Source organism: Panicum virgatum, chromosome 9N (assembly GCF_016808335.1).
Source record: "Panicum virgatum strain AP13 chromosome 9N, P.virgatum_v5, whole genome shotgun sequence".
Taxonomy (NCBI): Eukaryota; Viridiplantae; Streptophyta; class Magnoliopsida; order Poales; family Poaceae; genus Panicum; species Panicum virgatum.
Genome location: NC_053153.1, coordinates 74,738,026 through 74,799,341, shown reverse-complemented (window position 1 = coordinate 74,799,341; position 61,316 = coordinate 74,738,026). Strand labels below are relative to the sequence as shown.

At 44.1% G+C, this 61,316-nt stretch overlaps 6 protein-coding genes and 1 long non-coding RNA gene across 11 annotated transcripts; 2 read left to right on the top strand and 5 right to left on the bottom strand.

The window, feature by feature from the left end:
* Window positions 1-11,713: 11,713 nt before the first annotated feature.
* Window positions 11,714-12,138, bottom strand: LOC120691248. The gene is made up of 3 exons (XR_005682160.1): window positions 12,045-12,138; window positions 11,880-11,954; window positions 11,714-11,801 (listed from the first exon to the last, which is right to left on the bottom strand). It is a non-coding gene; the product is annotated as an uncharacterized LOC120691248 (long non-coding RNA).
* Window positions 12,139-13,737: 1,599 nt separating this feature from the next.
* LOC120693261 (MFP1 attachment factor 1-like) lies at window positions 13,738-14,537 on the top strand. The gene has a single exon (XM_039976670.1). It carries the CDS (start codon window positions 13,912-13,914, stop codon window positions 14,311-14,313), a length of 402 nt encoding a protein of 133 aa, XP_039832604.1. The 5' UTR covers window positions 13,738-13,911; the 3' UTR covers window positions 14,314-14,537.
* A 4,893-nt stretch (window positions 14,538-19,430) lies between these two features.
* Window positions 19,431-23,054, top strand: LOC120689507 (vesicle transport protein GOT1-like). Of its 4 annotated transcripts, none has more exons than XM_039971791.1 (8): window positions 19,442-19,576; window positions 19,799-19,865; window positions 20,281-20,439; window positions 21,442-21,533; window positions 21,633-21,713; window positions 21,782-21,879; window positions 22,070-22,151; window positions 22,248-22,529. In XM_039971791.1, exons 2-8 carry the CDS (start codon window positions 19,835-19,837, stop codon window positions 22,284-22,286), a joined length of 582 nt encoding a protein of 193 aa, XP_039827725.1. In that variant the 5' UTR covers window positions 19,442-19,576; window positions 19,799-19,834; the 3' UTR covers window positions 22,287-22,529. The 4 variants fall into 4 exon arrangements, with proteins under 4 accessions (XP_039827727.1, XP_039827725.1, XP_039827726.1 ...); XM_039971792.1 differs by having other exon boundaries at window positions 19,450-19,630; XM_039971793.1 differs by lacking the exon at window positions 20,281-20,439 and having other exon boundaries at window positions 19,431-19,576; window positions 22,248-23,054.
* Window positions 23,055-23,728: 674 nt separating this feature from the next.
* On the bottom strand, window positions 23,729-28,733 carry LOC120689506 (probable protein S-acyltransferase 22). The gene is made up of 9 exons (XM_039971790.1): window positions 28,381-28,733; window positions 28,147-28,260; window positions 27,571-27,885; window positions 26,632-26,700; window positions 26,429-26,500; window positions 26,088-26,216; window positions 25,859-25,939; window positions 25,270-25,455; window positions 23,729-24,707 (listed from the first exon to the last, which is right to left on the bottom strand). The coding sequence occupies exons 1-9, from the start codon at window positions 28,420-28,422 to the stop codon at window positions 23,973-23,975; spliced, it is 1,743 nt and encodes a 580-aa protein (XP_039827724.1). The 5' UTR covers window positions 28,423-28,733; the 3' UTR covers window positions 23,729-23,972.
* A 10,419-nt stretch (window positions 28,734-39,152) lies between these two features.
* LOC120690729 (methionine--tRNA ligase, chloroplastic/mitochondrial-like) lies at window positions 39,153-47,472 on the bottom strand. Its single transcript, XM_039973511.1, has 12 exons — window positions 47,127-47,472; window positions 46,492-46,635; window positions 46,242-46,391; window positions 45,556-45,723; window positions 44,288-44,412; window positions 43,536-43,629; window positions 42,388-42,486; window positions 41,601-41,781; window positions 41,329-41,444; window positions 40,612-40,767; window positions 39,962-40,090; window positions 39,153-39,784 (listed from the first exon to the last, which is right to left on the bottom strand). Exons 1-12 carry the CDS (start codon window positions 47,400-47,402, stop codon window positions 39,620-39,622), a joined length of 1,803 nt encoding a protein of 600 aa, XP_039829445.1. The 5' UTR covers window positions 47,403-47,472; the 3' UTR covers window positions 39,153-39,619.
* Window positions 47,473-47,709: 237 nt separating this feature from the next.
* Window positions 47,710-48,248, bottom strand: LOC120692748 (cysteine proteinase inhibitor 8-like). The gene has a single exon (XM_039976132.1). The coding sequence runs from the start codon at window positions 48,192-48,194 to the stop codon at window positions 47,823-47,825; it is 372 nt and encodes a 123-aa protein (XP_039832066.1). The 5' UTR covers window positions 48,195-48,248; the 3' UTR covers window positions 47,710-47,822.
* Window positions 48,249-49,134: 886 nt separating this feature from the next.
* On the bottom strand, window positions 49,135-51,734 carry LOC120692994. Of its 2 annotated transcripts, none has more exons than XM_039976399.1 (3): window positions 51,581-51,734; window positions 51,229-51,345; window positions 49,135-51,153 (listed from the first exon to the last, which is right to left on the bottom strand). In XM_039976399.1, the coding sequence occupies exons 2-3, from the start codon at window positions 51,325-51,327 to the stop codon at window positions 49,351-49,353; spliced, it is 1,902 nt and encodes a 633-aa protein (XP_039832333.1). In that variant the 5' UTR covers window positions 51,328-51,345; window positions 51,581-51,734; the 3' UTR covers window positions 49,135-49,350. The 2 variants fall into 2 exon arrangements, with proteins under 2 accessions (XP_039832333.1, XP_039832334.1); XM_039976400.1 differs by having other exon boundaries at window positions 51,229-51,404; window positions 51,581-51,723.
* Window positions 51,735-61,316: the final 9,582 nt, after the last annotated feature.

Genomic DNA, 61,316 nt, shown 5'->3' with positions numbered 1-61,316 from the left:
CACTAGAGAGACACCCTTTCTGGTACAATTTTGAAATATAGTGGCGGACTGTCCGCCCACCTGGGCCGGACTGTCCGCCAGCCCACCAGAGCCTCTGCAAGCTCTCTGGAACGGGCGCGGACTGTCTGCCCCTCGGGTGCGGACTATCCGCCGTTACTCAGTCAGCTCTCAAACTTAGACTTTTTCAAATCTTTTCAAAACGCCGTTAGCCCTCATGCATGCAACTAGACATTTTTAGCAAAATGGCACTAAGGACCTGTCAAGCACGAGTACTCGACCCCTTTTGATAGTACGGCTATCTATCCAACAAATCCGGTCACTTTTCATCCACTAAACACCTTGTGATCGGTAAAATACCAAAGCCCTATTTTACCTTTGCCTTGAGCCCGAGCTTTGCTTATCATCTCCAAAACTCCATACGTTCACAACCAAATCTCTTTCATCCGTGGATCAACCTATACTCATTATCTCAAATGAAATTGTTAATCCACAAACCGTTGTCATTAATTACCAAAACTCGAATTAGGGGCCTAGATGCTTTCAATCTCCCCCTTTTTGGTAATTGATGACAACACTTAATTTTAGAGTGATAAAAGTGTTCAAGTCAACTTTATACACTAGGCATAAGGTGGACTTGGAATTGAACTTTGGAAGAACTTACTCATTTTCTTGAAAATTTCAGAATATGGTATGAATAAATTCACCAAGTTCGATGAGTAGAGAGAACTCCCCCTTGATGTGTGCATATAAATTTGCATGAATATCAAGTACACATATATATATTTGAAACTTTTGACGGAGTTTTCCCTACAAATGGAAATCGAGGCATACAAGATACAAGATATATATGATAAGAAATTTAGCTTGGTTAGCACAACCTCACAACCACAAGATGAACATAAATAGATAAGAGTAGCACAAACCAACATAGTTCATCACACATTACAAACCAAATATTCAAATCCAAACACAAGTCTCAAACCAAGTTCATGCAAGACACAAATCAAAGACATGTAATGCAATAGTTCAACACAAATAAATATGAGTGGCAAGTGGAAGCCGAAAGCGAATGATCTCCATGAGAAATCCATGAGCTCCCCCTAGATCCAAGCACTCCAAAGCTCATTCTCCCCCTTTGGAACCAATTGCCAAGAAGGTCAATCCATCGGCGGTGGAGGAGGTGGCGGTGGGTAGAACGCCTGGTGCGGGTAGAACTCTGGAGGCGGCACTGGAGCCGGAAATACTGAGTAGAAGTGGTCAGAAAATCCGGTGAAGGCTGTGCTGAAGGTATCAAAGCGCTGCTCTAGCTGCTCCTGTCTCTGCTCAAGCTGCTCAAACTGCTCAGAAGAGGGCAAATCCTCAAAACGTGAGTCAAGAGCTCCTATATCTGAGTGTAAACTCTCCTGAAACCCCTGCATCTGAGCCATCATGGGCTGGAACATCTGCTGCATGTTCTGAAAGTTGAGGTTCATCTGATTCTGCATCTGACTAGCCAACCCCGCAATCTGAGAGGATATGCTCTCCTGCATGGATGCAAAGTATGGGTCAAAATAGCCAGCTAGAGGGGCCCACTGCTGTTGTACTATAGGATGCGGTGGTGGCATGGCATGCTGAGCTGCAGCTGCTCCCATGTGAGCATCATCATCACTATCATCACCCTGCTCCTGTGCTTCAGCATCCATATCATCTCCAGGGAAAGGAGTCAAAGGCCTCAAAAGAAAAGTATTGTCATTCTTGAATGGCCTGAAAGGAGTGTGTTTGCTTTCACATAACCCTCTGAAGCTAGACTTAACCTTGATGATGGACATAATGTATGGAGCAAAATATAAGTTCATCTCCATGTTAAGCCTCAAATCTGCAAGCTGATCCATGATAAGAGCAATGACATTTATTCTATTTCCATTCATTATATGAGATATCACATTCCAATAGTGCCCTCTAATCTTGTCCTTGTTTCCACTCTTAGGCATGAATGTGACTCTAACAATCTTATTAATCACTGCAGGATGATGCCTCAGACCCTGAATGCCCCCAAAGGTTCTAGCAATTCCAAGATGTGCAGGCTCATAGAACATGGAGTAGTCATTCTCATCTAGAGGGTTTTCTAACACAACATTCATACTTTGCTCACTATTGATGAAATTATAATCCAACTGGTTAGCCTCAGCAAACTGTGCAAATGTAGCATAATATGTTCTCTTGCCAGTTGTCCACCGAAATGTTTCCTCAACCATGTTGATCTCTAGAGTGGCATAGAACTGACGTATCACAGTTTCATTCCAATCACACCTATGTTGCAGAAAATTTGCTAACCCCATTTGCTGAAATCTATCTACTAGATCAGACATGACTTTTTGTTGTCTCATATAGCCTAGGTCAATGGTATGATGTTTGAATACATTCTTCTTAACTAGATGACCAAAGTAAACATCTTTTTGTACCTCAGTTTTGAAGAAGAGAATGTTGGTGTCACGAGGCAAGCTGAATTGATCCACTGCTCTTGCATTGGCATAGCTCTCTGCAGTTCACTGTCGGCTAGGTAGATCTAGCCCCATCAAATCTGTAACATCATCATCAACCCCCTCAGTCTCTTCCTCTGAAGACTCATCACCTGCATCTCCTACTGAAGAAGCTGCAGCCATCTCACTGACATTTGGAGCATAGTCCACATCATCGGAGTCATCACTGTCTCTTTGTCTTTTGGAAGTCATTGCCTTCTTGATTTTAGAAGCAGTGGCCTTGATGATCTTCCGGGGTGGCCTGAGATCAAGATTTAACCATAAGAACAATTACTAAAGCAATAGAGCCAATCCATAATGATATAAGTCAGTTTAGCATTCATCTGAAAAATCTGACACTAGCGGACCGTCCGCACTTCTGAACGCGGACCGTCCGCGGTTCATGAATACCACGGCGGACCGTCCGCGTCCAGCAGGCGGACCGTCCGCAACCCATCTGTTCTGCGCAGGAACACAAAATCGCCCTTAACTTTGATTCATCCATATTTTGAGTTTCGATTCAAATCCACCAACCAAATTTTAACCATAACATCTCCTCATCACTAGGAACAAGATCCCCCAAGTATTTTTAAGAAACCATGGTCCAAAAACAGATCGTAGCATCTAACCCTAACTCTTTCCAATAAAGAAATCCAAGAACAAGAGTTAGGGATTCGTCAAAATACCGAGAGGACATGATGCACAATCTTGAGAAGAGTCCGGAGATGTTCTCGGACCGTCCGGGAACCACGCCAAAAAGCCTTGACCTTGTCGTCTCCCCCACGTGCTTGAGAGAGAAAGAGAGAGCTTTTTGACTATGTGTGCGGTTTGGTGGTGGATTGTGAGAGGGACACCCCTTATAAGTCGAGTCTGGCCGACCCCACCTTTCTGTCCAATCGCGGACTGTCCGCGGTCCTTTGGCGGACTGTCCGCAGTGTATTTTTGCGGTTGACAACCTCTCTGCAGAGCCTCTGGTGGACAAGTCTCATGAACGGCGGACTGTCCGCCCATTACCCGCGGACTGTCCGCAGTACCAAATTTCAGACTGCCCAGAATTGTGCCAACTTTCTCAATTCCAACTTCAATTTGGGATCATTGCTCATATAAAAATAAAAAAATCTCAAATCTTGCATGAAAACCTTCAAAAGACTCATATGAGCAAGTTTCAACAAGAATTCAAAAATTAATCGAATAAAATCATGAAAACTCATAATTGGCTCAAAAATACCTCAAAAATTCAGAAAAATGAAACAAAGAGTGCATGAAAGAACCATATGCCACATGTGCTAGCTTTCAAGCCACATTTGAGAAGTCAATGATATTTAACTCATTTCTTAACTTGCAAAACCGAGATTCATCCAAAGGCTTGGTAAATATATCGGTAATTGATCATCCGTGTCAATACCATCAATCTTGATATCTCCCTTATTCACATGATCTCTAAGAAAATGATGGCGGATATCAATATGCTTGGTTTTTGAATGTTGAACCGGATTAGAAGCAATCTTCACGGCACTTTCATTATCACACAACAAGAGAATTTCATCAAATTTCACACCATAATCGAGAAGAGTTTGCTTCATCCATAACAATTGTGCACAACAACTTCCGGCCGAGATATATTCCGCTTCGGCGGTTGAAAGAGCCACGGAATTTTACTTCTTTGATGACCAAGATACAAGAGATCTTCCAAGAAATTGACAACCACCGGAGGTGCTTTTCCTATCAACCTTGCACCCCGCATAATCCGAATCCGAGAATCCAACCAAATCAAAATGAGCACCCTTGGGATAACATAAGCCAATATTAAGAGAATATTTCAAGTATCTCAAGATACTTTTGACGGCGGTCAAATGACATTATCTAGGTGCGGCTTGAAATCGTGCACACATGCAAACACTAAACATGATGTCGGGCCTAGATGCGGTCAAATAAAGCAAACTACCAATCATAGAATGGTAAAGCTTTTGGTCAACCGGGTTACCTCCCTCATCTAGGTCGAGATGCCCATTGGTGGCCTTAGGAGTCTTGATTGGTTTTGCATCTTCCATACCAAATTTCTTCAAGATATTCTTCACATATTTTGATTGACACACAAATGTGCCTTCCTTGAGTTGCTTGATTTGAAGTCCAAGAAAGAAACCCAATTCACCAATCATGGACATCTCAAATTCCCTAGACATCATTTCACCAAATTCCTCACAAAAACTTGGGTTAGTTGAACCAAAGATAATATCATCAACATAAATTTGACAAACAAACAAATCCTTACCAATTGCTTTAGTGAACAAAGTAGTGTCAACCTTACCAATTTTGAAGCCCTTAGAGATGAGAAAGTGCTTCAATCTTTCATACCAAGCTCGTGGAGCTTGATTAAGACCATAAAGAGCTTTAGAGAGCTTGTATACATGATTTGGCTTCTTGGGATCTTCAAAACCGGGAGGTTGCTCAACAAAAACAAGTTCAATAATCTTGCCATTCAAGAAAGCACTTTTCACATCTATTTGAAAAAGTTTTATGTTGTGAGAGCAAGCATAAGCTAATAAAATTCAAATAGCTTCTAATCTAGCAACGGGAGCGAAAGTTTCACCGAAATCCAAACCTTCGACTTGAGTGAAGCCTTGAGCTACCAATCTTGCCTTGTTTCTCACGACCATTCCATATTCATTTTGTTTGTTTCTAAAGACCCATTTAGTGCCAATAACAATATAATTCTTGGGCCTCTCAACTAGATCCCAAACTTGATTCCGGGTGAAATTATTTAATTCTTCATGCATAGCATTCACCCAATCCAGATCTCTCAATGCTTCATCTACACGGTTAGGTTCAAGAAAAGATACAAAAGAATAATGTTCACAAAATGAAGAAATGCGAGATCGAGTTTGGACACCCTTACTAATATCACCCATGATTTGATCCACCGGATGATCCTTTGCAAGAACATGATGAATTCTTTGAGGAACAATGAGTTCTTGAGTTGATGAAGAAGGTGCACTGGATGAACCAACTTGATCTTGTACTTGAGAATCATCATTACTTGAATCTTGTACAATTGATTGTGCTTGATCATTTGAGATAGGAGTTGAAGGATTAACTCTAATAGAGATAGAAGGACCATCTTCATCTTCATCTTCTTCTCTTGGTCTAACATCACCAATTGATATGTTTTTTATTGCATTTCTCAAACCATCACTTCTCGCATCATCAAGATTTTCTTGTTCATTGTGAGACCCATTGGTTTCATCAAACTCAACATCATATGCTTCTTCAATAATGCCATGTATTTTGTTGTAGACCCGATAAGCCTTGCTACTAGATGAATATCCAAGAAGAAAACCCTCATCACATTTGCTTTGAAACTTTGATAACCGAGTTCCCTTCTTGAGAATATAGCATTTGCAACCAAACACTCTAAAGTATGATATATTTGGCTTCCTTCCAATGAGCAACTCATATGGGGTCTTGTTATGAAATCTATGGCAATACAATCTATTAGAGGTATGACAAGCCGTGTTGATTGCTTCGGCCCAAAAGCTATCCGAAACATTGTACTCGGAGAGCATTGATCTTGCCATATCAATCAAGGTTCTATTTTTCCTCTCAACAGGACCATTTTGTTCCGGAGTGTACTTGGTTGAGAATTCATGCTTGATTCCTTTCTCATCACACCATTCCTCAACTCTTGTGTTTCTAAACTCACTTCCATTGTCACTCCTCACTTTCTTCACCTTGAGCTCAAATTCATTTTCGGCCTTGTAAAGAATTTCTTGAATGTGTCATATGTATCGGCCTTGTCATGAAGAAAGAAAACCCATGTATATCTTGAGTAATCATCCACTACCACAAGACAATAGCAATTTCCACCAATACTTCTATATGTTGTTGGACCAAATAAATCCATATGCAATAATTCCAATGGTCTCTCGGTTGACATGACACTCTTAGTGGGATGAGTATTTGCAACTTGCTTTCCGGCTTGACATGCACTACATAACTTATCCTTTTCAAACTTCACATTCTTCAACCCAACTACTAAGTCATGCTTCAAAAGTCGGTTGAGTTGCTTCATGCCAACATGACCAAGCCTTCTATGCCATAACCAACCCAAGGATGATTGAGTGAATAAGCAAGTGGACAAGTTTGCATCTTTAGTAGTAAAATCCACAAGATATACATCATCATGTCTAAATCCCGTAAAGATGTGATCTTTTCCATCTAAGCTAGTCACTACCACATCATCTTTAGTGAAGCTACACTTATATCCACAATCACAAAGTTGAGTGACCGCTAAGAGATTAAACTTGAGAGAATCAACCAACAATACTTTTAAAAGAGAATGATCGCTTGAGATAGGAATTGTACCAACTCCTTTGACTTTGCCACGGCTATTGTCACCAAAGATGATGTCACTATAGCCACCCACATTCTCATCTAGAGAGGAAAACATCATTGGATCTCCGGTCATGTGTTGAGTGCATCCACTATCAAGCACCCAATGTCTTCCTCCGGACTTGTAATTCACCTACAAAAAGGAAGTAACTCTTTTAGGTACCCAAACTTTCTTGGGTCCTTGAATGTTAGTGACCAAGACTTTTGGCACCCAAATGGCATTCTTTTTAGCACCATTTATAGGTATCCCAACAAATTTTGCACTAACATTGCCATTTGAATTTTTCATAAGCATGTAACTTGAATCAAAGGATATGACTTTCTTGTTGGTGCAATTCTTCTCAACATGACCAACCTTCTTGCATTTTTCACAATATGGCTTACCACTACTCTTCACAAAAGTAGTTTTGGTTTGCACAAAAGCCTTCTTCCCTTTCTTAGGAATATATCCAAACCCTTGCTTGTTCAAGGTAAACTTTTGGCTTGCCCAACAATGGTTGAACTTGGCTCTACTATCATAGCACTTTCTCAAATCATTAGTCAAGCAAGTGATCTCTTTCTTTAATAAATCATTTTCCATAATGAGAGATTCATTGCAAGATGGGTTATCAATTTTGGTGAAAAAGAACTAGTAGAGCTAGAGCCACAAGATTTATCATCAATTAAATCACAACTAACACCAATGCTCAATGTTGCTTTTCTTTCATGATTAAGCAAGGTATTGTGAGTTTCCTCAAGCTTCTCATGAGTTTCTTTGAGATTCTCATGAGAAGTCTTTAGCTCCTCATAGGAATCTTGTAGAGAAGTAAACTTCAACTTCAAGTCCTTCAACTTAGCCTTTTCCTTAGTCATGAATTCATCGGCATCATTAAGCATTTCAACAAGATCATCATATGAAAGTTCATCAAGTTCACCATCTTGTTGTACCTTTGCACCACCCTTTGCCATAAGACAATGTGGTGTAGAGAAGAGTGATGGAGCCTCCTTGATGGTGATCCCGGCAACTCCCTTGGATGGCTTGTCATCATCATCATCATCATCATCATCGGAGCTTGCATCAGAATCCCATTCAACAAAATAAGCTTGGCCATTCTTCTTCTTCTTGATGAACTTTTTCTTCTTCTTTTCATCATTTTTCTTGTCCTTTTTCTTGTTTGGACAATTGACAATGATATGACCTACTTCACCACATTGAAAGCAAGTCTTGTCCACAAAAGGATTTTTTTCTTGATGATTGACCTCTCTTGCCAAAGTTCTTCTTGCTCATCATTCTATTGAATCTCTTGACAAAGAGAGCCATCTCCTCATCCGATTCTTCTTCTTGGCACCCACTTTCTTCTTCATTTTTGCTATCTTGAGCTTTGAATGCCACACTTTTCTTTTTCACATCAATTTCTCCACCATGAGCTTCATCTTGAGATTTCTTGAACATGTCATGGGTGTGAATTTCTCCCAATATTTGTGTGGGAGTTGCGGTCTTCACATTTGACCTTTAAAGTAAGGTCACAATTGTGTCATATCTTTCAGGAAGACATCTAAGAAACTTGTGGTTGAAATCCCCATCCGGTACCTCAAATCCAAGTCCCTTGAGGTCATTCACAATGTCATTTAGCCGGTTGAACATCTCGGCTATACTTTCATCCTTCTTCATGGTAAATTCACTAAAATTCCCTTTAAGCAAATATAACTTGGTCTCCTTCACAGTTGATGTACCCTCATGAATTTCCATGAGCTTCTTCCATATGTCATTTGCATTTGTGAGGCTCTTGACTCTATTAAATTCATTTACATCAAGAGCACTAAAGAGCACATTAACCCTTTGATTATTTAGTGTCTCATTTTCCTCATCTAAGGGTGTCAAACTCTTTGGGTCCAAAATGACATATCCATCACTTACTACTCTCCATAGCTTTCTACTCATGGCTTTGAGATGAGCCGACATCCTAGTCTTCCAATAATTATAATTGTTCCCATCAAAGAACGGTGGCTTCCCAATATGAATCCCATGATCACTAGTCATTGTTCTACTCCAAGATGGTTAAATCCGCAATTAATGGAGTACTTAGCTCTGGTACCACTTGTAGGATCAAGAACACCGACTAGAGGGGGGGTGAATAGGCGGTTTAAAATCTAAAACCAATAACACTAGGGAAATTTAATTAGTAACAAAGGAAAGCCCTATGTCATGCTACTATTATCTCTAGATGTGTTTGCAACCTAGGGTGACAAGGCACAATTCAACCTCTAGTAAAGTAAATTGCTCAAAGTAAAAACAAGAATTAAAGTGAGTAAGAAAAGTAACCAAGCTTGACACAAGAATTTATCCCGTGGTGTCGATGTCTTGCCGGTCACCCCTAATCTATGTTGAGGTGGATTCCAAGAATCAACCGCTCCTCTATCAAGAACCTCTTGATCTTGAGCCGGATTGAATCAAAGAACCGCTCCACACCTCGATTCCACTAGAGTTGCTCTTCACCACTCCGGTGAGGTGAGCACAAGACCTCTCACAACCGAAATCGGGGCTCCTCAACAATCTCCTTGGAGGTGCTCCACGAAATCCTCTTCTCTAAGCCGTATAGGGAGCGGCAACTCCCAAGAGTAACAAGTTGATGACGCTTGCTTGAAGTTTCCCTAATGCCACAAAGCTCAAACTCTTGATGCAATGCACTAGGAATCTCTCACACCCTCAAGAATGCAATCTCTAAGCAAGTGTGTGTGAGGGAGGGATGTCTTAGCTCTATGATGTCAAGTATGCAGTCCAAATGGCCAAGAGAAGCACCCAAAGGCCGGGCAATGGGTATATATAGACATCCCTCCAAAAACTAGCCGTTACACTTTTTTCTGTGAAGTCGCGGACCGTCCGCATTACAAAAACCGGACCGTCCGCCGTTATAAACCAGTGAGTCAGTGTGCATTTAATGCGCGTCAGAACTAGCCATTAAACCCAGGCGGACCGTCCGCAGTTAAGAGATCTAACTCCCTAGAGACAAACAAGCTCTCTAGTACAAATTCGAATTAGCCTGCGGACCGTCCGCGCCCCAAGGGCGGACCGTCCGCAGTTCACTTTTCAGCCCAAACCAGAGAAACAACATCTCTGGTACAAATCTAAGATTAGCCGGCGGACCGTCCGCGCCCCATGGGTGGACTGTCCGCCGTTCAACTTTGAAGCCCACCAGAGAGACACCCTTTCTGGTACAATTTTGAAATATAGTGGCGGACTGTCCGCCCACCCGGGCCGGACTGTCCGCCAGCCCACCAGAGCCTCTGCAAGCTCTCTAGAACGGGCGCGGACTGTCCGCCCCTCGGGTGCGGACTGTCCGCCGTTACTCAGTCAGCTCTCAAACTTAGACTTTTTCAAATCTTTTCAAAACGCCGTTCGCCCTCATGCATGCAACTAGACATTTTGAGCAAAATGGCACTAAGGACCTGTCAAGCACGAGTACTCGACCCCTCTTGATAGTACGGCTATCTATCCAACAAATCTGGTCACTTTTCATCCACTAAACGCCTTGTGACCGGTAAAATACCAAAGCCCTATTTTACCTTTGCCTTGAGCCCGAGCTTTGCTTATCATCTCCAAAACTCCATACGTTCACAACCAAATCTCTTTCATCCGTGGATCAACCTATACTCATTATCTCAAATGAAATTATTAGTCCACAAACCGTTGTCATTAATTACCAAAACTCGAATTAGGGGCCTAGATGCTTTCAATTACCCTCATGTGATTCTGTTGACAGCTGTTCGCCACACCCGTCTGCATCATATGTACAACTATGATTTTTTCCAATGGTTGCATGGAACTCAATGTTTCTTTGATTACGGAGTGCATTTCTCTCAACAGCAACCACACGATGCCTAGGTAGACTACGTCCAAACCCAGAATCCATGCCCTGAACATCTGGTGTCTATTCAACTATCGGTGGGATGTAAACAGGTGATCCGCTAAAACCCGGAATAACCAATTCACTCGCACTGGTTACGAGTTCTATGGGGGTTGGAACTACAAGTTCGGGCACAAATTGAGGGTTTGCCATAGCTATAGAATCGGGGTGTAAGTTGGCTCTGAATTCTTTCATTCTACGTTTATATTCACGTTTCCCCTCCTTTCGTGCCGGCAATCTGTTCCGTAACTTTTCCTTTTTAACCTCTTCTTCTGTCCTCAGCAACTTTTCCACGTGGTATAATTCTCGGCGACGCTGATTAATTAGCGCCCTCTCTTCGGTAGACATCGACTCCATTCGTGCTCTATACTTCTCCCTTCATCGCTCCTTTGGGTTAATGGATTCTGACACACCCAACATTGGTGATTCAGATATTAGCAACTAATGGAATATATTGAACCTTACTGAATCACATGCTATTACGTGAAAGGTAATATAGTTGATCAACTAAGGTGCTACGGGTTGTACAAATAATATTCAGCAAAATAATATAGTCTATATATATTCAAGACTCAGGTACAATAAAAAGTTGATAATAGTCTTTATTTTTTTGACAAAACAACAATATATATTCACCACTAAGATCTATTGCACCCAAACCTAATATCATGTACCGAGTGAGGAAAACAATAACATTATTATGTGCATGTATAAAATATTGCAGACTGCTTGCACTATATTACGATCGGCAGAGCCATAGTTGATTCAACTACATACCTGTCCGTTGTGCTCCATTATCATCTATAATGGGTTGGTCATAAACAATAGCGTTATTCAAAGATCCATCTGTGAATAGCCCTGATATGACCAAATTAGATATGTTAGATCGTGGTCGTCATTGAACAATTCAACACAAACACTATTCAAAAGCCAAACATAGTACCTGCAATTTCCCCCTCATTTACGGCACAATTCTCATGTGGATTAACAAATAACTCAGCAACATTCTTTTTGGTCGAAAGATTGTCATCTACAACATTGATCACATCAATAACTTCATGAAAAAAATAAATGCATTATGCATAACACACGTCGGAATTGCATTTACCTTGGTTACCGCCCGCATGCACAATATTCATCTCGTGTGAATTCAGGTTGTTCCCACACCCGAGGGCTTCGATCCCTGCTTGAAAAAATAGACAAAGTGTCAAAGATTGGAGCCCGAAATAGAATTTGAACTTGCATGGCCATCAATGTCTGGTGATGCGTGTACCTTGCCCACAACATAAATCTCTGATGAAGTTGTCACTCCTATGTAGCCATTCTGACCCCTCATCATCATCAGCTCGGTTCGGTCCTGTTGAGTACCCCAAAACAGCCCATTAGAAACTACATTGTTTTCAGGCAAAAAACAGGTCAATAAATTGAGGTGAATACCAGTGCTCTTATCAATCTGTCAACCCAAAACCGGAAACATTACACCATTGTTTATTGACCTGTTTTTTTACCTAAACTTAGATTTATCTATATTAGAAACAATGTTCATTTATCTATATTAGATTTACCAGTGCCCATTAGAAACAATGTGTATATTAGATTTATCTATATAAACTTAGATAAATTTAGACGAATCTATAGATAAACTTAGATAAATTTATATCTCAGTCATACATGATCCTATAATCATAAAAATTTTACTACAGCTCCACCATATAATGATTAGCCCACCATAAAAATTTCACCATAATTAGACAACGAAAACTGTATCTATAAATTAATTACAAAAATATATATATATATATATAATTACAGCAAAAAATTTATACTAAAGTATACTATATAATATGTTCACTGCATAGATCTACTCATGTGGAGTCAAACAAAATTGAATTTTCTATTTTATGATTTGTTTTATAATTTAATATGATTTTTCAAAGATTCAATCAAAATAAATATAAAAGAGAAAGAGAAAACCGTGCCACGTCACCCTGAAACCGCTCAAAGGAGGTCGCGCGAATGGTTTCGGAAGTTCGTGGAGTCTAAATAACCGGTTTTGTAGTTTAGGAAGAAAAAATAAATTCGGTCCAAAGTTGAGGGAGACGGAAAGAATTTTTTTTCAAGTTTTGGGTATCGGATAGTTGGGCCGATCCACTGAAACCTGCATGGCGAGCTGCATGCTTCAGCGGCGCAAGGCGTGTGGCACTCCGCACTTCCGCAGGCTCGCCGCTCACTGAACCGTGTCGGTGTGCAGCTTGCGAGCCGCACGGTCCGCAGACCGCAGCAGCGATCGCCGGCCGGACACCCAGCGGCGCGGCCGCGCGGTTGTGCCTTGCCGCGGCGGCCGAGTGCACGGCGCCGTTCGGTCCGCAGCAAGCACCAGCCACCAGGCAATCCGGCCGTACGTCAGGCAGGCAGGGATGTACGAGAGTGTCCAGAACGAGGGCCAACGCTGTCGCTGCTGCGTTGTGATTGCCAGCGGCCAGTTGGCCACCGGTTGGATCAGCACACTGCGAGTGCTCGCGCCACTGCCAACGGAAAAGAAATTACCACTAGAAACTCAACCAAAGACCACGAAGATCCAAAGGTGATACGGTAATTTAATTTTGTTGATCATCATCACTCTAAATGCAGCATTTACTCGCATTTATCAAGATTTCCTACCATCCCGGTTGGAACGTTGGAACTCAAAACTCAAATTCTAAGACCCGACGACTGCAAATTCCATCACACGGTGGGTTTCCTCCCATTTCGATTTCCAGGCGGTGGATGATCTGATCTTTGAACGTTGGAATTCAAACTCAAATCAAGAAAAAAAAATGAGGAAACGACTGGTCAAAGCAACCGAGCATCGATGACTCGCCGCCACCCGATCTGATGATAATGGATGGGCAGGAGCCACCAACCGATAATGGCTCTGGCCGTTTCGTTGTCAATTGCCAACGCACTTCCCTATCTTGAAGCCACCGCAACACACCCGAACAGACAAATCCCCAATTACAAGGACGCACCACCGAAGCGACGCCACCGCTTTAAAATCCCGCGGCCACCGGACGGATCGAGCTCCCACTACGGCACGACCCCTCCGGCCCCTCCCCCTCGTCCATTCCTAGGGTTTCCAACTTCCAGAAGCTTCCACGCGAATGGCCACCGACGAGCTCGCCGCCGCCCCGGCGGGGGGCGACCCGTCCGCCGCGTTCTCGTTCAGCATCTGGCCGCCGACGCAGCGCACGCGGGACGCCGTGGTTCGCCGCCTCGTGGAGACGCTCACGACTGACACCGTCCTCTGCAAGCGCTACGGCGCGGTGCCGGGCGCCGACGCCGATCCCGCGGCGCGCGCCATCGAGGCGGAGGCCTTCGACGCCGCGGCCGCCACCGGCGGGGCCGCCGCCTCCGTGGAGGAGGGGATCGAGGCGCTGCAGCTCTACTCCAAGGAGGTGAGCCGCCGCCTCCTCGACTTCGTCAAGTCCCGCTCCGCGGGCGCCAAGGCCGAGGCGCCGCCGTCGGAGGAGGCCCCCGCCGCGGCCGAGGGCGAGGCGGCGTGAGCGCCGGGCAGCCATTGCGTTTTTTTCTTTTTCTATTTTCCTGGGAGAAATTGCATCAGGAATTGGTGTCAAGACTGTGCCTTCGGCTTTGGTCTGGTTTGTATGACTTGATGTTAGATGTTTGCACATCAATGCAGTTCTTGTTCTTCGATGAATAGATTTTTTTAGCGCGTGCTGTGTCTTGCTTGCAATTTGTGTATTTGAGCAAGGAGTATTTTCCGTTCCGTCTGCTGTGATGCGTATCAAGATACAGTACACCCGTGATATCTGTCCCAAAGATTTGCAGATCAATGCAGCGTTGATCTCTATCTGCAATCCTCGGGCAACGACCTCAGGATGAATAATTCCAGAATTAACAAGCACATTAAGAAGCCTACATGCTCAACATCGCTGGGACCATGGCGACAGAGGCCATGGTTTGTGCAGGGTCATGGCCACAGCGATGTCGTAGTCGATGGAGGCCTCCGCGCCGGTTGTGTTGGTGCCGTGCTCCCACGCGTTGAGGCTGACAGCTATACTGAATGGGATTGGGACTGAATGAGATATACAGAATGTTCAGAAAGTTCTGAAATTAAACTGAAATTTTGGATTATATTGAGATTGAGGTGGATTCTGAGTGCTCAAACGAATCCCGGAATGATTATTGATTGGATGGTTTATGAATGCCCGAGTGTTTTTTTGGTTGGATTCTGAATGCTCAAAATGACATAATACTACTGAAATCTATTGCAAAATGATGCCTGGACAGTGCACTCTTAAAATAAGATGTACTGTGCTGCTGTCTTCCATGCAAAGAGATGATGCTTGGATAGTGAACTATTGTGCAAGTTTTCGATGATTCAAGAATGTTTGCTTGAAAATTGGCAAAAGAAAGCGAAACATATATACATCATTGACTCTATGAGTGCATCGAGTCCTCTATGCGAACAAAAAAAAAAGTAACTTAAGACAGTAGTACAGGTGTCCAGAACATAATAAACTTCCACTTAAAAATAAAGACAAGATATGTACATTTGTAACTGAAAAAATCTCAAACTGTTAGAAACCAAGATACAAGATGTGAAGAAAGAACAAGAATGGATTCTTTGAGCAGAAAATGCCGTGTGCTGATAGTTTTTACTGAAAACCATTAGTGTTACAAACCATTTTTTTTAAAAAAACTTTTACAAACCGATTGACTGTTGCTAATAACAATGTGAGGTCAATGATTCTGCACAATTTGATTTTTGTGCGTGCTGGATTCAGAACTCTATCGATTGAGAGAATGCGGATGATTTTCTGCGCGCAAAGAATCAGCGACAAGGAGATTATAGTATGCAGAACCCATAATCGGAGCCGAACCTCAATTTAAGAATTTTGGCCGTGTTTAGATCTCATGCCCAAAATTTTTTGGAAAAGAATCTTGGTAATTTAGAGTACTAAATGAAGTCTATTTACAAAACTTTTTGCACGGATGGGTTGTAAATCGCGGGACAAATCTAATGATGGTAATTAATTCATGATTAATCCATAATTAGCGGATGTACTGTAGCATAACTGTTGCAACTCATGGATTAAGGAGGCTCATTAGATTCGTCTTGCGATTTACAGCTCATCCGTGCAAAAAGTTTTATAAATTGACTTAATTTAGTACTCTAAACATATGTCCAAACATTCGATGTGATGTTTTTTGTTGTAAAAATTTTGAATCTAAACAGACCCAAATGTAAAATACTGTTTAGTTTGTGAACTTTTTTGGGTTTGGGTACTATAGCACTTTCATTGTTATTTGGTAATTAATGTCCAATTATGGACTAATTAGATTTAAAAGATTCATCTTGTCATTTACAGTTAAATTGTGTAATTTGTTATTTCTTTCAACTGTATTTAATGCTATATGCATGTATCCGAAGATTCGATATGACGGATACTGTGGGAAAATTTTCGGGAACTAAACGGGGCCATGCCTTCGTCAGCTGATGACCGGTGTGTAACGTTAAAAGCCTGCGGGGATTTCAAGCGGAGAGTTTTTTTAGGATTTCTTTACCTAAGTACCCTTATGTTAAGTATCCTTGACCTCCGTACCTCTGAAAAATGAATTTGCACATTTATACCCTCGCGTTTAGTTTTATTTACCCCTATACCCAGAAGGACAGAATGAGCACTAACGGAGGCTAACGGTTTTGGGAAAAGATAATTTTTCCCTTATGTGAAGGAGGTGTTCCCTTGTGAGTTTTTTAACTTGTATATTTTTTTTGTAAATTTAATGTGAACCTGTATACCCTTGTGACTATTTAAACCGCTGGAGGTGCTGAATGGGTGCAGTCTGCTGATGTAGTCTTTTTTTTGTTTTTAATTTCACATATAATAAAAATGAAAAGAAAAAAACTTTATTACAGGAGTAGCGGGCTGGCGCGTGCAGCAGCAGCAGCCGGATGCGTGCAGCAGCAAGCAGCAGCAGGGGTGCCTAGGGGCTAGGGCTGCTGCGCGGCCCCCCAAGGCGCCCCTGCTGCCGGCATTCTCCCAGATTGGCTTGTAGAGATTGCTGGTAGAGATTGTAATGATGCTGCAAATGAATAAAAGCTCTCGAGATGTGCCCTTAAAAAAAAAAAGCGCCCCTGCTGCCGGCTCACCCCTGCGGCCGGCAGACCCCTGCAGGGCGGCGCAGACCGCTGTGCGCAGCTGCTCGGCGCGCAGGCCCCGCCGCAGCTCCTGGCGCGCGGCCCCGCGGGCGGGCTCCCAGCGGCCGGCGGTCTTCTATTGCTTTGCTGGGCACACGCGAGAGAATGGAAGAGACAGATGAAAGAATAAGGGTACGTTAAATTTTAACAGAATATGGACGAAAGGGTTTAGGTTTAAATAAAATTAAACGTGAGGGTATAGAGGTGCGAATTCATTTTTCAAAAATATAGAGGTCAAAGATAGTTAACATAAAAGTACGTAGATAAATGACTCTCTTTTAGAGCGTCTTCACTGGTGATATGAGCGCGTCTGGTCACCAGCAGAAGGCAATGCCAAATGGATGGCCACCGCTCGATGCAGATGGCGCGGGAGCCGACTACGAACGAGCGCCTACTCTATGGAAGCCGAGCTGCATCCCCCCGTGCTTGCGCCGTTGCGTGGCAGAGATGCTAGTTCGCGTCGACGACGGAAGGGCTTTCCGGCGATGCTTCCCCTACCGTTGTTCCAGCTATGCTTCGGCCTCGGCGTGGATATGGCTGCGGCTTCCGTGGTCCTAGTATGAGGCTGCCGTTATTTACTCTATTTGGTTGGCTGTGGACGGTGGCTGGTATTTATTTGTTATGAGAGAAAAGTACTGTTGGTTGGTTGGTGGCTAGTGGTTGGTGCTGATTTGGTGTGAGAGAAAAACACTGTTGACTGATTGATTAACTTCGCACATGTCTTAGCCACATTATTAAGAGAGATTAAGACTTTCATGCATGATGAATTCTCTAATGCATTATTCTCATGTGTTCAGAGGTTGTAATGTGGTGGTTGACACTGCCGGTTATGGGCTTGAACTGTATGAACGGGTCTTTGCTATGGAATGGTTGTCTACCGGACTTCGTAGTTTTATTGGTGTCTGGCCACGAACATCCGACTAATGGAAATTCGTTATCCATTTCAAAAAAAAAAGACAAGGGGCAGCCACCGCCACTGTCTCCTGAGTAGGCCTGATCATCTGTCTGGTCGGATCGGGTTTGGATCGGGTCATTTCGGGTTTCGGGTCAAAAAATATTGACTCATGCTCGGCCCATGACATGGTCGAGTCGGGTCGGGTCGGATTTGGGTTGGGTCAGGTTGGCCCACAATTTCGTGTGTAATTTTTGGGTTGGATTGAGTTTTTTTTAATTTTGGGCCAAATATTTCGGTCCGTACCTGACACGTCACTTGATCGGGTCGGATCGAATCAGGTTTTTTTCAGACGAGTTGGGTCGGGTTTATCGAGTCGGGTGGCCCGTGATCAGGTATACTCCCGAGGAGGGTGACAACAACCAGTTCAGCCGAGCTTCATCGCCAGAGTAGAAGCGGACATGTTATGATTGAACGTTTATTTGCGATTGTAAATACGTGAATCGGGATTGTGGTTGAATATGGATTAAGATGATTAAACTCTTTGTCAATTTTAGGTTGTGATTATTGTGTTAATTTGGGAACGTGAATATTGCAATTGCCTTGGTTTATTGACGTCGTTTGAGTACAAAATTTTCAATAAAATATCACAGGACGAAAAATCCCTACTTAAATTTCATTAAACCACAAATACTGAACTAACCGGTGATAACTTTAGTGTAAAACATCTTACAACAGTCAGCCCGTTCGGCTGCCCTACTAACTTGCTGGTCGTGCACCTGCTGGGTGGTAAGGCAGCCAAACAGGTACGGCAAAAGAGAACGAGACTTTCTTGTAATTGCCAGCTGGAGCACAGAAGACCACAACCTCTTGTTTAGATGTAAAATTCAAAATTTCAAAACTATATGTATGGAGTATTAAATCTAGAAGAAATAAAAAAATTAATTGCATAGTTTGCTTATAGACGAGTTACTCCCTCCTTCCCCGTTTATAAGGCATGGTGGAACATGACACGGTCTTCTAAATAATACTTTGACCATTTATTTATCATATATTATATCACTTTTGATTATAAACTTATAATCATTGTAAACTATATTTGATTATGAATCCAATCATATGAAATTTGCATTATAAAAACAAAAATTTAATAGTCAAATTATTGGTCAAAGATGAGAAGGTTTGAATCTTGATATACGTGTATGCCTTATAAACGGGGAAGGAGGGAGTAATTGCTAATGACGAGTTAATTAGTCTTAATAAATTTATCTCTAGTTTACAGACAAATTATGCAATTAGTTCTGTGATTAATCTATATTTAATATTTCAAATGTAAAAATATTTCTTTTCAAAAGATTTAGATCCTGCATCTAAACAAGGTCCAAGTCTTCACGAGTTTATTACAACTTTACGAGCCGAGTTCGCGCTTGGCTGTAGTCTCGGCAGGAACTCCAGCTTGAGGTGGTAGGCTCGTTGGAGGTCGGCTCATGGACAGCTCACGGAGTCACGGGTCACGGCTCAGGGCCTCAGGCTCATCTCTGTGACTCCTTCCCGGCTTCCCCTTTCCCTTCCTCCCCAACTATCTCCTCCCTCATTTCAAAAAAAAAAAAAACTATCTCCTCCCTTGGTCTTGACGGCGCCGACTGGGCGAGCGGCGGCGCGATTCGTGACGTCTTCGCCCAGCCCGTTGCCAGCGACGAGCATCCACCAGGCATGCCCCGCCCTTCTCTTTCCTTCTGCCGTGCGAGACGGAGCACCCCAAACCGTAACAAAACTATTTGTATTCGGATCTGATCCAGTTACAATATATTACCTCTAATTTCGATTTCGTTTGCAAAGGTTATCGGGTGTACATGTGTACACCCATGTCCTATGCTGGATCCGCCCCTGGTTTTCACGAATCGCGCCTAATTTTACACTTTGTCTGTTGCAGCCTTTTGTGCTGGTCTCCGCCGTGTCATAAGACAAGATGGTTTCCTTCGAGATGAATGACCTCAAGAGTATGGTCTCGTCATCATTCCTGTTAAATTGTCTCAGTTTTTGTCCATTTGCTTCTGATCCGAGGACCGATTACTTGTGCTGGGAAGTAAATGTTGATGTGCTCTCTTTGTCTCATTCGTTTCTCTGTCTGAATTAACATGTTTGCGAATTGCGATGCTGCTACTCTGACATGTAAAACTGTCTGCTTATAGATGCTACTTTATAAGACTGGCTGCTGATCCATGTGTTAGATTATTTGGTGATTTTCCTATCACCCAACTGATTATGTTCTTATGGTAAAACTTCGATATAAGTGCCAATGTGCCATATCACGGAACCAGCAGTTTTACAGTAATGACTATTGTTGGGGGAATGACTATATGAGGGCACCCGCAACGGCCGGCGATTCAACTAGCGATTTGATTTTTTAATCAGTGAACAGGAGCTACACAGTAGTCGCTAGCGCGAACTCCTCGCCGATCGATTTGGAGCGCTGGGAGAGAGCGCGCGGGCCCGGGAGAATAAATGAGCCGGCGACATCGCTGGCAACCGGCGAGGACGGTTGTGGGTGGCCTGATACATCAGGCTTCAGGGGTATAATATGTCTACTGTCTAGGGTGACATGTGCTATATCATACGAATAAACCAGTGGTTTTCATTGACTATGACTATGATACATCATGGGTATACCATGTACTATGCAATATGTACAATATCACTTGACCGGTAGTTTTTGTATTAGAATTGACCTCTATGCATCAAGGGGTATATGTATGTCATGTACTATTTTCTTCAGCTTTAAATTCTTCTTTTTTCGTTTGGGTGCTGGTGTGGTTGATGAGAAATAGCAAGTATATGGAGTTAGGGACAGATTCAACCCTGGATTACATGTTTGATATCATACATGACAGTTCAGTTCTATATGGCTGATTCCAATTGAGTTGGTCTAGTATATGGAAATCTAGGCCCAACTGTACCAACTAGTTAAAGCTTTTAGTTAGTTTCTGTGGGTTAAGCCCATGCCACATTACAAACATGCTGATATTGCTGGGCTGCTGTCTCCTGGCTGACTCCTGAACCTCTAAACGGTACTACTTTGATTATTTAGGTGAAAGCAATACCAGATGCGATACCACTTTAAGGTCTGCTAGTTTCTGGATGACTAGTGGCGACACTATGTTACATGTCCAACAAATATAGAACAAGTACTTAATCATCATCTAGGCTTGGTCAACAATATCTTAAAGCACAGCTTGGTCTGGCTGGGTTTTGATGCTATTTTTTGGCGTGTCTCAGTAGAATCAGTGAGGTTAATAATTCCAACTTTTGTGTGTTCTGGTTATGTACAAAAATCATGTGAAATTTGGCTTCCTTGGGATAGGTAGATGTGCTCGGTGCAACACTTGGTAGTGTTTGATGTTGAAACTTGAAAGCATGATGAAATATTTCAGCTTGCAAACTCTTTGTAGTGTATGGAACAACTTGCCCTTTCTTGTCATATGATGTTGTTAGCATATTTACTGGTTTAGATATTACAGTTTGTTCTTCCCAAAATCTCACATTGATTTGTGACTTCTGAATTTCCATTTTTGCCAGAGATTGGTCTTGGCCTGACAGGCTTTGGAATATTCTTCTCCTTTCTGGGAATCATTTTCTTTTTTGACAAGGGGCTCATCGCAATGGGCAATGTAAGTTTACTTTCATGAGTAATTGTCGTTAAAATTCTTGAGAGGCTAGGTTTAGCTAGGTGATCCTATTATTAACCTGTTCTCATCATGCCATTTCAGATTCTTTTCCTGTCAGGTCTGGGCTTGACAATTGGTCTGAAATCAACTATGCAGTTTTTCACCAAGCCTAAGAATTACAAGGTTACCGATTTTGCTATAGCTGTTGCCCATAAACATGACCGATATCTCATTAACTGCTCCATGAACAGGGTACAATCTCATTCGGCGCTGGATTTTTCCTGGTTCTCATTGGGTGGCCTTTTTTTGGCATGCTCTTGGAGGCATATGGCTTTATTGTACTCTTCAGGTTGAATAATATTTTCTTTCACTGTTTGTCTCTTAGCAATCTGCAATTTTCTGTTATTTTGAAGTCTGAAAAGTCATATTTGTGTGATGATTATCTGCAAAAGCAATTTGTTTAATAATTAATATGAACTCCCATTGCTCCTATAAAAGATTTTTATATACATGGATACTGACTTGGGAACCCATTGCAGTGGATTCTGGCCAACACTAGTAGTGTTCCTGCAGAGGATTCCTATCATTGGCTGGATATTTCAACAACCCTTTGTGACATCAGTAAGGACCTCAACACACATACGTTCTTCATCTATTCCTGAGATTAGAACTTGGCCTGTTGCATATTCTGACACGACCGGTTTCCCTTGTCTGCAGTTCCTTGATCGCTACAGAGGGAAACGGGTTCCAGTCTAGCATCCTTTTTGGTGTATGTTACTTTGGTGTAGCAGCTGATGGTTTTAGCAAAATGTTTATGCAGGTGTCCGGTCTTTGCTGTTGTTTTTCCTTCTATATTTAGCTCCCAATAGGTTTCTCCCTTTGTAAATTAGAGCATCTCCAAGAGTTTGCTATATTTTACTTGGCATATCTTGTGTTTTGCCAACTTCTAAAAAGATATGCCAAGTAAAAAAAGAGCTTATCTCCAACAATTTGGCATAATTCACTTGCCAAATCCAGATCTAACTTACATCAGGAACCCTGAGAGAGAAACAAAATTATATTTATGCCCTTCCACCTCTTGAAAACTTAAATCAAGAACCTTTCTTTGTTATTTATTTCTTTTTTCACCCTCACGATGCCAATCGCGCGCCGCGCCCGTATATTTACGTGCTGGAGGCTGGTTTTTCCCAAGTTGCCAAAAATTGCCAAGTCTTTTGCCAAACTGTTGGAGGAGTATTTTTAACGTTTTTGCTAAAAATCAAAGATGGCAACTCGATTTGCCAAACTGCTGGAGATGCTCTTACAGCCCCAAATGGCTGAAACCAAGCTCCGTGGTTTTGTTGAGACCAGGGTGCAGATTCACCCATGAAATGGACTGGAGAAACTCTTCAGCTTACCCTGTTTATTTTGTGGCCTTGTAACAGTATCAGGACAATCCATGCATGAAGCTCGCAACTACATGGAAACATGGAAATATAGTAATGTTGCCTGATGCCTGGTAGGGCACACCATTGCCTACCCTAAGCCTGTTCGCAAAAAGTGCGCTGCACCTCATGGTGCTTCTGAGGCGCACAGGTAAACTAAACTAAAGTTTAGCTAGTCCTCATAGGAGGTTCTGAGAATCACATTCAGGCCGTGCTGCCACCTCAGATCCTTTCCTGCGCAGCTCCTCCCCTGGAGCCCGCTTTCTGGTCCGCCACGGCTGCTCCGCCATCGCCTCCCAGCCTCCCCGGAGCAGCCTCTCCTTCAACTGCAGTGGATCAATGGTAGAGCTCGTCTGACCAAAAGTATGTTTTAAGAGAATGCGTGGATCCGCTTCAGTGATGTAGAGGAGAGCTGGTAGGTTCGAGATAAGACCCTGAGGGACAAACTGAAATCCCCAGATCAATCACCGTAATCGCTGAATCTGGAAGACCCCATGAATCATCTGCCACCCTGGTTCTGTAGTAAGTTACGCTTGTTTGTACAGGTCGCGCTTCAGAACCAATATTGTGCTTTCGGCAAGGCATGCATGTGCCTGCTAATAAGCATATGTGCTTGTACTAAGGTATGGTTTTGTAAGATAGGTATTCTCTAAAAAAAAGTGGGCCTCAGGGACTGTCTCCGAACGATAAACACACATCCACAACTTCATACTACCTCCGTATATAGAACATCTAGAGCAACCTAATTAGTTAATATATTTAAGAACAGGGATATTTCCATGAGACATGTAATCAAATAAATTTAGCACCTGGAATTGACATTGAATTGGATAAAATTTAGCGCCTAGAGTTCATCTAATCATCCACAAAATCAGTAAATTTAAGCACCTAAACTAACCCTAGGGCCGGTGACTAGTCAATTGTCTTGTCAACACGACTCTGCTACTCAGCAATCCTCTACAACCAGCGCGCACAGCTTCATATGATCCGCAAACCAGAGACCACCTGGAAGCTAGCTTTACTTCGAGTTAGTAATGAACCCTTCTGATGATTGCATGTGCAGATCAACTGCTGGGCCTGCCTGACCAGCATTCAGAATGACATTGTCCCAGTTTGATGATCTGTGCACGATTCTTGAAGGGATCCGGTCGCTATCTTCCCCTCCTGATGCTTCATACCCGTCGCTTGATGATCTTGTGAACTCAATGCCCTTGTGAACTGAATGTGACATGACTCCCTGCATTTCTTCAGCTGTGGATGAAGAAATGCGGAAGGGGTGGAGATCAGGCGAGTCGAAGCTGCTTTCGGGTGATGAGGCAATGTTTCTGGTGGATCCTGCAGTACTCGGTTGGAAAGCGCTTCTCGCTTCAAGCTGTAATGGTGCTAAACTGCTGGAGATTTCCATGCCTGCGTCACTGAAGTTGCTTTCAGTGCCGCTTACAGATAGAGTAGCAAGAGGGTCAAGATAAAGTTCAGCAGGAAAACCTCTTCTGTCTGATCTTCTCTTGATGCTGAGCTTATGATCTGGTTTACCGCCATTGTCTGGAGTATCATATTTTGTAATTGGCTTCAGGATTTTGGACTTCTTCCTTGCCTCCGCAGCTGCTTTAGAAACTTCCTCAGCGTTAAGGCGTGCCAGTGTCCATGGACTGATTTTCACTGCTCCAGTTTTTCTCTTTGCTCCTTCCTCTTCCTTCATTTTCTTACATCCTGAATTCTGTGACACACTAACCTCTGGAGGAACGACATCAAACTGTGAAAGAATGGAGCAAGCAATAAGCATCGACTGTTAAAGATGGGTGTAGGATAACAGGCGCTGTATGGTTATGAATTTTTTTCTTATAAAGTTGTCTGTTCATAAACCTTTTCTTTTCACCAGTTACCAGGAATTAAGTTTCGTCTATTTGGATTAGATTTACTGCAATTACACCTAGATAAAATATGTATAATTGCCAAAAAAGAAAATGATGGCATGTTTTTTTGGGGGGGGGGGGGGGGGCATAGTTTACTATTCATGATAACTTCAGAGGGCATGTGCATTCAAGTGCTCGAATATCAGATGGCATAATCCAAGCAACCAGTTTCACATATTGATAGTAATCAGTTATTCAGTTTCAATTAGCTTTATATCAGAATTTCATTTTTTTATCTTAATCAGAAATACAAAATAATGAGCATATTTAGCTTGTTAAGGAAGCAACACATGCAAGATCCTAATATTTGATCCGTCATTTTGAAGCATATCACGATGTGTTGACTTTAGCCTATTGGTTACATCGGTTTTTTTTTGACAGAAATGAACCATTATCACATACCTGGTCTTCTAGGAATAATCGTGGTGGAGTGCACCATGAACCACGATGAAGTGGTCCAAAAGAACTGGCCGTGCTAAATCCAGCAACAGAGCTTATAATAGACATCTGCGGACTTTGATGTCCAGGAACCTCTTGTTGATCCTCCTGTTCCCTCAAAGCTATGATGTAATCATATGTGCTAATTCCCTGAACATAATGGATAAGATATATAGCAGTTTAGTCTCATTATATATGGAAAAGTAAAAATGCTTCGATCCACATATGTTTCTACTTTCTTGCAAAACTCGCCAGCCAATTATATAACTCATTGTAGTATGCAACTGACCTATTTCAGTAGAAACTTGAATCGACTCTCTGCTATCATCACTGGGTTGAAGGAAGAATGGTTTTTATTTCTCATTAATGGAATAGTTAATTTAGGTTTGATTACAATATCCATGCAGTAGACCAAGAAACAATGCAAAATCGTAGTGACCAATACGCCTCTCTGGAAGAAGATGGGCCAAATATGAAATTGCAGGTATGTCTATTGTTGCCATTGTGTGATGTTATTCAAGGTGTCTTCAATTAAATGTTGAGAAGAGCTTACCTTCTTGATAAGAAGAATATGGAAGAATAAAAGTTGAACAAGTGGTACGGTGGCAACCATTGCTAAAATGGTGCAAGTTGCCTGCAAAAATAAAACACCATATCACCAGCCATGTAACATTTTTCAAGGATAGCAATGTCATTTTAGTGATACAACAAATTCTCTCAACTTCAATGCAGCGCACATGTATTAGACAAGGGGAAAAAAAGAACAATTTGATCACACTCACCACAACAATTACAAAAGCTACAGTTGAGAAGCTGCTTCCCAACTTTGTGACAATCTGCCTGGAGAGTTCTCCTCGCTTAACAATACAGAGAATCAACACAAGAGCTCCAGACAACCACTGCATCACAAGCTGGACCAGGTTGTACAAATTGTGGAAACCTGTCAATGATCTACCAGAATAGAAAGGAGACATAACAAGATTGCTAACTACAAGCAGTGCCCCATATACTGAAGGATATTGCAATAACAATAGCACAAGGGCCATTATATGGGGTATGTATCAATGACATAATGCTCTTGTGATTCCAATTCTTGTCAGTTTGTCAAGAGATCAACACTTACTAGGATAACTGCAGAAGCCATAAGAACAAAAAACCCTTTGTAGTTCCTTTTCCCTATGCAATTGTTTAGCCACTACAAAAGAACAATGGCAGCAGAGAAAATTGTTACTAACCATAAGAAACTGAGTAAACAAGAATATACTTATTTTAAGGAATCATTTTTCTCAGTATCAGGGAAAATAATAAGAAAAAACCAGATATTACTCTGCAATGGTGATCAAAGCCATCAACACACTTGTCACACACTCTGCAATGCTTACTGTTCTTCAAAACCTGCATAACACTGTTCTTCAAAACCCCGCAGTCATACAAATTCAAAAGGCAAACAAGTTATGCTATTGTTTATAAGATATCAGATATGTTGAAGATACTAATTCACTAACCAAGATCACAAAAGCATCAGAACAACCTACTTTCCATTTGTTATACCCATTGAACTACTGCAAATTCAGTGCATAATTAGATAACTGGGAAGACAATTTCATTTGTATAACTGGAAGACACTGAAATAACACTACTGGAGGACGCTTCCAAGTTGCAACATATGCATCACATATGGATTGATTTTACGAAACTGGAAACACATGCACATTTGATTCAAACCACTTGCCATCCTGTTTCTCTGAATTCAGTCTAGATAGTTACAGTAATTTCAGAATTTTTCATGGGTTGCCCTCATAAAGTCGATACAACAGATTAATTACAATCTGTCAAGGCTCTACTGAACATCAAACTGAATATTAGCAAAATTTATGGTCTAAACATGAAGGCACTGCCTGCCTGCCTTCCGCATGCCTGGGTAAGCATGAATTGCTGAAAGTAAATGTGAAACTCACTGAGTCACCGTACAAATTCCACTAAATTTCTGGATACTTTGTAGGTGACCTTTAAACCTAAGTTAGTAATGCAGTGTGCAGACCAGTGCAACTTGAAGAAACAGAGGTACTGATTTTGGTGGAAGTGTGCTAGTGCAACACATCTTAATCAATGACAGTTAACTGAAAGAGCCCTAAACAAAACCCTAGGTTTTAATCTGATAATATGTCGTGAATAACACTTGTTTGTATTGAACAACCCCAAGGGCAATATGTATAAGTACATGAGCTCAATACGATGAGTAGAAAAAGGACTAGCCAACAATACCTCAGCTTCGCATAAGCTGCAGAAAAACATGCCTTCTTCACATATGTTCTGTTCTGAAGGTTGATTATTGGAATGGAGGCATCGCTTGCAAAGGCAAGAGAATGGGAAACAAAATATTCCAGAAAATCTGGGCCAATAAGGTGAATCCTTCCTCTCAAGCATGCTACTCAGCTTCTCATTATTATCAGCAGTAGCCTCACCTAATGGCCTTCCTCTATGACTATCTAACTTCAAATCCTTAGTTGAACTGAAAATGCCAGGGTCTCCAGGATTTGTTGCAGCACACCATATGTATAACACAACAACACATGTAATCTGCAAGAGAAAACATTAATGACTTTCCAGGTAAAAATTTTCAATCACTCAGTGAGTAATTATATAATATAACCGACGTCATACCATCATTCCTTTACAGCAGGTATATGCAAAACATGCAAAGTGGATGATATTCGCAATGCCTGGTGGGCTGAGCACCCAGAACAGTAAACCGCGAGAGGGCAACCAGAGAAACAAATCACAATGCCAGATCTATGCGTAATTGCGAATTTAACCTCTCAAAAAGGACAGGGACCTCACCAAGGGAGTGTAAATAGCCATGGCCACAATCTGGAAAGGCTTTGCCCCCACGAACGGCACGAAGAAGACATAGAAGGCGAAACCCAGTGCCGAGAACACAGCAATTGCCACAACCTGCAGTTAATCAGTTTCAGAGCACAGTAATAGAATGCGCTAGTGGCAAGAACAGCAAGAGCACCGCAAGGGAAATGGAAGCAGCAGAAAGTACAAACCCGCGCGCTGAGTGGACTATACCTGGAGAGGGTGGTAGGGCAGCTGCCACCCGTGCTTCCTCATGGCCGGATTAACCCCAGCCTGCACTCCAAGAACTATAGGACGGCAATGACGAGGGCTACCAAGAAGCAGGGAGCCCGGATGCCTCACGAACCATGGCTTTCCTTTCTCGGTCCCATCTTCGAATTCAGAAATCAATTAAGCAACGCCCTGCTCCCGCGCAGCCCAGAACCACAGAGATTGCGGAGGAGGAACCAAGAACCAGGGAATGTTGCTTGGGTCACCGATAATGGCGAGGGTGGAGGCGAGAGTGGGTAGAGGTGGGCATCCAATGCGGCGGCGTCTCGGGGAGTATGACGACTGCTCGCCTGCGCCCGTCCCTCCGGCGCCTCTTGGATTTATTGTGCAGAGCGGAAGCGGCAGTCTGCAGCTGCTGCGTAGTAGCAATAGGCTTCTTTCCTTTCGTCTCTCTTGGCTTCGTTTCTTTGGCTGTGTGCGCGCGTTTCGTTTGCTAGGACCTGGCACGCACCATACACTTCCTAACACATCGATCACTAGAAAAGCGCATGAACTTTGTAGAATTTTTACGCGAAACAGTTTGGTACCAGGGAGAACTATGGTTGGGAGAACCTTGGAAAACATTGGCGGGAGAACACACGCTGGACAAGAAGACTACTGCTAGCACCTAGCAGTACTCAATAAGCTTCCTGGGCCCCGGCCGGCCATTACGGAAGAAAGCGCCTAGGCATGACCGCATGAGTCTCTGTGGCCCTGGATTCCTGAACAACACCAGGAAGAGCTTTTTGCCTCGAAAAAAAAAAAAGAAACAGCACGATACATATGTGCTTCTTCCATTTCCATTTCCATTTCCATTTCCATTTCAGGGTGCGCAAAATGCTTAGAAATAGAGTTGGAAACAAAATCAAAGTCCACCTAACATATGTGATGGCTTTTGCAATTTAGCATAGTTAGATACAGCATATTAATTTAGACTATTTGTTGATCCACACGAGATGCATTAGTAAAATGAAGATAAGCCCTAGAATTTTTTTTATAAAAATCAGAACATCTGACCATCAATTGCGTAAATTTAAATCGTCATTGATAATAAATTAATAGAACCCATTGTGTGTATTGTACTGTTCTAATAAAATAACTAACCTCTTACACTACCAAAAATGGTAAAAGTAACTTAAAACTTCATCTTGATTACTCACCTATGTCATTATAAAAAATAATCCAAAATACATGTCTTTAAACCAAATGCATTCACATCCTATTAACCCTTGCGTACTAGTAGTACTCAAATTCAACAAGATTCCCAGCCATTACGGAAGGAAGCGGCTAGGCACGGCCGCGTAGCCCTGCTAATGGGTTGGAACCCGCACCATATCTAACCCCACCCAAAATTAATATATTTAGATACCCAACACCACCCAACCCAATTAGTTAATTTCTCAACTCTAACCAACCCGCCCCATTATAAGCGGGTAACCCATAAAAACCCATGTGTTCTACTATGCAGAGGAATTTAGTGGTTTTACACTTAATGTGGGGACCACATATATGTCTAGCCACACTACTTTGCACAGAGTATCTGTCAGTCATATTGACTCATCTCTAAAAATTTCAGTCAATTTCGATAAAATTTTATAGTGTGAACGCGAGGTTTTAATTCCAGGGTCCGGCTCTTGATGTGGAGCCCACGTGTAGTTCTAGCCACGCTGCTTTGCACAGAGTAGCTGCCAGTCGTACTGAGTCATCTCCAACAAATTTCAGTCAATTTCGATAAAATTTTATAGTGTGAACGCGAGGTTTTAATTCTAGGGTCCGGCTCTTGATGTGGAGCCCACGTGTAGTTCTAGCCACGCTGCTTTGCACAGAGTACCTGCCAGTCGTACTGAGTCATCTCCAACAAATTTCAGTCAATTTCGATAAAATTTTATAGTGTGAACGCGAGATTTTAATTCTAGGGTCCGGCTCTTGATGTGGAGCCCACGTGTAGTTCTAGCCACGCTGCTTTGCACAGAGTAGCTGCCAGTCGTACTGAGTCATCTCCAACAAATTTCAGTCAATTTTGATAAAATTTTATAGTGTGAACGCGAGGTTTTAATTCCAGGGTCCGGCTCTTCATGTGGGGCCCACAGGTAGTTCTAGCCACACTGCTTTGCACAAAATAGCTGCCAGTCGTACTGAGTCATCTCCAATAAAATTCAGTCAATTTCGATAAAATTTTCTGATATAAACACGTGGTTTTAATTTCAGAGTCCAGCTCTCACGTGGGACCCACATTTATATATAGTTATACTATTTTGTAAAAAGTATACATTTCAACCCACCCAACCCGCCTCAACCCGCATTTATATAGAACCCGCCCCGACCCGCCCCATTAACTAATACAACTAATTTTAAATCATCCAAACACACTCCATTTCAAAACTCACCCCATAAAACCCATTTCAACCCAACCCATTAGCAGACCTACGACCGCGAGGCCGGTGCCTTTGCACTCTGCAGCTCTGAATTCCTGCACAAGGGATCTTACTAATTACAGAAAAGGGATTTGTCCAATTGTCCCACTGTGAGTCTGTGACACAGCCATCAGAGTGTACTTCTTCCATAACTGGTCATATTACTTTAGCCAGGAAACCTGCCGTTCTAGCAGAAACTTACAATTAGACGGTACTAGCCAACTTTCCGAAGGATAGGGCGTAGTACAGCTGTACAGGTCTTGTTTAGATCCATTTTTCAAAATTCCAAAAAAATTGTAAATCGCTTACATGGTGTATTTAATGTAGTCGAAAAAAAATCGCATTACACAAATAGACGAATATAATGAACCTACTTAGTTCACGATTAGATACTAAATTGCTACAGTAAACATATGCTAATGATGGATTAATTAGACTTATTAAATTCGTAGTTTACAGACGAAATCTGTAATTAATTTTATAATTAGTCTATATTTAATACTTCAAAAGTAAAAAAAATCTCTTTCAAAATTTCAAAACAGAGAAATTAAACACGCCCGTATTAAATAATTTTAAGTGATGCGACGCTGGGTGGGCGTGTCCAAAAGCTGTGGGGGGGAGGAGCCCATCTTTCTGCATGCCGAGGCAGCTCTGGCCTGCAGAGCGCAGACAAAGTGCAGCGCTGAGCCTTTCGACTGCCTCAAAAGGAGGTGCGCGTGGGGCAGCACTCTTCCGCTCTGCCTCCGCGTCGCCCCCACCTGCCCACCACCGGATCTAACCTCCTCCATCTTTGGTCCCCCTCCCTTCCCACCTCCGCCATCACGCTGGAGGTTGGAGAGAGTGAGGATATATTTCTTCTAATAGTTTTTGATAGATTAAGTTTAAATTAGAGTTAGAGTGAGGATATATTTCTTCTAATAGTTTTTGATAGATTAAGTTTAAATTAGAGTTAGAGTTTTTACATATTCCGTTTCGTGGTGGTATGGGAGATTTGTTTCCTCCTCCTCTCCGGCAACGGTGGAAAAATAGGATGGCTTGAGTCTCTCCATGGCAGCTCCGATGAAGAAGGTGGCGGCATCTATAGTGTCGGCAACTTGCTTGGAGCGACGACGTGGAAAATTAAGTTTCCGAATGGCGTCATCGAGACGGGGATGGTGCCGTCATCATGGAATAATTTTCTCCGGCCACTTCTCCGTTTTGCCGTGGTTAGATTCAACCACGGTGAAGGGCTCGTGAGAATAAATCTGTCTTCCAAGCTGATGTCAATCAGTCTTGAATCGGATAGATTGGGATCAGTCTCTCTTCTTCATCGGTGGCAGAAAGAGGAAGAAGAAAGACGCAAGAAGAAAGAAGAAGATTGTGCTCGTTTCAACCTACAGGGATGTTGGTCGCCGTTCTTTGGGCGCTTGTTTTCAGCCTGCTTGCTGAGCATATACCTGTGTGGCCTTCTATTTGATTTTTTATACAAGTTTGGGATTAAAATTTGGAGCTGTTTAGTGCGTGAGTATTTTGAGAGTGTTGCGTGTATCTTGATGATGTAGTCAGCTTTGATATAATACAATTTTTATTTTGATTTAAAAATAAAAACAGGTGCGCGTGCGCCCCGGTCGTCGCTTGCGGCGTAGTACTCGTAGTAAATTCAAGTGGTCAAGAGTAAAAAAAAATTACTTCCTCCGTCCCAAAATAAATATTTTTTTGACTATTACACATAATATTTGACCATTCATCTTATTTAAAAATTTAAATTATAAAATAAATAATTTATTATTAAAATATCTTTAGTGATATAATAAGTCATAAAAAATAAATAAAATTTATGTAAATTGTTGAATAAGATAAATGGTCAAACACGATGTCTGATGGTAAAAAAAATACACTTATTTTGGGACGGAGGGTGTACTTCGAAAAAAGGCCCTGTTTAGTTCCCAAAATTTTTCCTACAGTACCCGTCACATCGAATCTTCGGACACATGCATAAAGCATTAAATGCAGTTGACAAAAATAACTAACTACACAGTTCAACAGAAATGACAAAATAAATATTTTAAGTCTAATTAGTTTATAATTGGACATTAATTATCAAATAACAACGAAGGTGCTACAGTACCCAAATCCAAAAATTTTCATGAACTAAACACAGCATGATGGCCCTGTTTAGTTCCCAAAAATTTTCCTACAGTACCCGTCACATCAAATCTTCAGACACATACATAGATTATTAAATGCAGTTGAAAAAAATAACTAACTACACAGTTCAACTAAAAATGACGAAATGAATCTTTTAAATCTAATTAGTCTATAATTACATATTAATTATTAAATAACAAAAAAAATACTACAATATCCAAACCAAAAAATTTTCATGAACTAAACACGCTCCCCCTCTCGAGCGTGTGCGCCGCCGGCCCCAGCACAGCCATGGGCTTATATCCTCGGCCCATCACAGGCTTATATCCGCGTTTTTTTTACATTTTTCAAAAAAAAAATTACAGAAATATATTTTGGTTTTTAAAATTTACAGTTCTATACCCCTACCGCCCGGCAGGGGGCGGCAGGCCCCCTGCCGCCCCCCTGCCGGGCGGTAGGGACCTGTTTGTAAACAAAAATAAAATTTATTTGCGAATCAGGCTTTGGTAGGGGCCTGCCGCCCCCCTGTCGGGCGGCAGGCCCCCTGCCGCCCTACCAGTTGGCGGCAGGGGGCCTGCCGCCCGGCAGGGGGGCGGCAGACTCCCTCCTCAAATATAAAACTCCGCCACTTTCCTCTGCGCCCTCATTTTGTGCCCACGAGATCCAGAGAGGGGAGAGGGAGAGAGGAGGGGTGGGAGGTAAAAAAATCGGCGAAGCCCTGCAGGATTTTGGATCCAAACCGCAGGTAACCAATATTTCTCAACTTTGTCATTCCAGTTTTTTTTGCAGGTATAATTTTATGATTAGTATTTTTTATTATTGTAATCACTTAGGGTTCGGATTAGTGGTTATAATTGAAGGCATAGTATATTTGTAGATATTAGATTAACTAAAATGAAGTCTTTGCATGGCCAGATATGTCGAGCAAAGTGACATTTCAAATTCATTACGGTGACTTCTATAGAATTACTCATGATTCCTATGGAGTAAATCTATCAGCATTGGAAAGAAGACAGTGCAGTCTAGACAAACCCCTAGAGAGGAGTTTTGAGTCCATACGAAAATGTCTTCACAAGATGTTCAATGTGAATTTAAAGACCCATTTGCTTACGGTTCATACCTTGACTTCCTGGGAAGCTAATGGGGATTTCTGGGAGTTGACGCATATAAGTAGTACGGAAGAATGGCAACATTACATGCACGCAGCTCTTGAAAGTGGGTGGCCTCTCGCAATGGTAATTCAGATTCACCAGAAGACCGGTGATTTAGGTGAAGGGTCAACACACACTTTCAGTACCCACTGCTGCTGCCGAGGCTGGACCTTCCGGGAATCCCATGGATGGATCGGCTCCACCTACAAGAATTCGCCGCATCTAGTTGTGCACGTAACAGCTTGCAATGTATTTGTGTGTACGAAACTAAGTATATTATGTATTTGTCTCGAATTTGGTTGTAACGAATGAAACCTTCAATGTAATATGTTATGTGGTTTAATGAAGGACAAGTTAGGTGCGAGTAGGAGATCACAGGTTGCTACTGCTCAGCACGGCGATCACGGGTTTTCCAAATGTCGCATTCTTTGCCCAAACATACGTGACAAAAGACGACAACCCAATAGCAATGCCCTTCCACCATATCAAAAAGATGTGACAACACAGTTACCACACCAGCTCACCTTTAAAGCAGTCTCTCTGGTGAGGACGACGGACCTGTCATTCTACAGTGAAGGTCTGTGGCGTGTAGTGGGGAAGGCGGAATGTAGGCGCAATGCAGTGCTGTGAGTCAGCATGCACAGAGATGCATCGAGTAGTCATTTCGAGAATCGAATCTAGCCTTTTCAGTGTTAGGTCATCTAGCCTATTCACTGTGTTATCATGTAGGCTTTTTAGGTGCATTTACACTCCACACTCCGAGTATCAGACCATTGTGCGCCTATAAATACTCCGAAGTTTGTGAACTCCCAGCAGCACTCAAACACCAAAGCTCATTTTATACCCAATGTCTGGAGGTGGGTCTAGCGGAAAGAATTACTACGGTTTTGGGAAAGGAAAAAGGGAAGAAAGGGAGACCCCATAATATGGGAGGGGCCTCTTGGACCTGATTCCTTTCTGGAACCAGTGTTTGAGTTTCCGCCACAGCAAAAGAGTGAATTTACCAATGAAACTCCTCTTCGACAGTACGATAACCGTAGAGAACCGTGGCCAAAATGCAGACATGGTGAGGACTGCTTAGTGCAGATGTGCACCGACGGGATGGATGGCGGTCGGCGTTTCTTTAAATGTCCACACGCATGGGTAATACTGGGTTGTTTTATTTCTTTTTATTCAATGAGACACCTTACATGAAATTTGTTTTGCAGTCTTCCGATGCTCCAGAAAACTGTGGTTTTACTAGGTGGGTCGATCCGGCACCAATTGATTCTGTTCAGGAGTTCATCGAGTACCTCCAGATAAAAATCTTTGATTTGGAATGCAAGGTGAACCATTATGAGGAAGTGAGCGAGGGTAACAAAGACGATGAAGTTGATGATACCAGCAATGCTGCCGGCTCACAGGACGAACCATGCACTATTTCTTACTGCAACTGCCCTTGTCACAAGAAGAAGGGCCCTGCGCCTCCGGCACCACCGCCTGCACCACCTGCAATGGGTGGATACTGCGGAGAAGCCTCAACGCAGTTTGCTACGTGGGGGTACGGCTACTAGGACTACCCTAGTGCTAGTGACATGCTGCATCGTTGTGTTTGTTCTATTTTTTTTAAATTACCTAAGGCATGTTAGGTTAGTCCGGAATCTGTTTACCGTAGTTTGCAACGGGTTCTGCCATGCCACTGCATGTGTGATGTGTGTTTCATTATCGTTGTATTATGATGTTTGTATCTGATGTTTGTATCTCTGATGTTTATTTGTAATGAGATAGTTGTGGACCGCTTATTTATACACTTCAACGTTCGCCTCTTATCACTCTCGTATTTTCCATTACATACAATAGATGGTATGTTTATACTTCGATGCTCCATTACAACTAAGTACGATTCAAACTCGACATTATGTACATGTCCAGTGAATGCAAAGTTAGGTACGAGACATACATACAAGCATAATACAACATTAACAATATTAAATACGAATACATCTTAAACCGATGAACATCATATGTTATAGATCATGACATGAAATCATCTAGGTCGTCATCCCAATTGACCGATGGTGGTGCTGCAGGTGGTGTAGTATGGCTCGACGAACCTCTTGCCTTTCCCTTTCTCTCTTTTCTGGATTTACGTTCATTTAAAGGAGAGGAACATCATGTGTTGAAGGCCATAGTTTGGGGGGCATGAAGTCATCCATGTCGTCATCCCAGTTAACACAAGTTTGTGCTGCAGGTGCTGCAACATGACTTGATGAACCTCTTGTCTTTCCCTTTGTCTCTTTTCTGATTCTAGGTTCATGTAAAGGGGGAGGAACATCATGTGTTGGAGGTCATGGTTTCGGGGGCATGAAGTCATCCATGTCGTCATTCCAGTTAACACAAGTTGGTGGTTGAGGTGCTGCATCATGACTCGACGAACCTCCGGGCATCTGTTCTTGCGCAGGCCATGTACTATCACCCGAAGATCTTATCCACCTCCTTCGTCTAGTTTGCGGCATAAGTCCACCAAAAATACATACCAATTTACGGAAATTTGGTATCGATTTGTTAATCAACTCCGTGTCCTCGGGGTAATCCTAGCATATAATTACACAATACTTTTACTATTTTGTAAATATGGATTACAAATAACGGACGTGATTAGAACTAAATAAGAGTTACCTTAATGTGCATCTCATACACTTCTGGCCGCATCCATATCTTACAATTAGTTTGTAAGAATCCAATAACATAAGGATGATTTGCTAGTTCACATACCCTCATGTATATCTTCCGACGTTCTAGCAGGTGTTCCTTTAAATCTTGCATTGTAATACCTCGAAACAATGTTAAATCTTTAAACTCAACTAATTTGGACAACACCATCTCTATCGTACCATCCGCTAATGAATCCAACTTCTTACTGATTACAAGATGTGTCATGATGTCAAGAAATATACTAGATTTTTCTTCGGTCCATGAAAATCCAATAGAATTGGAGGCAGCCATTGCCTTATGCTACAATAATAATAAGGTTCTGTCATTCTAAATTTACTATTCTATATTTCACTATCCAAAAACTAAATCTATTCTAATTCATAATTATTTTAGAAACAAGTCTATAATAGGTCAAAAAGATTACTTACCAGCGGTTCGGATCCAAAATCAGGCAGGGCTTCGCCGGTGGAAATACCTCTCGGACCCCTCCTCTCTTCCTCTGCCCTCTCTGGATTTCGTGGGCAGGAAATGACGGCGCCAGAGAAGGGGTGGACCTTTCATATACTTGGAGAGGCCTGCCGCCCCCCTGCCGGGCGGCAGGCCCCTTCCAAGGCCTGATTCGCAAATAAATTTTATTTTTGTTTACAAATAGGTCCCTACCGCCCGGCCGGGGGGCGGCAGGGGGACTGCCGCCCCTCTACCGAGCGGTAGGGGTATAGAACTGTAAATTTTAAAAACCAAAATATGTTTCTGTAAAATTTTTTTTTGAAAAATGTAAAAATAAAAAAGACGCCTTATATCCTCGGCCCATCACGCATGGTTTTCTGCCATGAACGTGCGTTTTTATATTTTTATATTTTTCAAAATCATTTTTTACAAATATATATTTTCGGTTTCATAATTTACAGATTTATAACCCTACCACCCGGCTGCGGGGCGGCCAGCCCCCTGCCGCCCTCCTGCCGGGCAGTAGGGATCTTAATGTAAATAAAATTTATTTTTAATCGCATTTTGGCCCCTGGGGGAGGCTGCCGGGCGGCAGGCCCCTCCCGCAGGTTAAACCTTGACCGTCAGTGCGGCAATGCGGGAAACAACTAGAAGCACCTCCTAACCACCCCGGCCATGTCGACCTCTTTTACGCTGTGCGTGGCCGTGGTCTATAGGGTAGGTGTGTCGGTCTGTAGGCCATACGTCTCTACCTGGACGTCCGGTGGCCACAGGTGTCTGGAAGGTAGGATCGGCCTGCTGGTTAGGTGTAGAAAATAACCGACTCTAGTCTTCGAAGCTCGCCTCAAAGGTATCCTGTGTGGCCCCTATGCAGTAGCAATTAATATATCTTAATCATCGTCTTATAAGTCATATATTTGGGTACATATTCATCATACGTACCTGTTGGTGGTGGATACGAAGAAGGACCCATATCAGGAAGCTGGTGGTGCGATCCTGTAAACCGTTCAAATTATTTAAAATATTCATAGAAATAAGAAGAACATGATAAATTCGGGCTACGGATTAGGTATTTACCTTGCGTTCCTTCTGCTGTCGTCATAGGGTAATACGAAGAAGGTCCCGCATCATATAACTGTTGTGATTCTATATGTAAATGCAAAAGGAATTAGACTTCATACCAAAATTAATTAAAATTAAGATATTGACTATATGTTTACCGAAAGATCATGATGGTGCCTGTGTTGGTTGAAATGACATCCCTGCAGCTGGTGCCATGGTAGTAAACTGGGTCCCTCCGTGAGGTTGATAAGGTGGGTGTCCATCACCTGTATGGACTGAGAATTAATTGTTGTTATCAAAGTAGGAAGTCAGTAAGTATCCTCACGTACCTGGATAATGCTGCTGAGACCAATAAGGAGGGGCCTGCCGCCCCCCTGCCAGGCGGCGGGTAGGCCTACCGCCCCGCCACCGGGCGGCAGCCTCCCCCAGAGGCCAAAATGCGATTAAAAATAAATTTTATTTATATTAAAGTCCCTACCGCCCGGCAGAAGGGCGGGAGAGGCCGGCCGCTCCGCAGCCGGACGGTAGGGGTATAAATTTATAAATTATGAAACTGAAAATATATTTCTGTAAAAAACAAAAAAAACGCTTCGTTTCCTCCATCAGAAGGCGCGATGGCCCGAGGATTTCAACCATGGGCTTATATCCTCTGCCCATCACACATGGTTTTCTGCCATGAACTCAAAACCAGCAGCAGGTTTTCTATAAAAAAAAAAAACAGCAGCAGGTCAGTCTCTGGATCATCTTCTTCGTTCCAGCTTCCACCCTGTTCTCTGGGGGACCCGAGACAAAATTCGCAAAGCATTTGCGAAAAAAGGGCAGTACCTGCAACTAGGTAAAGAACAAGAAAGTCGCCAGTTCCATACTTCCAATTGATCATCCACATCCACTACATAATTTCATAACAATACTGTAACACGCTAGTTCCAGCTAAAGTGTGTATGTGATCACCCATACCGGTATTCATCCAATTATAACCTAAAAAATAAGGTCCAAAAGATACCAGCAGCAAGCCAGAAACTGAAATCAAACACAAGGAAACTAACCTAACCTGTGCAAGAATTGTCATGAGGTGAAGGTTACAGAGATACCTAGCAGTCTCCATATAATCTGGCAAGATTCATGCTGGCTCGCTCAAAAGGGGAAAAATGTACTACATTAAATTGGAACCTTTGGGATAACAAAACTACAAGTCAGTTCTCTCAAAAAATTCCATGACTTCTTGAGACAGCTTTAGAATTGCTGGTGATCTGTTATCTACGCTATAAAATATGTGACCCTTTTTTTTTGCAAGGGATGGCTGGTGATTTATGCTTCTACAAGACCTTTACTGAGTGATTTTTTCTTCCCACCTTTTGCAGCCTTTGAACTTGCTTGAGCTTCCTCTGTCGTCTCAGTTTCAATCCTTGCAAAAACCGGCTTTGGCTCCATCATCACCTGGCCTGCTTTTAAGCCTCCCCATTTTGTATCCTCCTAAGGATAAAATTGCAAAAATTACACGCTTAGGACAAATATGGAGGCACATCAAACGTAAATGGTTTTGACCTCTTGCATTTTCTGAGGATGTTAAACTATATTTCGGAGGATGACCATATATGCTTGCAAAGAAATGAAATTGAAATCAGAGAACATATCTCTAATAGAACATACCCATCTCAACAGCCTGAATTGGTCTTCTGTAAAACCAAGTTGCGCATAAATCCTCAGCGAAAGGCTTGGGGCGATAGGTGATAGCGCAATTGCAATTATTCTCATGATCTCTAAAATAATTACAAGATCCTGTAGATAAAAGGAGACAGAATTAAGACAACAAGTCATATCTATAATGTCATTAAACTTTCAGACATCAATTCTGTGTAGATAAGTGTAATTTCATAAATATGTGTAGCATATCAAGCCAAAGAACAGCTGAAATAACAAATATATATATTAATTCATCCAAATATTTAACAACAATAGAACAAACAATGTAAATAGTTAATGAGTAGCTCCATGTCTCGTATCAAATAGCATTATCTAGATCATTAAAAAATACATTTAAGAAATTCTAAGCGCAAATAAGATTTATTACTGATGTTGTAACATAGCATAACATCAGGAATAATGAAACAGGGCTTAGGATGCTGTCAATTGTATAACAAGTGAATTTGGAAGATCCAAAGGAAGTCTCTAGCATAGGCTAAGATGCGATTTGTCTTTTGATATTTCATATATGAACTTTCAGTAATTAAGATTTGGCAAATGACATCTAAAAATACATGAAAAACTGATGAGAGTAAACAATAGTTTCAATTGTTTACCTTTGCAGCTTTTTCAGCACTCTCACCCCCTTTCTTGAAACAGGACCATGGTGCTTGCTCATCGATGTACAAGTTTCCAAGGTTACCGATTTCTAATATAGATTCACATGCTGATGACAGCAAAAGATTTTCATAGTGGTGCTTTGCCTTGTCCACCTGTACAAAAAAATCTCACTGTGATATTAACAGATACACAACATGACATGCAAATATGTGGTATTTATTAGGCAGATAATAGCAGACAGTGGTCTGAAACATTCAGATATATCGTGGGTCCGAACAACAGATTGAACCAAAACATGATTGACTGACAATACAAAAAAAGGCCCTTCTCACCACATGTAATAGGACGAATGACAAATCCATAAATCATGCCCAGTTAACCTAGGACAACAATGGTAGCTGTCTTTATTTGCTATATGCTAAGAAATAAAACTTACAATAGCATTACACATATACTGTAATCTTGGTGTATACCAAACAAAATATGGTAGTAGACTCCAAGCACATGGATATTGTAGACCAGAGAGCAACTCACTACCATTAAAATTTTTAAGATTTACTAATGTATAAATATGGAATGAATTCACTTACAAAACACAAATTTCTATTCATATTTAGAATTGAGACCTTACATTTTCTAAGTCTTTGTACAGCCTGTTTCAAAGACTTATGGTTTATCATTAAATCCTACACTCCTGTCATAAACCTACTTACCAGGTTTTCTACATTTTCCCTGAGTGGTACTCCATCTGCTGCAGCAATTGAGTCAAACACTAGTGTGGATTTACAGTTCTTTTTCAGAAGCCCAAGTGTGCGATTAAGGAGGTTTCCTATTCAAATGAGTAAGACGATATCATTATTAACACAAAAGGATGCATAGTTAAAATGAACACTGTGTGAAGAGAGAAGGCAAAAGGCATAATAAGTTTTAGCACGCATAAAGAGTATATACATGTTACAGAAACAAATATACTTGAGTAGAATACCAATCGTGTTAGCAAGGTGAGCATTGACTATGTTGATAAAGCGTTCTTCTGAATAATCCCCATCATTGCCGAATTCTACTTCCCGCAAGAAGAAGTATCTAACAGCATCAGCACCAAATCTTTCTACCAGATCTTTTGGTTCAAGTGTGTTGCCTAATGACTTCCCCATCTTCATACCATCCTACAATTTTAAACATAAACTGTCATATACCCTTTTTTCTATGAGCTACATTGCATACCTACATAGCTACATTTGAGATACCAGCCAATGTTGGGAAAAGGCTATGTAGTGAGATACCCTGAACAATATCATTCTTGGATGGCATAAAAGTAATAAGATTCAGACAGTAAAACATAATGTGTTGTAAGGTAGAGATGCTATTGAATGGAGTGCAAATATCTGAACACTAATCCAGGATCCACAAATTATTGAAATGTGAGCAAATATATCCAATCAATTCATGCTACTAACACAGCCAAATTTTCAAAATAGGAAAAGCTAAAGGGGTAACCAGTGGATAAATAGAACATTACTAAACTACACAACGAATCTATATCATTCATCAATGGAGATCCAAAAATTTACATGGGGAAATGTACATATAATATGGGGCAATGCAGTTTAAAGAAATATGCCATCCTCAAATTGTCATGGTATCTTTTCCTTTATACATAAAGATGATTACTCATTTACACTTTATTATTTACTCATGGGCTATGGCACATTGCAATATTGTGGTTAGGGCTGTACAAATGGAAACAGGAACTTCAAAATAAGTAAGATCACCTTTGTCAAGAAGCCATGACCAAAAACTGCATCAGGAACACTTATCCCGGCTGACATTAACATGGCTGGCCAGTAAACTGCATGAAACCGCAATATGTCCTGAGGTACATGTACCCAAACACAACCTCATCACAAACCATAATCTATGGGCATTTTTTACAAAAAAAAACAGAAATCTCCTCCAATATTCTTGCATGTAAAATGAACATCAGTATCAATGCCCTACATTACTGACCAGCTATAGGAAAATATGTTCCACTATTAATTTGCATTTCGCAATGGATGGGGAATGAGAAAATATTCTAAGCAGTAGATAAATTATAAATATAAACAAAGTACAAATGTTTAACATACAAGTTCTCCCGCACAAATAAAAGACAAGTTTACAGGATGCGGAAGGCAAATAAAAGGCTAGTAGATTTAACATATACAAGAACAAAGGTTCTATTCGATGCAGGGGCGAGGAAATTAGAGACCAGAGAAGGGCCATGGGCCCACCCTATGCTTGCAATTTTTTTTTCTATGGACCAACAGTGATTAATTAGGTTCAAAACGTAGAGTACTATAATTGTTCTTTGTGAAACTAAGTGCCAGTATTATCAGTTTCAAAAATTAAGAGCTACTTCTCACAAAACTGTTTCAGCTGGGACCTTACCACTCTAACCTTTCAACACTTTCATCAAATTTGCCAATATTTCAATGATCTTTTCAAGATTTTATACCACAAAAGTACTCAGCTACCATACCACATCAGCGTTTTATAGTCCAAGCCCCAAGTAGAGGTTAAACTGGGTTTTTAAAAATTGGAAGATGGAGTGGGTGAACTATTTTTCCATATACAAAAACCATGTGCAGCATGTGATGTTAGTTGGTCCATCTATAGAACAGAAAAAGAGTTCATGCTGATTTCTTAATTTAAAAATATCATTTGCATATTAACAGTGTTTTTTCCTTTAGAAGATAAGTTAAACCAACTGGTAATCTGGTACTATCCAAGTTTAACTTCAAATCCATTTATAAGAGTTCCTTACCATGAAAAGAAAATACAAGCAACCAAATAAATGTATTAATTATGAATGAGAAGAGAAGCCAACAGTAAAGGAACATGAATGTTTCAAAATGCTATAAAAAAAATGCTTCGAACAAACCTTTCCTATCAAGTGCAGGGAAGCAGGCCAACCACGATCAATAGCTTGCTGCAAACTTGCCTGCTCACCATCATCTAGTAATGCTGAAATATACCTATAGAGACAAACATATTGAACAGTCAAACAAAATGAAACAAAGGGTAGGCTGATCTGCATTAAACTATGTACTTGAGTTGTTGGATTTGGGAACAGGAATTCTAAAAGAGATACAATCTTCATGCTCAATTGAAGATTCAAGTCTTCAACCAAAATAGCAGAGTAGAATAAAATTCAAAAACTCCCTGTTCTCCTATTGCATGCTTAAGTAGTAAAATGGCAATCTGATATAAAAATGGATTATTATGTCTACTATGAAATTTAACATACATGCGGCTTGTTAAGAAACGTTTATTAGCTGTAGCAAAATGGGAAAAAAAACACAACATGCATGAACAGTGCAGTGAATACTAAAAATGTTATCACTTACACCACAACAAGCAGTAGGCCTTATAAGAAATAACAAATTCTATGAATGCAAAGCATCCCAAAAACGTAAACATGGTCATCATGTCATCATCGGACACTTAAAGCTTTGAAACAGAAGGCGAGTACTCTAATAATTTGCCAAGTGCAATATGTAGAAGTTGAACATCTTCTAAACTTGTGTGATAGTAACAAGAAACATGAATTAATGGCACAAGAATACCTATACTATATGCAAGTCTCCATTCATAGTCACATGCAAATGAGCAGGTGTGAAGCGAGAAACGTACCCTAATAGAGCATCAAACCACACATATATTGTCTGCTTGGTGTCATTTGGCACCGGAATACCCCAGTCTACAGAGGCACGGGAAATAGAAAAGTCTCTTAATCCACTTTTAATCCAGCCTTGGACCTACAAGCTGTGTCTTCATGAAACAGACTGAAGAACATGTATATTCTTAAACAATAAAAATAAGCATATCCAAAAAGCAAGACTGATATGTAACAAGGCAACCCAGCCACCCAGGTTATGTTGTAACTGAAAACCGAAATATTGAATGTTTCGCTCAAAAATATGAGACTTGAACATTTGTTGGTTTAGATATTGGCTTCAATTCCTTATTTGCCATTGCAAGTTTCGCAATCCATTGTTTGCCATTAATGTCTCAACGATACATGGTCCCCTGTATCACTGACAGTGGCAAACAAGGGATTGCATAAAATTGCAATAGCAGGAAATAAATTTATTCTTGATATTGTTATCATGCAAGAAAATAATAGTGCGTTTTATTGCAAATTTAATCAAATAGAAATAAAATATGACCATGGCTCTATTACTTAATAAGTTGCCCAGCCCTTTTTCAGGCGACTACAGAATTTGTTAATGGGAAACATTACAACTATAGTCAGACCTTGCAACAGCAAGGAAAAATTTCGACCGATAGGGCTTAGCTTGGTTTACATGCATTGCCAATGATGTATTGATCTAATTGCACACACTAAAGTATACAAAGTAACAATTGTAGCCCGCAGAGCCTCTTCAATATCTGTTAAGTGTTAACTACTAAGTCTCCTTTTCCTTTAGTCCTTTTTCCTAGATGAAGCAATGCTGGCAGTTTTCTTTTCCCAGATCTGGTAAATGATATCATCTTAGTTTCCATCTTTAACCTAGTCAGGATCTTGTTGGAGTCACTACTTGACACACTAACTATAAAAAAATCTACAGCATCATTTTTTATTGAATATGCCAACAGCATTTTACCAAATGAAATTTCATTGTTTGGTTAGTACATGCTTGACAACATAAACATAATCGAAAAAATTGTGGTAAAGATTCAGGAAGACATATGCCAACAAAAATAGTTGCAAAGCTTCATAAACAAACATGTCAAAATAGTTTTTTTTTAGAATTTTTCCTTGTCTGCACTCAAATCACCTGATAAGTCTGCATTTTTTGCAGTATATAGTTTCCACCACAATTGCATTGATGTACAGTAACTCAATAGTCACAGAAAGATAGAACAAAAGCATATAACAAGTAGAAATAAAATCTCACCTCATTCAAGCGATGTGATGGCCTTACAAAATCAGGATTTCTTGCCAGGAGCTCTTCCAACTTATGCTGGTATTTTGACAAGGCAAAGAAATAGTTGTCTTCTTTTCTTGCTACACAAGGCTTCAAATGCACAGGGCAGCTATTGTTTTCGGCCAGCTCTTTTTCATCCTGCATCCAGTTGAAACCAAGCATTACTACAAGTACAAATAATGAAAATAAGGTCAATCCACTTAAGTGTGCTGTGTGCATCAGTGCATGGCATAATGTAGTTGCATAACATAAACAATTATGAAGCTAAAATACATCACACAATAATATATTGCACACCCCTATATTCATTAGCAATAGCAAAAACCTTGCACTTTAGCACTGTTGATTTTGCATCTAAGTTTTTATTTTTTTAAAGGGCCAAAAAGCTAATCCAACTTGCACTCAATACATATTAGGCATGGTAACTGACATAGACATCAGCCACCATAAAAATGAACAAACAGCCAAGATATTTATCCATGAAAAACCAGAAAATAATATTGGACAGCAAACCCACTTAGTAGGTAACTTATCATAGCAAATAGTCAAATATATCTGTGTGGATTACTATATTTGATGGTACTACCTTATTTGATTGAAAATGGCTTAGTACTATATAAGAAAGTTGAGACTTGAGATTTGAGACAGAAGCTTACCTTGTACTCCTCACAGTTAACACAATAAAGTCCTTCGTAATCAGCTCTATATATGTCACCACTGCTTAATACTCTAGAATAGAATTCATTGACAACACCCTCATGCTTATGATCAGTTGTGCGGATAAACTTGTCGTATTCTATGTCTAACTGCAAGAAATGTGAAATAAATTTGGAGGACTAAAGTAAGCTCATGATTTACTCTGTGGTCAACAGCATCGTAAACTGGAACTTGGAATTATGGACGTACATCAGCCCAGAGCATCTTATATGAACTTGAAATAACATCACAATGCTCCTTCGGGTTTCTACCACTAGCCTCCGCTGAAGTGGCGATTTTCTCACCATGTTCATCTGTTCCAGTAATAAATATAACCTTCTTTTCTAGCAACCTCTGCAATCACAGAAGCATCATCAATGGACTGTTACATAGTGAGAGTTAAACAAATAAAGTCACGTGTTAGTTTAAGCTGTTTGGACAGATGTACGAGCTGGTAATTCCAGCAAACTTGATGTAATACGTTTATAGGCTTCCTTCTAAAGAAAGTGAACCTTTACCTAAAAAAATGCAACTGAAGTCAAAGCATTTCATTCCGAATAGCTCAAATAATCATCAATCGGGCAATGAATGTGACCAGAGTGGTGCATCACTACCTGACCATCCAACGGTTAATTGGGTCATACCACAATTGACCCTTAACAAAACGTGTCTGTACCCATGTTTGTAAGACATTACTTTTAATCCCAAAATGCATGCAAAATATTAGTGCTGCAGTGCAACTCATGGAACCCGCGGGCCGCGGATGCGCGGGGTTGCTGCCATTTTACCCGACACCTAACTGATCGAAAACACAGCAATTGCAGTCGTACGACGAGAAGGCTTGCCTGGAACCGGGCGATGGCGTCGGCGGCGATGGTGGTGTAGGCGCTTCCCATGTGCGGCGGGGCATTGACATAGTAGAGTGGCGTGGTGAGCACATAGGGCTCCGGTGCGGAGGCCGCGTCGGGGGATGAGGAGACGGAGGCGACGCGGCGGCCGGGCACGCGGCGGCGGAGCGCAGGGGCGAGCGCCCGCGGTGGAAGCGAAGCAAAGGCGAGGCGGCGGGCACCAGTGGCGAGGGAGGAGCAGGGGGCGCCGAGGAAGGCCCGCCCGGCGGCCATGGCGGTCGACACCGGGAGGAGGATATGGATGGGGGGAGGGGTTTTGGGTCGCGCGTTCGTGAGACGAGCGAGAGTGTGGAAGGAACTGTGGATTGGAGTGGGGCGCTGAGGTGTGTTGTTGGGCTGGACCCGACGAATGTTGTTGGGCTGGACCCGACGAATGTTGTTGGGCTGGACCCGACGAATGTTGTTGGGCTGGACCCAACGAGTGTTGTTGGGCCGGCAATTAGTTTTCCACAATTTTAATGGGTCCATACAAGTCCTAAAATGATCCGTAATAATTCAGTAATGACCAAGACCAGGAAAATTTGACCCCCAAAACCCGGATAGCATGGCCGCAATCTTCTCTTATTACATCCAAAAATCCTGAACCGACAAAAACCTAATCGCTCCAGGCTAAAATTAAGGATCGTCGCTCGCTCACTTGGCCCGGTCGAAGGAGAGGAGCCGGCGCGTGTTGGTCCAGATCTGCTCGTACACGACGGCGTTGTACGTGGCGTTCTGGCCGGCGAGGTTCGCCGCGACGATGCCCAGCCGGTAGTTCACGCCGGCCACGATCTGCTCCTCGCCGCGCACCACCCTGCCGAACCTGAGCCCGTCGTTGGCGCGCTTGACGTGCTCCTCCACCGCCCACGCGCCCACCTCCTGGACGTGGGCGTCATCGACGTCGGGGATAACGCCCCATCCCCCAACGAGGTTCTCCGTGACGGGGGCGGCGATGACGAAGACGGGGGCGGCGATGGCGAAGACGGCGGCGGCAGTGGCGACGAGGAGGAGGCTGCAAGTCCTCATGGCTTTGTGATGTTTGGGGCAGGACTTGGACAGAGCAGCTTCTCTGTGGGCTACCGCTCGCTGCCTGTGATGACAGCCCGCGGGCATCGTTAAATAGTGGAGGCAACTTCACAAACGGATCGGGTCGGGTAGGGAATGGAAATGGAAATGGATGCAGTCAGTCTCAGTGTTTGAGATTTACTAGTAAGAATCAATTATTTGGTGCCCACTAGCAGACATCTATCTCAGAGTTAGCAAATTTAAAACTAATCAATCGTATCCTACAATACATACATTTACCTACTTTCCATAGCAACCGATTAATTTAGTCCTAGATAGGCTCCAATCCTCCTAATTTCAGAAATGAAGTATCCGCCTATTCTTTTTTTTTAAAAAAAAAATCGTACTTATAGATCGCTAATGTCTTCTTCTAAGAGACTAGGAAAGATGTCTTCTTCCTAGATAGGCTCCTATCCTCCTTTTTTTTAATTATAACGTTCCGATCTTGATACGAATGACTACAGCAAAAAAAAGTAATAAGAGTTCTTCGACTCTAAACCTCAAACTAGGAAGTACTCATGCTTGCAGTAAAGCTGACAGGTTGCAATAGTCGTACTGATTGAGTATGAATAGGGGTGCAAAGAGGTGCACCTAAGGGTATCCATGGCCCCTCTTTTCTATCTATACTATAAAAATTAAAATAATTGAAAATATTTCTCATCAAGATTAGACCCACCGTACCCCTCACGAAGGCCCCACTTGTCAGGCCAAAAGACTTGACAAAAGGATGTGGGAGATTGGTTTCGTCAAAAGTTTGTACTAATTTTTCAAAGTATGAGCTCATTTTGAAAAACCAATACAATTTTTTGAATTAAAGAGGGGCGGTGGATACCCTAAGGGGCACTCATTTGCACCTCTAAGTATGAAGATACGCAAAGTACTGTATAAAACATCAAACACGTAGAACCATTCCAAGTAATATTAATCCTGCGATGAAAAGGCACTTCTGAGTATACATGGAACTCTGAACAGGCATCAGGGATCGTGGATCCACCAATTTCATAGTGAACAGCAAATTTAAGGTAAACAACGCGCTTCAAATGCCACTACAATTTCAGACTTTCAGCAGTCACCCGTTCCTACTTCCTACAGCACAAAAACATGGGGAACCAAAACTTCACTTGTACTTCATGTTCAGAACCTTTCCCAGCGTCAAGCAGCTCGGCGTCGGCATGCCCTCCCCTCCCGGCCGGGCGCTTCTCAGCGCCCTGGAGGTCGGCGTCGTCCCGGGCGTATGTGACGGCGTCGCCCGCGTGCGCACGGGCGTCGGAGGAGCCCCGTAGCGCGCCTGGCGCCCGGCGCCCTCCGAGTCCGGCGTCGTGCGCCGCTGCGAGGGCGTGTGCTGCTTCCTCCGGAGCTCCTCCCTCAGCTCCCGCTCCTGCGCCGCCTTCGCCTCCTCGGCCAGCTCCGCCCGCCGCACTGCCTCCTCCAGGCTGAACCGCAGGTCGCTGATCTCCGTGCGCGCCGCGTCCAGCTGCTTGTCCTTGGCCGCGACGTCGGCGTCGCCGCAGCTATTCGACACGAGCACGTACCCGTCCAGCCTGTTCCCTCCCTGTCCCGGCTCGGGCTCCAGCTCCTTCGTGTAGAACTCGTCCCCGTCTTTGGAGGCGATCTCCGTGCCCACGATGCAAGTGTCTGGGTCGCCTTCGCGCGGCGTGGAGGTCCGAGCTGCGGCGTCTGCTCCCGCTCGTGGTTCTTGGCTTCCTGCGATCGCGGCGTTTAGAGGCTCGGCGATGCTGGTGTCCTTGGCGTCAGAGCGCACGCTCTGGAAATCGTCCATTGAACTCTCGAGGACAAAGCCGGCGCCTGCTTTGGCCTCCTCGTGATCTTGCAGGAGGAGGAGATCATTGCCTCGGCACGCCGTGGTTTTTGGGAGTGCGCCGTCTGATTCAGCTGGTTCATGATTGTCTTCAGCCTTGGTATATTTTCCGTCGTCAGGTTGAATGGCATTGTGATCTTCTCCCGAGGTCTTGGCGACATGGCATCTTGTCTCTTGAGCATCGGGGTTCCCTTCAAGGACTGTCGTGTCCTGAACCGTAGCGCCTGCTCCTTGTTTACCCTCTACAACATCTTCTTCGGATATCTCGATTCCCGTCTTGTTGCCATCAGACGCTGTAACATGACCATCCTTTCTGAAGATTTCAGAAACAAAGCATTCCTCTGGGGAGTGCTGAAACGTGAACTCCGCTTGCGCTTCACTATCCTTCACAGTTGATTCACATGCCTGAACCTGATCACGATCATCCAAGTTGTTGCAACCGGGAGCTGTGATCGCCGTTGTTGCATCAGAACCGTCTGCAGGTGACAAGCAAGTTTCCTTGATCTGCTTGAGTTCTGACCGCAGATACTCGACTTCGACCGTCTTCACCAGCCACTCCGCCTCCATCCTCTCCATCATCTTCGTCTGCCTCCTCACCACCTCCAAATTCCTGTCGGAGTTGAACAACTCGAGCGTCGCCTCTTGGAAGAACACCGACCTCTCCTCCTCGGCCCTGATGGCCGCGACCGCAGACGACAGCACCGTCTCGTTGAGCAGGAGGATCCGCACCAGCGCGTCCTTGGTGCTCTCCCGCTCCAGGATGGCCCGCGTCTCCATCGCCTCCACCTCCCGCAGCACGAAGGCGACCGACGCCCTGGCCTCGTCGAGCTGGGCCCTCACGGCGGCCAGCTCGTCCCGCAGGGCCCCGCGCTCGCCGTCCGCCTCCGCCTGCCGGCTCATGATCGCGATGTTCTCGGCCTCCAGCTGGACGATGCGCATGTGCGCGTCCATGCACTCCTTCTCGTACTGGTCCGAGAGGTCCCGCACGGCCTTCTCGAGGGCCTCGATCTTCATGGTCGCTTGCTTGTGCTGGCTCTCCCTGACCTCCAGCTGCAGCTTGCAGATCGCGAGCTCCTTGGTCAAGATGGCGATCTGTTCCTCCTGCGTTCCACACCAGCATGTGATTTACGGATTCAATTGCAGATTTACGGCATGGATATCTAGGTAGGCACGCACATTTCTGTCTGGACCGAGCCTGCTCTGCTCGCCTCCCCGGTCGAAGATGCTCACGGCTGCCAGCACGGACTCTAGTGGTCTAATGTCGATCTCGGCCATGAGTTCTCCCGCAGTTTACTGCACTCGATAAACAAGAAGATTTGTAATCTATGTCATCATCCATGGGAGGTTTGGAGCTGGAAGAGGTCAGTCCGTTAAGTTTAATTTGGATGATTGGATCGATGAACAAAAGTCTACAAGTATGCAACAGCTCTGCCACAACAGATAGCATGAACTGGGAGATTGAACAAGTTGCAGCAGACCTTTGTTTTTTTTTTCTTTCCCGAAGGTAGCGGCAGAAAAGCTCACGTACCTAGTTCAGAGCGGAGCGCCGAGCAGGTCACTCGCAGTCACAACACGGTTGCGCATCGATCTCATTGGAGTTGGAGACGAGGAGATCAGTGGGCAAGGAGGAAGGTAGATATAGGCAAAGAGCCGGGACGCGCGGAGCCGGCAAAGACAAGGCGCCGTGGCGAACGAGACGAGAGCGCGCGCGTGCGGCCACTGCCCGTTGCAATCCAAGGAAACGGGTGGTGGCTGCTACGTCCACGACCACGAGGCGACGCGCTTTGGGCGTGGAGACGCCGATGCGGGCGGTCGTGAACTCGTGCGAGTCCAAGTGCATGCGCTGTCGCTTTGCTTCATCCATCATCAGCAGCTATCTCATATCTGCGAGGCTCCGGTGATGCGATTTCAGAATGTGACGCTGCCGCATATTTCGGTGCGTACGACGGGGCGCGGCTTATCCGCCGGTGCTGGTCTCCTGGACACATATTCTGTCTCGTGCCCACCGCGGTGCTTGAATATTCGGCGCCAGAAAATGTCCCAGGCAATTTTTTCAAAAAAAAAAGTCCCAGGCGGAGCGCGCTGTTTATTATGCGAAAAGATTTCTTCACTCCAAACTGGATTATACTATACATACATAAAGCCTGTAGCACATATTGCTTATAAAATAATTTTCCAAGATGTCGATACATCCGAAATTGGCATGATTGACTTGGGCACCCTGGAATAGGGATGATGCGAAAAATTATTGGCAATTCCATAGGTCATGATATGGAGAAAACAAAATTTCCCCAAGATAAAGATTTTTGTTGCACTGCTTGTGCACAGGGAAATTAATTTTAAGACCATCACATCTTAAAATTCGAGCTGAACCACACAAATTTCTTGAAAGAATTCAAGGCGATATTTGTGGTTCAATCCAACCATTATCAGGGCCGTTCAGGTACTTCTTGGTATTGATGGACGCATCTACTCGACGGTCTCACGTGTCTCTTTTATCGACACGCAATCATACTTTTGCCAAAATAATGGCTCAACTAATCAAGTTGAAAGCAAATTACCCCGAACATCGGATTCAATCTATCCGAATGGATAATGCTGCCGAATTCTCACCCCGTGCTTTTAATGATTATGCATGGCATTAGGAATTCAGGTTCAACATTCTGTTCCATATGTACATACTCAAAATGGTTTGGCCAAATCATTGATTAAAAGAATTAAGCTCATTGCATGACCTATGTTAATGAATTGTAAATTGTCTACGTCGTGTTGGGGTCACACAGTTTTGCATGCTGCTGATCTAATACAACTACGACCAACTGCATATCATGAGACCTCCCCATTACAGTTAGTACGTGGGAATCCACCGAATATTTCCCATTTGCGTAAGTTTGGGTGCGTTGTGTACGCTCCACCGCGGTGCGTGCGGCCTCCGCGTCTGTCCTTGTCCGGCCTCCCCATCTCCTCCTGCCGCGCAGATGGGCGTGGGCTTGGCCGCTCCCTCCTCGCGCGATCCGTTCTCCCGAACGAAGACTAACTGCCGTTAGAGTCAAAGAGACAGGAGGGGCAGAAGTGGAAGAAAAAACTCTAATGGCATTCTCAGTGTGTTGGCATGATGTAGAAGGGCAAACGGGCGAACCTCAAATGCGGGATGACATTCTGACGAAACCCACTCCTCATAAGGGCAGAATCCCAATTTTCTCGTGAGAGAGGGGAGAAAGAAGGAAGAGAAGAAGAAAGAGCTAGGTGAGCTGGACGAATGGGCTGGTAGTGGGCCTTTTTAGCTGCGGCCATGACGAATTACAAGTTGAAATAGATGGGCTTAAATGTTTTGTAAAGTCTGGGCTGAGATGTTAATAGGCCTCTTCCCTGTGTACGGTGCCCATACCACATCAACATGCAGCCCACCAAACACAATCTCTGGTTCAACAGATGCATGCCAATTTCCAAAAACAGGATATCAAACACATATTCTACCCATGCACCCTATCATGCGGAAGACAACAAAACACGATACACTGCATCTGTCGGGCCTGGTTCACCCTCCAGCCAGGCTAGGTCTAACCAAACACACCCGATACTGTAGCCGTCCCAGAATCCCTATGGGCGTGATTGGTTTCCTTCCGGCTGCAGCCTGGCTCGCACCAGCTAACCAGGCTCCCGCCGGCCAGGCTTTTGAGGTGCAGGGGCTTTTTGTTTGGTTTTTGTTTTAACGCAGCCAGGCCAGCGAGCGAATTTTGTTTGGATACCTGTACAACTAGCGTGTGCACCAGCTTTTTACATATCTGCGCGCCTACCAAGCACTCATCCTGCACCAGCTAGCCTGGCTCGCCAGATACGACCGTTTTCTGCGTTCCTCCAGAGCCAGCATCGTGGGTGTCTTTTGCATGGCCGGAGACAGGCTCGGTACCTCGTGCAGTTAACCAAACATGGCAGAGCTGCATCCCGCGGGCCTGGCTTGAGGCTGATGCGGGAAACCAATCGCGCCCTATATCGGCGTTGGCCGGCCAGGTATACTCGTCCCCTCAGCCGACTTGCGGCCAGGTATACGTATACCCTAGCCGCCACGCCACCGTGATTAGACGATTCGACCGCCTCCATCGTTCGCGCCTCGCCGTCACCTCCGCTCCCCTCGCCCGTGCTCAGCATCAGCTCGCCGACGTAGCGCGTCCCGCTGCTTCCCACCGCCTGCCGCGGCCTCGCACACTCGGTCGCCGTCCACGCGTCAAGACGCCGTCACCCCCCGTCCCGCGCTGGACACCGAAGCTTAGCGGGGATCCTCGGCGCTGCTCACCGCGGTGCTCGATCTCTCGTCAGCGCCACCTTCCTCGTGTCTTTCGCCGTGCTTTCCTTGCGCATAGCTCCGGGACCAGGCGCGTTGTTGTGCATTGGGGGAGGGAGTGATGGCCAACAGCGAGTATGAGTATGTCAAGAGGGAATTCGAGTTCGACCGCCGCCTCCCTCCATCCAACTGGATCGTTGTTCGGGACTCCCTCCGGTTACTATACAGGGGGTCCGGGACCCCATGGGGGGTCCGGGACTCCGCGGGGGTCCGGACCTCCACGGGAGGTCCGGAGCCCCCGGCTGCTCGGGCTGAGCGCATGTTTCTTCCGGAACACGTAGTGCTCCCAGACCTTTCCCAGCCGAGGGTCAGGTCCGGGACCGTTATCGGGTGAACAGGGCTCAGGACCGCAGGGGTCCGGCTGTTTGGACGTAGTCAAGAATAACCACAAGGCTCTTGCCTAGACACAGCAAGAGAGGGTACCTCAGTCCTGGGGTACCGACAGTGGCCCCCGGGCCCACCTCGGGAGAGGTACGAACCCGCGGGTGGGGCCTACTATCGTGATGTGTTTCCACGCAAACTTGATTGCGTCAGTGTGCTCATGCAGAGAGCGGGTGCTCCGGACCCCTGAGGCCGGTACACCTGTTGCCAGGTTCAGGTACTAGAACGCTCTCCGCAGGGCGACGAAGGTGTAGGCTTAGGGTACGGAACCAAGCTAAGCGGCTACACGGACCTCGGACCGCTCAGGGAGCCAGCACCACTTCCCGGATCCGGCTCTTGTCGACCGTGGCGAGCGGTCTCCGCCGGAGCGGGCCACCGGAGTGGACTTGAGACGACCGTGGCGAGCGGTCTCCGCCGGAGCGGGCCACCGGAGTGGACTTGAGTCGACCGTGGCGAGCGGTCTCCGCCGGAGCGGGCCACCGGAGTGGACTTGAGACGACCGTGGCGAGCGGTCTCCGCCGGAGCGGGCCACCGGAGTGGACTTGAGTCGACCGTGGCGAGCGGTCTCCGCCGGAGCGGGCCACCGGAGTGGACTTGAGACGACCGTGGCGAGCGGTCTCCGCCGGAGCGGGCCACCGGAGTGGACTTGAGACGACCGTGGCGAGCGGTCTCCGCCGGAGCGGGCCACCAGAGTGGACTTGAGACGACCGTGGTGAGCGGTCTCCGCCGGAGCGGGCCACCGGAGTGGACTTGAGTCGACCGTGGCGAGCGGTCTCCGCCGGAGCGGGCCACCGGAGTGGACTTGAGACGACCGTGGCGAGCGGTCTCCGCCGGAGCGGGCCACCGGAGTGGACTTGAGACGACCGTGGCGAGCGGTCTCCGCCGAAGCGGGCCACCGGAGTGGACTTGAGACGACCGTGGCGAGCGGTCTTCGCCGGAGCGGGCCACCGGAGTGGACTTGAGACGACCGTGGCGAGCGGTCTCCGCCGGAGCGGGCCACCGGAGTGGACTTGAGACGTTGCTGATGATCCGATGAAATATGTCACCGGACCTCATGGTAAGGTGCAAGAAACCAAGCCTTGTACTAGAAGGGAGCCCGGGACCTCTAAAGACAGCAGTCTCGGATACTAAAGTACTTGTAATAGGGTAGTGAAGTACGTAAACTTAGGGTACATTACCAGGCTAAGCTACGCGGAGCTTCTCTACCCCAGGATACGAGTACCGCTTCTCCAGAGTAGGTCCTTAGGGGTCCGAACTGCCTTCCAGCTAGAAGGGGTGTCCCCACCTGGCCACAAGGCAGCAACTTAACTTGGATCGTTAGCAATAAAAGGAAGATTCCGCTTAAGAGGAAAGAATAGTTAAACCAAGGCAAATAAATGTAATCAAGGTGGAGCCTAGATAAAACTGAGAAAGAAAATCTCCTTTATTATTGTGGTTGTCATGGTATACATCAGAGGTCGGGATTACGAGGTCGGACCTCTACCGCTCCGGACCATTTTTTGCCTATTTGTGTGATAGGGCCAGAGGTCGGGTTTACAAGGTCGGACCTTGACCGCTCTGGACTCACACGTAGGCGCCACATTATTACAAATGAGGAATTTTCTTAGTCTTATCTTAGGAGTAACCTTCGGCTGCATTCTATACAGCATGTCCTTCTCTGATTGGAAGTGGTACCACTACTCCTGGATTCTTCATAGTCGTCGGAGGTGAAGGCGCTCTGGATGCGCCTGAACTGCATCATCTAGCATCACCTCGGGATCTCGGGGGACCACTCCTTGCCTAAGAGCTGTCATATGCTTAGGTAGCATGAGACAAATTCTTTGGCTTTGAATGGGAGAGGCCCCCTGCCGTCGCCGTCTGCCACCGGGAGCCAGCCTGCCTGCCGCTTGCTGCGGCAGATCCTGGTTTTCCGCCCTGGCGCAACAGGGAAACGGGTGCTCGTACGGACGAGCACGGAGTGTGGAGAAGGGCGGTCGTTCACCGTCTTGTCATTGGTGCTAGCGCCAGGGGCCCCCGCGCCTGGTGGCGGGTCCTGTCTGCAGCAGCACCAAGCACCTCGGGTGGTGCCAGAGACGACACGACGACACGGCCAACTTCCTCCAGGATGGCCGTTGGCTCCAGGCTCCATGTTGAGAGAAAGCCTTGAGCCGACGCCATGCCACCGCAGAGGAAGCATGGCCGTTGCTTGAGAGAAAACCTTGAGTCGATGGAGGGGCGGCAGCGTCCAGCGGTGCCTCCGCTGTGCGCAGCCGCGCCGGCTCTAAGGTGTCGCAGTGGCGACACACAGTAGGCGCCGCTGCCGTGCGCCGCCGATCTGTGGGCGTTGCCGTGCCGGCGCCATGGCATGTGGCGTGGGTGTCACCCTGCCTTCCTTCATCTTCTCGTTCGCCATTGCAGAGGATGAACACAGCCCAGAAGCCTGAAGATCCAGCCAACGCCTGACTTCCCCACGGACGGCGCCAAATGTCTCGGGATTTTTAGGGTACCCACAGCCGGGTGGCGGAACGCACCCGCCTATTCCCTAGTGAGGGAGAACTCGGGGAAGTATTAGGCGGTGTGGCTAATCTAGCACTGAGGCAAGCACGCAAGAACACAAGATCTAGAGTGGTTCGGGCCACCGGAGCGTAATACCCTACATCCACTGGGAGAAGTATTGTTCTTGGTTGTGTATGACCCTATCCTCTGCCGGGCCTTTTCTCGGCCTGAGTTTTCTTCTAGCGGGCGCCCCCCTTTTATAGGCCAAGGGGTGCGGATACATTGGCCGTTGAGGCCCCGACAAGTGGGCCCAACGTGACTGTGTAGCATACTGCGCAGAGTACTTAAATGGCTACAGTAGTTGTGAATGCTTTCATGCCCTGCTGTCCCCCTGACTCAGGGTGGTCTTCTCTTGTCCCGTCAGCAAGGTACCCGTTGGGGAAATGTAGCTTGCGGCGTGACCTGTTGAGGCTATTATGTAGGCATCATAATGGGTGAAGCCGAGCCGTCGTGTCCATCTGTCATGGCAGACTGACAGGCGCGGCGTGGGCGGCGCCAGCAGCTCCACTATACGTCTTGGTAATATGCGATCAATAGTGTCCCCTGGTCAAAGAGTCGCCTCGGCTTCTGCTATATCAATGCGGACGTCCACCTACCGCAATGAATGCAGTGGTAGGTGAACCTTAGTATGGAGGCCAAGCGGCCTTAAATACGTGTCTGTGCTTGCAGACACGTGGCAGCTCCGGACCACCTCGGGGCGGGGTGTCAATTCCTTCTCTTAGTGAGGGGTCCGGTTACTATACAGGGGTCCGGACCTCCACGGGAGGTCCGGAGCCCCCGGCTGCTCGGGCTGAGCGTCTGCTTCTTCCGGAACACGTAGTGCTCCCAGACCTTTCCCAGCCGGGGGTCAGGTCCGGGACCGTTATCGGGTGAACAGGGCTTCGGACCGCAGGGGTCCGGTTGTTTGGACGTAGTCAAGGATAACCACAATGCTCTTGCCTAGACACAGCAAGAGGGGGTACCTCAGTCCTGGGGTACCGACATTTTATGTTATTCAACTTTTGCAAATTTTGTACATACTGTGCTAATCTAACTCAACATTTCATGCTATGTTTTGTGCTAATTAGCAAACTGATCAGAAAATTAACCGAATTATGACATGAAACAACCTAAGCTGTGTTTTGCAAATAGAAAAAAATTCAAAGTTCATCGCTAATTCATTTGTAATATTGAGTACAAACCTATATGACCCCTCATCAACTCTACGGATCTTCTTTGTAGATGTTTGGATTTATAACAACTGTACGAGAAAATTTATGCGGAACATTCTAAATTTTTTACCATAGTATCCACACATCAAATATTGACAGAACGACAAATTTCATGATTTTCAGAATTTGTTTGCTTTTGTTAGAATTTTAAAATGATTTGGAGAAATGTTCTGGAACATGGTTTGTTACCAAGATCTTCAAATTTTAGTTCTGTTTCAGGCATACATTCTCACATTGAACTCACTAATATGTCTATCAAATTTATAATCATTATACTCCACTAGGCAAAACACTTCCAGTACAATCATTAGAAATTCGATTACTGACATTAAATGTCTAAATATAGCAAAAATATCGTAAAAATTACCAAAGTTTAACATACAGTAACATGTACTCTATACTTATACCAGAAAATTTGTGGAGGCAAAATTCAATTATTTTGGAATATCTTTGCCGTGTGCCCAAAATAAAGCACACGGCAACTAGAAACTTTGCCGAGTGCTTTATTGAGGCACACGGCAAAGATGACGGTCGACCAAACGGTGTCACTGGCCGCCATATTTGCCATGTGTCCGATGTTAGGCACACGGCAAAGATCCTTCCTTTGCTGTGTGCGCATCCTTTGCCGTGGGTCCTTTGTTGAGGCACATGGCAATCTTTCTCTTTGCCGTGTGCCAAACCTTTGTCGTGCGCCCACTCTTGTTACACACGGCAAACCCAGCCTTTGCCGTGTGCCCGAGGTTTAACCCACGGCAAACTGTGCGGCACACGGCAAACGCACAGTTTCCGGTAGTGGGTGAACGTGGTGGAAGATGCTTGGCGGTGGGGTTGACGCCGAGATGCGTCTCCACCCACGTGCCCACCCTGGACGAGAGCGTCTGGACGAGAAGCCCGCCGCAGTCTCGAACAAGGAGGACGACATTGAAGTTGATCTGCTTGTCAAAATCGTCGAGGTCGTCGTAGCAGAATCCGGCCACCGTGTACCAGATGGGCTCGATGATGGTTGGGAGTGGAAGCTTCACCCAGCGGTTGCGCTCCGGGTTGCAGACGATGTAGTTGGTGTCGCTGCACGCGAGGACGAGGCGGCCATGGGAGGCGACGGCCTCCGCATCCAGCAGACAGAGTGTTTGCTGGAATAAGTCCGACGCCTGTGTCGTGCCTCGACATGGCTCGAAGTGGATGGCGCCGGTCTTCTCGTCCTTCACAGGCAGGTTGAAGAAGATGTTCTGCCTGGGGTTGTTGTGGACCTTGACGAGCGTGACGTGGGTATAGCCAGCGCGGCGGCCAGCGCAGCTGAAGTCGGTAGGCTGGATCAAGGTTCTAAATAGCCGGCTATAGCCACTGCTATAGCCTGCTATAGCCTCTGAGAGAGGAGAAAATTAGGATATCCATCTCTTAGCTCTAAATGGCTAAATCTGCTAATAGCCGGCTATATCCTGCTATAGCCGCTAAATTATGGACTATTTAGCCAACTAAATCATATAATTAGTCTTTATTTGTCATTAGTTTAGTAATGAACTTCATCATTTCAAAACTTAGTATTTCATCAACGATGTAACAAGGGAAATGAAGCCCAAGACGTACATCAGTCAATGAAATTTTCTTTCTTTTTTACTCGTCAATGAAATTTTTTTGATTTCATATTTATATACAAAATTACTCATAGATTTATGTATGGTATTGAAATAGAAATGCATAATTGTGAGAAGTTTCTAGAAGATTAGAGAGCATGCATGAACCATGGTTACCATCTTTTATGGTTAAATATGGAATGCTCTAGAAATTAGATATTTGTATGACTATATAAGCATGGGGAAAATTCTAAAGTTAGATATTTTGTAAAGCATTGTGTAGAAGATAGACACATGGTAAAACCATATGAGCCATAGAGTTCTATAAATAGGGGTGCTCCCCTCCCCCTCTTGCCATACCATGGCATAAGATGTCTCAAGTAGAAGATGACAAGGTTGTCATGTAGTGTAGTTGTGTTATGGTAGGATAGCGATATAAATAGTGCAAGAGTACTGTGTTGTACTAAGTTATGGTGAATAAAGAGTTGATTTCCCATATAGAGTTTGTCTCTTGTATTAGTGTTGACGGCTCTTAAGTACCAAATCTAGGACGTCAACTCCGGCATAAATACATAAAATGTAAACATCAACCTAGTGGTAGGGGTTTATTACTGACCATTTCCACGAGTGTTGGTAAATATTTGTATGCAGGTGAATTAAGGAAGAAAACACACTTCACGAGTAGGAAAACACACTCCACAGATCAAGGCAAAATGCGCAACCAACCAGAGAATGAGAATCAGGCTGAAACGGATCAAAACGAGCCCAAATACCCAAGCAAATTAGCGTAGGATAGGCCATGCTCCATGGGCTTAGGACAAGGGTCACCAGGACAGCCCAAATATCATGTTTGGGGGCGGTTGGAGCCTCGGGCAGGCCGACCGACCTACCAGGTCGGCCGACCTGGCCCATGGGCCCCACCGCCTCAGCCTTGACGCGTGGCAGCTCCTCACTGGCTCCCAAGGTCGGTTCCAAGGGGTAGAGCTGCAATCCTCGGCCGAAAGCACCATGGCTCCCTCCTATATATATATATATATATATATATATATATGAGGGGAGGGGTTCCTTTTGAGACACACCACCAAGTGTGAGCTTCACACCTTCTCTTGTGTTTAGAGTTGTGTTAGCTTAGGGAGAGGATAGAGGTACTGTGGCAGATCCGCCTAAATTATCCCGACTCAAGTGTGCAGGCCATCACCATAAAGGCAACATTAGCTTAAACGC

Excerpts from the sequence above, each read along its gene's own strand:
- LOC120693261 (XM_039976670.1), top strand. The coding sequence starts at position 13,912 with ATGGCCACCGACGAGCTCGCCGCCGCCCCGGCGGGGGGCGACCCGTCC.
- LOC120689507 (XM_039971791.1), top strand. The coding sequence starts at position 19,835 with ATGGTTTCCTTCGAGATGAATGACCTCAAGA. Across the intron at positions 21,534-21,632 it reads GGCTCATCGCAATGGGCAAT|ATTCTTTTCCTGTCAGGTCT; the intron begins GTAAGTTTACTT and ends ATGCCATTTCAG. Across the intron at positions 21,714-21,781 it reads CCAAGCCTAAGAATTACAAG|GGTACAATCTCATTCGGCGC; the intron begins GTTACCGATTTT and ends CTCCATGAACAG.
- LOC120689506 (XM_039971790.1), bottom strand. The coding sequence starts at position 28,422 with ATGAGGAAGCACGGGTGGCAGCTGCCCTACCACCCTCTCCAG. Across the intron at positions 26,217-26,428 it reads TGGCTTCTGCAGTTATCCTA|CTTGTGATGCAGTGGTTGTC; the intron begins GTAAGTGTTGAT and ends AACCTGGTCCAG. Across the intron at positions 25,940-26,087 it reads TAGCTTTTGTAATTGTTGTG|GCAACTTGCACCATTTTAGC; the intron begins GTGAGTGTGATC and ends TTATTTTTGCAG.
- LOC120690729 (XM_039973511.1), bottom strand. The coding sequence starts at position 47,402 with ATGGCCGCCGGGCGGGCCTTCCTCGGCGCCCCCTGCTCCTCCCTCGCC. Across the intron at positions 44,413-45,555 it reads CATCACATCGCTTGAATGAG|GTCCAAGGCTGGATTAAAAG; the intron begins GTGAGATTTTAT and ends CACAGCTTGTAG. Across the intron at positions 43,630-44,287 it reads TGGTTTGATGCTCTATTAGG|GTATATTTCAGCATTACTAG; the intron begins GTACGTTTCTCG and ends TTGTCTCTATAG.
- LOC120692748 (XM_039976132.1), bottom strand. The coding sequence starts at position 48,194 with ATGAGGACTTGCAGCCTCCTCCTCGTCGCCACTGCCGCCGCCGTCTTC.
- LOC120692994 (XM_039976399.1), bottom strand. The coding sequence starts at position 51,327 with ATGGCCGAGATCGACATTAGACCACTAGAGTCCGTGCTGGCAGCCGTG. Across the intron at positions 51,154-51,228 it reads GGCTCGGTCCAGACAGAAAT|GAGGAACAGATCGCCATCTT; the intron begins GTGCGTGCCTAC and ends TGTGGAACGCAG.